The 66220-nt window shown below is 36.5% G+C and overlaps 3 protein-coding genes across 3 annotated transcripts; 2 read left to right on the forward strand and 1 right to left on the reverse strand.

Annotated features, from left to right (window-relative positions):
• Positions 1-13150: 13150 nt before the first annotated feature.
• On the reverse strand, positions 13151-14077 carry LOC123905977 (LOB domain-containing protein 24-like). The gene is made up of 2 exons (XM_045955798.1): positions 13925-14077; positions 13151-13444 (listed from the first exon to the last, which is right to left on the reverse strand). The coding sequence occupies exons 1-2, from the start codon at positions 14075-14077 to the stop codon at positions 13151-13153; spliced, it is 447 nt and encodes a 148-aa protein (XP_045811754.1).
• A 2358-nt stretch (positions 14078-16435) lies between these two features.
• LOC123896256 (PKS-NRPS hybrid synthetase cheA-like) lies at positions 16436-19031 on the forward strand. The gene is made up of 2 exons (XM_045946670.1): positions 16436-17893; positions 17997-19031. The coding sequence occupies exons 1-2, from the start codon at positions 16436-16438 to the stop codon at positions 19029-19031; spliced, it is 2493 nt and encodes an 830-aa protein (XP_045802626.1).
• Positions 19032-29176: 10145 nt separating this feature from the next.
• Positions 29177-31192, forward strand: LOC123896265. Its single transcript, XM_045946677.1, has one exon. The coding sequence runs from the start codon at positions 29177-29179 to the stop codon at positions 31190-31192; it is 2016 nt and encodes a 671-aa protein (XP_045802633.1).
• The last annotated feature ends 35028 nt before the right edge of the window (positions 31193-66220 follow it).

Below are 66220 nucleotides of genomic sequence, written 5' to 3' on the forward strand. Positions count from 1 at the left end.
TAACCTTATTCGGGATGGTGTGTCTGCTCACCACAGGTTCGCTAATGAAGTCTTCAGTATTCGTCAACTCCTCGCTAGAGATTGGGAGGTTGCGATTAACCATACGCTACGGGAAGGTAATGCGTGTGCGGATGCCTTAGCAAAGATGGGTGCGTTATCTGACTCATCCTTAGTGAAAATCTCTACGCCCCCAAGTGACCTCTCTATGCTCTTGCTCGCTGATGCGCAGGGGATAGGCTTCATCCGGGAGTAGCTTTCGCTTCTGTTTAGTCTTTTTGTTTTGTTTTCCTTATTGTAACCAAAAAAAAAATATGTATGCAATATGCATATATCGTGGACTAGTTTTTATTTTTTATTATATCTATTATGGACTATATAGTTTTTGAATTTTGGGCCAATTCAAAGTGACTCGATCGGCCCATTTTGTAATTTCTAACTAGAGATAAAACCCTAATTATATCCTATAAATACATCTCTACTTGTCTAAAAAAAATTCATCTTCTTTTAACTACCCAAAGTATCATTGGTGGCATTTGATCCATTGAATTTTTATAATCAAAGGAATCACAGTTGAGGGAATATGAAATGAGATTCCTCTCACTTCTTTGATCTGTCTCCACTGTGTTTCTTTGATTAGAGAAATTTGTTGGATCATAAAATATTATCTGTAACATTTGTTTGTTGTCCCAAATTTCAATTTGATGGTGTTTTTTTTTTTTCTTGTAAAATGTTGCTAGTTTCATTTGATTGTTATTATTATATTCACATGAGGAATTTTATTTTCATATCTCATCGTCTTTTTGTTTCACATTGCTTTGGTTTATTTAAGCACTCTTGAGAGGGATCTTGTTTCTACAGAAGGTGTGTCGGTGTGTCACTAATTCGTTGAAGCCGTATGTTGTTTCTTTTGCATAAGGTGGTTGCTTTTTAGTTGGAGTCGTGTCAAACCCCAAAGACTCATGTTTGACGGGATGCTAAGCTCGAATGGGCTTTATACTTGCTGTTTATTTGATACATATAGTTGTCGTTGGATGTATTTGTTACTGTGTTGACGGTTGGATTAACTCGTTGTTCCTCACAAGATGAGTTTAAATTTATTCAGGTTCATCACGTTTGTTGTGATGCTCGTCGTTGTAAACATCTTATTTTTTTTGCAATGTAGTTTCAGACCTCGTGTTGTGTTTGCTCGGTTATGCTTTTGGTGTGTATTTTTCTCTGTCGCATTTGTATTTATCTATCAGATTTTTGTAAAGTTGTGTCACTATTTTTTTGACTCATTATTGCCACTTCTGTGTAACTTGATTATTGTTGTACCAAGAGGCATAAAGTACAAGAACCATTGCCAAGAAAGCCTTTGAATCGAGTCCACAGCAACCTCCACTTCGGCAGTGCCATTATTAAAAGTCCGGTCGTTTCTACTAGTCCAAATAACCCTAACCTATTCTAATTCTTTTATTTCTCCCACAACCAACCACCAAACCATAAGACATCATAACATTGGGAGGAACACCATCTCCCCTAACCATCGAACAACAGAATACCAAACAGCAGCAGCAAAATCACAGTGCAAATTGGTAATCTTCCTTCTCAGATCACTCTTAAAAGTTTATGTCTTCTTCATAAACTGAATATTTTATTCATTGTTGAGCCCATGATTGAAAAGGCATATTGTGAGTTGACAAGTTAGCAAATCATGGGCATCAGATACTTGGTTTCCAATGGTAGAATTCCTTAATTACCTCAATTTATTTTTGGATATATATGGTTTTATATACTTTCATATTATTTAGCTATTCTATTTTTATTTTATTTTTACCATTTTAGCTTATTTTTGGTTTTTCTCTTTTCTTTTTTCCTCTCCTCTGCTCATTATACAACCCCACTGCAATATATTATTGGTCTATTAATTTTTGGTTTTTCACTTTTCTACACACACACACACATGTGCGCACGCACACACCTTATGATGTTTTTGGTAGTAATTTAGGTTAATTTTTATTAGTTTTTAGTTAGATTGAAGACCAAATGCAAGTAAATACGTACCTAAAATTATGATGTTACTTGACCAAGAAGCAAAAAATGAGGAAAATGCATAAAAAAGGGTAAAAAAAGAAGAAATACGCTGAAGATATCGTGCCACAATGAGAGCCATCGCAGTACGATAGGTTTGTTTTTATTTTGGAAGAAATTTGTTATTTTCAGAAAAACAAATCTATCTCATTGGGCTACAACGAGGCACATCGCACCACGATGACACAATAAGAAAACTATAAATAGAGCTCTTCCCTTCACGATTATTCATATTCAGAAACTTTGAGAAGTACAAGACTCTAAGGACCAAAAGAGGAGGAGCAAGGAGGGCTTAGGAGGTCTCAAGGGAAGGCAACTCTCCCCCATCAAAGGGAGACAAAACTTCATCCGCAAGGAATCAAGGTTATTTTTATTCATATTTTCTTTATTGTTTTAATATGCGTATGAGTATTACCTTTAGGTTAGGTCCAGTAGATGAACTCCTTACGAATGTTTGATACTATGTAATTTGGTTATTATTAAATTTATATTAATTACTATTAAACTATTATCTATTATTATCTCTGCTTATTTATACACTTTCATATATGAATACGCGCATATCATGATAGTAGATTGGATTCGGTGATCTCGTGACAAACACTTAAATCCAGAACTAAAAGAGATAATATAACTAGCCGGAATTGGGAATGGTAGTACAAGTACCCGAGGTTAGGGGTTATTAGGATTAAGAGTTACACCATTGTTAAATTCGGCATGTTTACAGTTATTCAATCAAGGTAAGTTAACGTTGAGAACTTGTTAAAAGGTAAAACTTGACAAACAAGGATTCTCTTACCAGCGGTTGGCAATAGCGTATTCAATTGCAATAGCATAAGAGATGCGAGAGCAGAACTTATTGCTTAGAAATTAATTAAGGGCAAAATTCAAAAAATTATAAAATATCGGGGTAAAATTCATAATTTTAAAATATGGGGTAAAATTCCTATTTATTCAAAATAAGGGAGGTAAAACTGCATTTAAGCCTAAAATTTTAGGCAACATTGACCTGTTAAATGCCGCAATTGTTAGACTTAGCCTTAGACTAAATTAAACCAATACTAAAATACATAGAACAATAATAAGGACCAGAGAATTATAATTTAGCAAATCCCCTAATTAAACCAATAATTTTTTTTACATAAATAAACTTAAGGCATTTCATTAAAAATAATAGTCGCAATATATACAAAGAGGAATAACATCAAAAGTAACGCGAGAAGCATGTAGATAAAGCTGCTCGTGCTAAAGCATGAGTGCTACCATTCGGTTGTCGCCTAGGAAAAACAACTTTAAAGATTGTATAACTAGTGAGTAAGGTTCTACAACTAAGCATAAGAGAACCATACTCGGAATGGTTGGATTTTGGATTGTGCACATCATCTTACAATCTAATTCAAAAATCACTCTACTATAGCCTAGTAAAGCTATCTATTCAAGCCCTTTATAGAGCCCCCAAGCTTCTGCTTCAGCAGCCGTGTAACTTCCATTTTCATCATGAAAACGCAGCAACAAAAACTCCTTTATCATCTCTGAGACAAGCTCCCATGCTCACCTTGTTGTCATGAATGAAAACTGCTGCATCTATATTGCATTTGAGGTATATATGAAGCGGTGGTGTTTGCCTCCAAGCTTGAATCGTGTTATTTGCACGATGAATAAACTGCATAATAGTTTCTATTTTATTTTTCCACAGCTTCATGTTTCTTTTCCTCCATAAACTCCAAACCATCATTGCAAATGTGATTAATTGATCCTCATTGAAGCTGCAATATGTTAGTAAAGAATTCTTTAAAACCATCAGCTAGTAACATTTGTTGTTCCATCTGAGACCATAAATTTTGTTGTCTCCAACAAGCAATACGTACTATCTTTACAACGTAAGAATATAAGGGCCCATTATATTTAGTATATGTTTGAAACATAACACAATGTACTTGATAAACATTGTTAGGTAGACAATCTCTTCCAAGTCTCCACATAAAATGTTTCATCTTGGGAGGAATTGCGAGAGCCCATAACTTGTTCCACTCACCGTTGATTCTCCATTCACTTCTATCTATCATAATATCCACACAAACATGATAGGCGCTTTTTACCGAGTACACCTTTCTTATTATACCACCATAAAACCGCATCTTGTATAGACCTCGAGGAAGGAGAGGTATACACCTTGCATGTTTTATGAGTGGTGTACGAATCATTTTGATTGTATAGCTAGATAGTTTTTGGTATGGTTTTTTCGTATTGGATGGAGTACTATTTGTACTTTTTCTTTAGAAGTGGATTGAGTACCACGTATACTTTTTTCTAATTCGTTTTTTATATATAAATATCATTTTGCCATTCAAATTTTTTTTTTAAGAATTTCTGTAGCATCTCTGTCATTAAAATTTGTTTGTAGAATTGGGGATTCATAGGGATAAGGAAATACACATAAGATTTTCCCCTAATTAACTATTATTAGAAAACCAGTTAGAAACAATATTAATTGATTTAATTGGAACCTTGGAGTGTGCTCCTCCTTGAAGTCTCAGGTTTGATTCCTTCTGGTGTCAATTTGAATGAGTTAATTTAGCTTCTTCAAAAATATTTTAATTAACTTAATTATTAGATAACGCGTGTCGATTCAATTGATCATATGAAATCATTTATGGCCTTGTGCCATATATCATGTATGAAATTATTAGTGGACTTAGGACCACGTTTATGAATAAAATGTTTAAGTCATGCATGTTTGTAGATGACAATAGACGAGTTGTTTCATACATCAATTTAACTTATGGTTGGAATTTCAAACAAGATGAGCCTATTTTTGTGTTCTAAGCCCTGAAAAATGGGAATTTAGCCCACTTGCTAGATTTCCTAAGACTACTCCCCCGCAAGTTATCTGTAAAATCAACTCAGATAAATGTGTATCACACATCCAGTGGCGGAGCTAGCCCGAAAAATTGGGGCGGGCCGCTACAAATATAAATCGAATATGCAAAAGAAATTACTAAAAGAATGACATATCATATTGAGAGTCTGTCTAGTATGAATATCTCAGAAATAGTCAAAAGGTGGACCATTAACATGTTTATTAAATAAATTTTAAAAATATATTATGAAATATATTTTATGTCAAATGTGTAAACTTCACACTTTTTAATTAGTTTTTTTATTTATGTTTATAATATTATATGCATCTCTCTAACAAAAATTTAAATTTTTTTAACAAAAGATTGATCAAACATGAATTTTTATGCACAAACTCTATTTTAAATAAAAATTTGAGTACTTTTTCTCCAAAAAAATATACTTGAATACTTCGAAAAAATAAATTACACATTTTAAGACATCTATAAATTATTAAAAAATAAACCATTAGAAGGGATGTTTAAAAAAATAAATTAAAAAGTATACTTGAATCATTTGAATTCTGGGACGTAAAACAAGCGGGGGTTTGAAACCCCCGGAAAATGAAAACCTGTTAAAGAATATTGGAGTTTATAGTTTGAAACCCCCACAAAAAAAATTTAACTACACAGACTATTTAGCAGGGGTTTATAACCGCCGCTAAATAGTATACCTATGAAAAAAAAATTAAAAATTCTGGGGCGGGCCATGGCCCTGTCCAGCCCATGAAGGGCTCCCTAGAGCTGTCAAAATGGGCTAGCCCGAATGGGCCGGCCCGCCAAGCCCGATTTTTTCCCGGGCTCGGGCCTTGAAATTCCAAGCCCGAATTATTTTCGGGCTTTTTAGCCCGGCCCGACAAAGCCTGATTAAAATATGGGCTAGCCCGAATGGGCCGCGGGCGGCCCGCAAGCCCGAAAAAATTAAAATTAAAAATAAAATAAAATATAAATATAAAGGGGGCTGCTAACTTAGACCCAGTTGGGTCTAAGTTAGCAAGGTGCACCTTTTCAGTTGGACAAAAATACCCATTTTTTTAATTTTTGAAAGAATAGAGCAACAGGGGCATTTCTGTAATTTACCCAACAGTACACGCGCCCCCACCTTCTTTTCCCACCCCCCAGGACACGTGGCAGCTCCTGATTGAACAAAAATCACGCGCGTGCATCACACGCGCCGACAGGCGCGCGTGGGTGAAGGCTGACGCGGAGAGAGAAACCTTTTTGAAAAGGCAAGGCCACGTGTCACGCTATTATTGGCTGCGTTAATTTTTTTCCATTTAATACTTTAAACTCGATTATTTCATCGTAAATTTATTTTTTATTTTTTATTTTTTATACCAAAATTCATAATTTTTTTTTCTCTACAAATAGAGACTTGGTTCGTTTGATTTGGACACAGAAAAAAAAACCCAATTTTTCACTACCTTAATCTCATTTTTCACTACCTTACATCAACTCACTGAAACCATTCTACCAGGAAAATGGTTTCAGAGTACAAATCTCTGAAACCATTCTACAAGCTAAATGGTTTCAGAAGCAAATAACTAATAATCAACTTACTGAAACCATTCTACCAGCAAAATGGTTTCAGATTACAACTCTCTGAAACCATTGTACCAGATAAATGGTTTCAGAAGCAAACACAATTAATAAATTACTCACTGAAACCATTCTACCAGTAAAATGGTTTCAGAATACAACTATGTGCAACCATTCTACAAGCTAAATGGTTTCAGAAGCAAATAACTAATAATCAACTTACTGAAACCATTCTACCAGCAAAATGGTTTCAGATTACAACTCTCTGAAACCATTGTACCAGATAAATGGTTTCAGAAGCAAACACAATTAATAAATTACTCATTGAAACCATTCTACCAGTAAAATGGTTTCAGAATACAACTATGTGCAACCATTCTACCAGTAAAATGGTTTCAGAAGCAAACATTAGTTTTTAATTACCGTTTTATCTCATTTAATTAACTAAAAATAGTTTCAGGTCTCCAAAAATTTCATAAAATATACCAAAAGTTCCAGAATATTATCTACTATTTTCCTGGTATAATGGTTTCAGTGAGTTGGTTGAGTGGTGCGTGTTAAATTACAACACACAAGTAACGTATTTAGTAGACAAAAAATGAGATTAAGGTAGTGAAAAATTGCGTTTTTTTTTCGGTGTCCAAATCAAACGAACCAAGTCTCTATTTGTAGACAAAAAAAAATTATGAATTTTGGTATAAAAATAAAAAATTAATTTACAACGAAATAATTGAGTTCAAAGTATTAAATGAACAAAAATCACGCCCAGCCAACCATTGTGTGACACGTGTCCTACTTTTAAAAAGCAAATTTTTCTCTCTCCAGGTTGTAATCCAGTGTGGCGCAGGCGCTGGAATCTGATGGATCAGGATGATCTGGGCTGTCTGATTGATCAGACAGTCTTGATGAGATCAAATCTTGGCTGTCTGATGGAAATCAACGGTCTGTAACCATGGTCCTTCGGTACGCGTGCGACACTGGATCCGCGTCTATTAATGGTTTCAGAAGGTGGGGCGCGTGTATATGGTTGGTAAAATTACAGAAATGCCCCTGTTGCTCTATTCTTTCAAAAATTAAAAGAATGGGTATTTTGGTCCAATTGAAAAGGTGCACCTTGCTAACTTAGACCTAACTAGGGTCTAAGTTAGAAAACCCCAAATATAAATATAAATAATTTGTTTCGGATGATTTGAAATTAGTTTGTAATATAAATTATAAAATACCGTCCGCTACTTAGCAGGAGTAAAAATAGGGCACACAAGAAACTCGTAGGTAGCGGATGAGTAAAAATAGGACGCGCGAGAAACTCGTACGTAGGGGATGAATAAAAATAGGGTGCGCGAGAAACTCGTACGTAGAGGATAAGTAAAAATAGGGCGCGCGAGAAAGTCGTAGGTAGCGGATGAGTAAAAATATGACGCGCGAGAAACTCGTAAGTAGCGGATGCGTAAAAATAGGGCGCGAGAAACTCGTAGGTAGTGGATGAGTAAAAATAGGGCGCGCGAGAAACTCGTACATAGTGGATGAATAAAAATAGGGCGCGCGAGAAACTCGTAGTAGCGGATGAGTAAAAATAGGGCGCGCGAGAAAGTCCTAGGTAGCGGATGAGTAAAAATATGACGCGCGAGAAACTCGTAAGTAGCGGATGCGTAAAAATAGGGCGCGAGAAACTCGTAGGTAGTGGATGAGTAAAAATAGGGCGCGCGAGAAACTCGTAGATAGGGGATGAGTAAAAATACGGCGCGCGCGAATTATATAATATTTATAGCGGATGAGTAAAAAATAGGACACACGAGAATTATTAATGCTATTTATATAGTTGAGTTTGAGCACTAAAAGTAAAAAAAAAATTAAAAAAAGATAAACCGGGCCGCCCGAAAGCCCGACTACCAGTACCGGGCCGGGCTCGGGCACTAATTTTGGTAGCCCGTTTTTTATCCGGACTTTTTAGCCTGGCCCGACGAAGCCCGAAGCCCGACCGGGCCGGCCCGAAATTGGCCGGGCCGCCCGTTTTGACAGCTCTCCGCCCCTGCACACATCATGTGATTATTATTGAATTATATATGCTTATGAAATAATATATTTAGATGATCAACTGAGAGCCAGGTTCCCCATGACTACTAACTCACTAGATAGATGGAATCGCTGAGATGAAGTTATTGTCTTACTCTTCACATTTTGATTTCGGATAAACAGGTTGAAAGAGACAGAGGTAAGAAGGAGATGACAATTGAAGCTGATGCTTGAATAATATTAGAGACTATGTTGTTTAGTTTCCTTCCTTGTTGGATTAATCTGTCTAGATTCCCTTGGTTGACCTTTCGTTGTGTACTTGTAACTCCAGTTCTTGTATTAAATGTTTAAATTTTTAAGTACTTGCATTATTCTGAAACTTTAAATTTTTAAGTACTTGCATTTTTTTTTCCTATAAAACAATATATTTTTAGTTCCTACAAAATTATCCTGAAAGAATTGGTCACTCCTAATACGAAATATGTGAAATTATTCTTCAACTTATATATGTGAAATTATTCCTTAGCAAGTATACATGCTATTTGGTTTTAAATGAGATTCCTCCTGCTTCTTTGCTCTCAACTGTGTTTCTTTGATTAGAGAAATTTGTTGGATCATAAAATATTATCTGTAGGATCCGTTTGTTGTCGCGGTTGCAGATTTCAATTTGATCGTGGTTTTTTTTTTTTATCTTGTAAAATGTTGCTAGTTTCATTTATTTATTTTATTATGTTAATTACTCGAGGAATTTTTTTTTTGTGTCATCTTGCTGTTATTTTCCTTGCACCTTGAAACCTTTGCCAAGATCGTGTTTTCAATATTTTTTTTGTTTATTTCTTAAGTGTTTAAAAGTTTTGGTTGAAATATTTTTGAATTTTTAGTAAAAAAGACATACATGAATTCAACATTTGATCGAAAACAAATATCATTGGTTTTCTTTTTACAAAAAAGGCACTCGTTAATTGTCCGTAATTTATTTTGTTTTATTAAAATTATCTAGATTAATAAAAAATAAAATAATCATTCAGTCAAAATGAAATGAAATATAATCATGGCTTTGTTGTAATTGTTTTTACGAAAAACGGATCAAACGTCCAATACAAAACAAACTAGGATGAAGCTGATCATGTTGTATCAAAAATTAGTCATAAGAGCAAAATGAAGAAGTTACAAATAATAACTTAAAATTATGCAGCTAGTTTAGTTCCATTTGTTCGATAATTCGGTCATGGTTTGGTTTTTCGTCGGTGGACTCACAAAATTAGATGGTTACCATTTTATTCAGTTACTTATTCATTAGATGGTCTTAGTGCGCGACGATCTTTCTTACAACTCATTTGTCTCTTATGTGGGTGGGTTGCGTGGAACAAAAGAAATCAGAGACTATTCAGAAATTCAAAGTGTTCGCTACCTTAACTGTTGGACAAGGTCAAATTATATTCATATCGGTGGTTAAAGACATTGAACTTTAATTTAGTTTCAAACTTTCATAGTTGGTAGCCGAGCCCGTTTACTTTTTTTTTACCAAAAGAAATGGATATTCATTCACTCCAGTAATCGATAGAGTACATCGGATGCAAATATAAATTCAACATCGCTAAAAATAAAAAGGATGCATCTGCGAACAAACTCACCACATCCAAGTTAATAACATACACACCGGCAAAATGCCTAAAATAATATGATAAAATTAAAGTTACCGGAATGTCCATGCTTCCGGATCTATAACGTTGATGCTCAAATCATTGATGAAATCTTCAATTGATTGAAGTTGATTTTTCAATATGAACTGAACGAACACCGCAACAAGACGGGAAATCAACAATCTTCTATTTTTATCATTTTTTGCAGATAATTTGGTCCCTCTATTTTAAAATATGACAGTTTTAATTTAGTCTTCCTATCATAATTTTTAACTATAAATTGGCGACGTGATTTGTTTTAAACGACGTGACATATGATCTGATGATGAAAAAATACCAATATCGATGAAATTGTAAGAAAAATCATTCATGAAGTTAATTTAAAACATGTTGTATCACCATATTTCAAACAAAATATGTGTTGAGGGGACCAAAAACATCAAATTTGAAAATAGGGGGACCAATTCCGAAAAATGGTGAAAACGTGGGACCAAAACTGCAATTAAGAAAGGAAAAAACTTTAAAAAATCATAAAAAAAACAAGAGGGCTAAGATCATGATTAGAGGTGTACACTCCTATAAAGTTTAAGGAATATTTAATGACATTTGCTTTTGATATTTAAGATAATTGAATTATATTTGAAATTATATTTCAATTCAAAGTTTATAATGACACAATTATTTTACGTAACCCTAGGATGAAAATGGGTAGGGTATAATATATAAATATTTTTTATTTAGGTCATTTTTTTTTAAATTTTATCCAATTTCACGGCATTCCACGGACTTTTGTTCTTTGACACGGCTTGGTTTTTTTTTCCTTTTCTTTAATGTTCATTTTCTATAGGGATCATCTAAAAAGTAACGTGTTTTAAATGGACTCTATGACTAACATAAATGTTATGAGTCAATTTTTTTCATCTATTCATCTATCACGTAAAGGAGCTGGATGAAATAAAAGTTTCACGTTAGAGACGTTCATAAATGAACGTGAACTATAACCGTTAGCCTTTCAAGCTAACGACGCGGGCTCGATTTTCTTCTACCCACTTATATCCTATTTTCTATTTGTTCTATTCGAATATATCTTTTTCTAATACAGAATAGATTTGATTACTAAATATAAAATGAATTTGATTAATAAATTTAGATTCAGCCCGAGACCATTCACCCAAGTATTTTTTCTATAAATAATGTTAGTTGTTAATATTACAATGTTATATTAATTTTTTTCTCCTTAACCCTGAACCATTCGCCGAAGTATAATGTGACGCCAACAGTGTTCAAATTAATGCATCAGCTGGGTTTGCATTTGTCCACAGCAGAAAATTCTCACAGGAAGTTTTTGGTGGTAAACGTTTGCCCCTCTTGTCATGTACCCCCAAAACTGTGTTAAAATCACGAACGGAAATCTAAGGACTGATGTATTATTTTAATTTGTTTATTTATTTTTGAAATTGTGAAATTTATCTAACAAATAAATCATATATTCTCAAAAATCTTGTATGCAATTTCTATTAATTTATATATTTTAGGTATGTAATTTAATATTAAATCTTTAGTTTTATATTTCAATAAATTATGATCAATTTTGTATATTATATTTCATTAAATTCTGGATTTTTAATTTTTTTTAAAATATTTTTTTGGTACATCTCGATTTATAAATTTTTTTGAATCATAAATAGAAATACACCATAACAAGAGTCATATATTTTTTTTTGTTGATGAGTCATGTTTCTTTTGGCACCTTTTATTTTGTCTTTTTTTTTGTGACATATTAAAATATAAAATTGAGATATATTCAATGGTGTTTTGTGGTTGTAGCACCCTAGCTACACCACCTTTTGTTTAAAAAAATAAAATAAAATTGAGATATATTTATTATTAAAAAATTGAAAAACTCTAGAATTAAAGTTTGAAATTTAATTATTTTTTTTAAAATAAATTGAAATTTATGTTGATCATATATACAAATTTTAATATTCAAATTAATATTGTAACAAAAAAAATTCCCACGAGAAATTTTATTCGTCTTGTTCTTGTAATTATTTTTATACTACTACTACTAACATTTTTTTTTGAAGCATACTACTACTAACATAAATAATAAGAATATAGAGTTATAACACAAGCAATATATAAAAAAATAATAACATTTTTTTAGGAAGACAATATATATTATGTCAAATACAAATATTTTTATTTTCTTTTTTATGTATATATAAATGGATTGGTTTTCTGACTTTTCTCTATTAAGGGAGCGCTTTCCTTTTAAATTTTTACCGGAATTAAAAAAATAGGGGATGTAAAGCCAATCATATTCATATCATATCATATCATATACTACTAAAAAAAGACAAATTCTAAACTAGGGAATTAAATTGTTATAGGGTATTTTTATTTATGGAAGTATTTTTCTCTTTCCACCATTAGATTTAAAATAATGGCTAAGATTAATTGTTGAGAGAGATTGAGACAAATAGAAATTGAGAGATCCAAATCCGACGTACTGTAAAATATTTTAATTTTCCTAAAAACTATTTTACAATTGAGTTTAATTGATATGCACCGACAGTGTAAAATAGTTTTGCACAATCGTCCAATAAACAACCATTATTGGGTGGAGTGGGGTGATGTGGCGAAAAACATGATTGGTATTGGTTGACAGTGTGAAATTATTTTACACCGTCGATGCATATCAATTAAATCCTTTAAAATTTTATAGCTTTTCCGTGTTTTAAGTCAGTAAAGTCAAAAAGAAAAGTATCATACATTGCAACATTAACACTTTGAATTTTGAATAAGACAAGTAATAAATGGTTACCAAAAAAAAAGTAGCAAATGAACAAATCAATCATCAATGTTTCATTACTACAAAATCAATCAGAACTAATTTAAAAATTGCTCAAAATTTGCTAAATCTAGTAACACAATATAAAATCTCCAAATCAATTGAGTTTTTGAATTTCAATCATAAACAAATAATCAATTGGAGTAATTAAGAGCTTGACTAGGCCATTGAAAGTGCTCCATCTCCATGTTGTTACCCTGTGGTAGTGGCAAAGAACTTAAGTTGGATTCAGCTTCAAATTGTTGATTTTGGAATTTATAATAAGCAATTTGAGTTTGGATTTTGGCCAACTCAACTTCTGTTTCATGGATTTGTTGATACAATTTAGAGATAATCCCAACACATCCATAAACCGGATCTTGAATCCTACATTGTGCTTCTAAATACAAAGTATTTGCAGCTTGCTCTCTTACACAATAAGGCAATTGCTGCAAAATTAAAATTTTACAAGGTGGTGATTATCTTAAAAAATGCAAATTATATAACATATAATAATAATAATAACATTTTTAACAACTTTAATGTGACCTTGGTTCAAAATAAAAATAGTTCATAACAAATTTTTTTTTTCAACTTTTATATTCTTTCAACGCTATAATATTATGTTATTACATTCTAATAATATTAATACAGTGATTATAATAATTTGGAAGCATAGAAAAAACATTTATTAATTTTTAAAAATACACATTATTTGTTATTCTTTCTACAAAACTTTTTAAAATAAGTTGATGTAAAATGATGTTTTGCACATATCAATCTATATATAAAAAAATGCGTCTAATAGTATGCTCAAATGATTGTGATTTGTGACCAATAAAGATTTTCCCAATAATACATAGTACTAGATACTAAATATATGAATATATTGTTATTAGTAAAAGAATTTAATAAATTATTATAAGTACCTGAAGCATTTTTCCAACATTACTACCACCATAGATTCGATGAACAGAAGCAAATTTTTGAGGATCATTGGGAGGGAAATAGGGAGAGAAAATGCAATCAGAAGGGCACCTTCTTCTTTGACTCTTGCAAGCTGCACACCTACCATAAATCATGATGTCAAAATCAAAATCTTAATTTGTATAAAGAATAAAAATCCAAAGAAAGATTTTTGCTCTTGTAAAGAGAAGGAAATCTTGCACAAAATTTGATGAATTATTTGCCTAAAGATGAATATTTGTATTGTAGATACTAGGTTTATTAAGGAAATCCCAACGGCTATATTACAATGTTGAAGATGGAAAGTTTTGTGCATAAAGAGTGTGAAAGAATTTTGGGCATGCATCAAGGCAATAAACAAGAATGGCAAGTAATAACTTATACTTATGCTCACACCATATTTGTTACTCATTCTAATAAATTTTAAATTCAATCGTTCCATATGAATTTAGTTTAGTTGGCAGAATTTAGTTTAGTTGGCAAGAACATTACATTATACAGGAGGTCGGAGTTCGAACCTTGATCATCCAATTTATCAATCTTAAGAGTAGAATTTCTAGCAGTTAGGCTACTTGACCAAAAAAAATTTAAATGCAATCGAACTGTTTAAAATATGATATGAATAACTGTTTCGAACAAATGAATTCAATGAACAATCTTCTTCCGAATCACACTAAAGATCTATGAAGTTTTCTCTCCCGACCCCCCCCAATTCTTTTATACCCCCCGAAAATCCCATTTTGCCCCTTGCGGTATAAAATTTTTTTGCCAAACGACTTCGGTTTTTAGAAACCGCAGGCCTAGGACTTCGGTTAATATATAACCCGATCGCTGAAAGACTTCGGTGAACGTTAACCGAAGTGTTTCTGTATATAAATACTCTGCTGTCACTTCTTATTCTACACAAAACGAAATTTCAAAAAGGTTACGGAAAGAAGAACGATTTTTGACGCATTTGAGGCTTGAAATCAAGATTGAAGCATCATCTAATGGATTCAACACGCACCAAAGCACAAAACTCAGGTAACCACCGATTTAAATTCGTTTTTTCTTGCTATCATAGGCTCTGTTTTTCGCAGGTGTTCTGACAGTAACCCTTCGGGGAATATAAACCGAAGTCAAGTTATGTGACCTTCGGTTTATACGAACCGAAATGTTGATCCTCTGCGTTAGGCTTAGGCTTGGCTTGACTTCATATTGACTTATAAACTGTACTTCATATTGACTTGGCTTTATTTTGGCTTCATATTGACTTCATAGTGTCCTATGTGTTTAATTAGTGTTGTAATAGGATTGTAAATATTATGTGTGGTTGATTGATTGTTTTTTCATTTGCGTATGCTGTAGTTACGGAAGGCGAAATTAACGAAGTTGTCGAAGTTAGGCGACCTGTTGTGCTTGGCCTTTTTGCAACGGCCATTGTTCCATCTGGTCAACCAAGAAGTCCTCCTAATGTGCCGCAACCGATAGAAATTGACACATCGTCTCATTTTGCGGCTGATAGGGAAGAGAACGACAGAGATGAGTTGATCAAATGGGCTCGAAGCGTGTCGCAAAGTTTAAGGTTCGCAATTATAGTTAGGCGATCCGATTCGGGCGAGAAGAGAAAGGCTCAATTGGTGTTAGAGTGTGAACGTAGTGGGAAGTATGTTCCAGCCAAGAAGAAGTTGAAATCCGATACCTCCGGAACAAGAAAATGTGAATGTCCTTTCCGACTCCGTGGGTAGGCATGGCAATGGGTACCCGCGGGTACGGTTTTTACCTTCCCCGTTCCCCATACCCGAATCATTGATAAATACCCGTTCCCCGCCCATTACCCGACGGGGATGAAAAATTGAACCCAAACCCCGTCCCAAATGGGTTCGGGTTTACCCAAATGGGTTCGGGTATCCCCGAACCTTGCCCTGTCCTGCTGAACCTTTCCCGAACCCAAAATTTTCCCGAACACTGACATACATACAATACAAAAAATTTCAAATAATAAAGTACAAACCAAAATTTTAATGCATTAAACATACAAATGAAATGATATTCCAAAATATCAAACCAAAATTATCAAAACCATAAATGAAACATAGCAATATAAGATGTGTAGAACTTGAAAAGTTTGGAATGGAATTGAGAGAGAAGGAATCATTACTGCTTGTTGGGAAGTGAAATTATTGGAAGTGAGAAAGAGAATTAGGTGGAGGTGGGAAGTGGCAAAGACGTGAAGTGAGAATTGGGAAGCGAGAAGATGAGTTATATGATTTGTGACATTTTAAATAAATAGGGGTAATATAGTAATTTTATATAAACGGGCGGGTTCGGGGACAGGTTCGGGGTGGGTACAAATATCTCCGTTACCCGCCCCATCCCCATGTTTTGTAATCGGGGAAAACCCAAACCCGAACCCAAACCCAGTCAAATCGGTTTTTCCCCGTCAAATTCGGGGTGGGTTCGGGCGGGTACCCGCGGGTACGGGTTCTGTTGCCATGCCTATCCGTGGGTATTACAACAAGGCAACAAAACTATGGCGTTTGACTGTTGTCAACGGTATGCATAACCACGAGTTGGACAAAGGGCTTGAAGGGCATCTCGTGGCGGGGCGTTTGAAACCGCAAGAGAAGGATTTTATGGACGAGATGACAAGGAATGCGGTGGCTCCAAAAAACATATTGTCCACATTAAAGGAGAGAGATCCGGAAAACAAGACCTCTGCAAAGCAAGTGTACAACGCTCGTCATAGGTACAGAGTTAAAATGAGGGCGTCCATGACTGAGATGCAACACTTATGCAAGAAGCTTGATGATAACAAGTACTACTACAAGTATCGGACGGTTGTTGAAAATGGAGTAGAACATCTTCAAGATATATTCTTTGCACATCCGAGGTCCATAACTTTATTGAACTCTTTTCATACTGTGCTGATGATGGACTCCACATACAAAACCAGCAAGTACAAAATGCCGCTGTTTGAGATAGTCGGATTCACTTCGACCGAGAAGACATTCAACGTTGCTTTTGTCTGGCTCAGTAACGAAAAGGAAGACAACTTTATATGGGCTCTGCAACAACTACGTTGTTTGTTAAGGAGTGAGACAAATTTGCCGAAGGTTATCTTGACGGATCGAGATTTAGCTTTGATGAATGCTATTCCGGCTGTGTTTCCAGAAGCGGCGGCGTTGGTTTGTCGGTTCCATGTTAAGAAGAATGTGAGGACCAAGGCAACCGAGCTGGTCAAGGTGAGGGATGGGGAAAAGGTCAAGGCGGCGGACATGAGGGAAAGAGTCTGTTTGGCGTTCGAGGATGTGTTAGATTCGTCTACTGAGGCCGAGTATACTGAAAATGTTATGGCTTTTAGGAAGTTATGTGAGAGGTGGCCAAAATTTGTTCGGTACGTTGAAGAGACAATTTTGGACACCGACAAAGAGAAGCTCGTGAGTGCATGGGTGGACAAGTATATGCACATGGGCAACCATACGACAAATAGAGTCGAAAGCGCACACGGTGTTTTGAAAAGTTACTTGACCGACGGTCTCGGTGATTTGGTGAAGGGTTGGGAATCGATTCACAGAATGTTAGGCAATCAATTCACCCAAGTGCAAACTGAATTTGGCCAGAACATGTCTGTGTATGGACACACATACCGGAAGAAAACACTTTACTCGACTTTGATGTTTAAAGTCTCTAGACGTGCAATGAGATACATCCACACTGAATCAAAAAGAGTCGAGTTTACTGGTATGGATAACATGAAGTGTGGTTGTCTGATGAGGACTAACTACGGGCTGCCATGTGCGTGTTTGATTGCCAAGAAACTGCACCACAATAGGCCTATTAGACTCGATGAGGTTTACAAACATTGGAAGATAATTTATTTCCAAGATGAAGAAGTTGGTGGCGACGTCGAGGACGATTATGCGTGTACGACCGAGTGGCAAGCAATTCAGGTGCGTGTTTATTAAAGGCATAATACACATATTTTACGATTTTACGATCATTATGCGTTGGTTTTTAATTTTTAATGGCATATTTTTTTTTTGTTTGTTTTAGGAACGATTGAGGACAGCTGATGTAAGCATGAAAAATGAGATCCGAGATCAACTCCGCAAGATTGCGTATCCTACAACCACCGATGTGGAGCCTCCGACCACAAATGTAAAATCAAAAGGGGCTAAAAAGAAAAAGGTGGTCCGTGGAACAAGATCCACCAGCAGAGATAAGTCTCGATGGGAGCATGTTGAAGAATATTTCACGGAGACACAAGCGTCGCAATCGTCAAAGCCGTCTCCGTCAATTCCGTCCCACTCAAGGCCATCATCATCACAACCTACCGCATCAAACCCTATGCCTACGGTGTCTGAAGCTCCGCTCACTGTGTCCAACCCATTGCCACTAACCTCATCATCTCAAATTTTTGGAATTAACCACATGCCAAAATTCATGCATCCCTTCATTGAAGATATCATCAACGTGGACGGCGACGGCTATTGTGGTTACCGTGCCGTTGCATTGGCTCAGAGAGGCAACGAAGATGATTTTGAACTGATACGGTGCAACATGAGCAGGGAGTTGCGATTGAATAAGGATATGTATGTTGCTATATTTGGTTGCGAGGAGCGTTACCAATATATCTGTGATGCACTACTCCCACCCCCGAGGACGAGACAACTTACTAGTATTAGGAATAGTGTTGCACCGATGGATAAATGGTTCACGTTGCCGGATATGGGACATATCGTGGCCACCATATTGGATAGAGTAGTTGTTCAGCTCTCCATACTTCAAAACGGCCCTTGTGAAACTTTTTTCCCATTGCGTTCCATTCCGTCACCAAACCCGTCTTCAAGGGTTATTTGCCTTGGCGCGTTACCGGATCACTATGTTTTGGTAAAGCTTAAAGTTGGGTGTCCGATACCCAAATCAAACAAATCGTGGAAGCAATATTGTGCTAAACAAAGTTTGGGCTGGGAAGCTTCATTCACATCTGCGCAGCATAAGTTCGAGGAGATGATGAGCACCGAGAACGTTGTCACCGTCAAAACAGTTGGTGCAGGCAGTAGAGAAACTCCGTTGGTGATTGACTGATCATTTGGCCTATTTTGATGTATTTTATGTTGTTATACATTTTGATGTAACGAACATCCATTTTGTAATGAAATGATTCGAGATGTAATGACATCCATTTTGTTATGAAACATATTGGAGTGATTTGGTGTTGTTTAATTGTTTGTGTCGATATAATGATATTGGTGTTTGAAATAATTTTAATGTTGTATACTTGTATGAAATTCTTTTCCAATATGAATGTGTCTGGATGAACAGCATTAACAATGGATTTCGCGTGGATGTCATTCCATGGAAGGTCGTGAGTTACAATATCATTGGTTGTCATGAAAATATATTTCGGTAAATAGGTACCGGAATTTACCCAGATTTCGGTAAATATCTGCCGAACCAGCCTATTTCCAGTGAACAACCGAAATTTTCGGTAGATTGGTACCGAAGTATGCTGTTATTCCGGCAAATAGTTACCGAACTAAATATTTCGGTAAACATCTGCCGAATCCTACAAATTCCAGTGAACCACTGAAATTTTCGGTAGATTGGTACCGAAATAAGGGGATATGACAGTCAACTTCGGTGAATATTAACCGAACGCATAAACTTCGGGGAATGCGAACCGAAATGTGTTTAAATTTTCAACTGTTTACTGGGGGTATAAAAGAAAACTGGGGGGTAGAAAAGATGTAAGCATATGCCTAAAAACTTGTTAAAAATCATATAAATAACTTAATCGATACGAACCCGTCAAATAATTTATAGTTGTGATTACACCGACACTTTTTGTGGTCGAGATTGGACCGACAATTTTTATTTTTTATTTTTTATTTTTTTTGTGGTCAAGATTACACCGACATTTAGTTGTGGTTAAAATTACACCGACGAAATTATGTGGCCGTAATTAGATTGAATGTAGTATATGTAACGACCCAAAATTTAGTATTCGTTATTTAATTATTTTATTACGCGAGGGCGTGATTTATAATTAAATTATTAAGCGGCGAATAATCATTTAGCGCAAACGTAAGTTAATGAGCGAGAAGTTATGTTGTTTGGGCCTTTGGGCGTGGGATAGGCATTGGGCCTAAGCCAAGTGGGCTTGGATCCATGAGAACAATGGGAGCTCTATAAGTAGCATAAGTTTGGGTGAATAGTCTCATAAGTTACAAATCCATGAGAAGTTCAAGAGCTTAGCTAGGGCAAGGAGCTCGTGGGAGAGAAAGAGAAGAGCAAGCTTGTGGATTCGTCGAGCTAAGGTACGAGAGTTAGATTACATATTCGTGAGTGATTCGAAAGAGGGGAGGATGTCGATTCCTCCATTCCCAAACTCTTTCCACTCTATTTTCTTGTGGGTTTTGTGGGTGATTTTCTTAATGGAAAATGGATTCTTTTGATCCTAACATGTGTAGTGAACTCATGGTAGATGAGGTAAACAACTTTGGGGAGTTGAAAGTGGGTATATGTAGATGTTTGATCAATGATTTGCATGTTTTGTTAAACTTGCTTAAAATGCAAGAAATTGGTATGAATTTGTAAGTGTGACGTATGTGGGTGTTTGTGAGTGTTAATTAATGTTCATAGATACCATATATGTTTGAATTAGCTGTTTATAAGAATTTATAACATGTCTAGATGGATTTTTGAGTTGATTCAATGTTAAACCGCCTTATTGAAACTCAAGAACAGATATTTTTCTGGTGTAGTTCGCTAAGCGACCAGGAGTTCGCTGTAGCGAACATGTTCGCTGAAGCTCGCCAATGCTCGCCATGAGCAGGTGACTTCCTGGTGAGGTTCGCCATGTCTCGCTGAGGCTTCGCTTAGCGAAGGCCTCTGTGACAGCAATTTTTGTTGATGTTTGTAAGTGTAATTAGGCACTTGTAACATGGTTTAAGGGTATCCTTACATGATTGTTGATACATGTTGATACTGTTAATGCTTATTGTTAATCGTTATGTTATTGATAAACGTGTATGCAATAAGTTGTAGTTCAAAGTGAGTATGTATATGTTTTAGCATTAATTTGCAATGATAAGAGAATGATGTATGTTTTATGACATAAGTGTTAATGAAACCTTGTGTGTATAAAAATGAGTATGCAGATAATTATCATGTGAATAATTATGATTTGAGTGATAGGATATTGTGTTATCCTAATGTGTTAGATGTTGGAATTGTGTTTCCGCATCAGTGAATGAATAGCTTCGAGCTAGATAGCGTCATGTATTTGATGTGTTTAAAAGTAATCATGCATTCATGAATAATTGTGTTATGGGAATCATGTGAATTCCAATAATTGATGAAAATGGTTTATGTTTATGAAAAGTGGTCGAAGATGGGATTATGTTATCCGAGATCTGGAACCCATATCCAAACATGATATAAAACTGTGTGACTCCTCTTTATGGGAGAGATGGTTGATGATAACCATATCCTACATGATATAAAACTGTTATTGAGCTTATCCAAGGGAGATAAGGTGGTTCGGTAAGTTCCGACGCATCCAACAAGATGTAAAACTGGGTTCATCTTAAATGGGGTGAATAGCAGCATCCAACATGATGTAAAACTGGTTTGGTCCACCATTGGTGAGACGCTTATCCTGCATGATGTAAAACTGCTGATGTAGAGTCCGTACATGACTATAATCTGAACAGTCCGTACATGACTGAAAACTGAACAGTCCGTCATGACTGAAATCTGAACAATGTAAAATTGGTACCACATGCATTAGTCGTGTCTAGGGATGACATGACATTGGATAATTGGCATTAGATGCATTAGGGTAAATGCACATGTACTTGATAATTGTTATGTGACATTATCTGATTGGATTGTAATGTGTTTTTCGTATGTGTTAAGCTTTGTTATTTACTAATTGTTTAATACTGTGATTGTTGCCATGTCTTGGTATGTGAGCAGAGTCCGTCATGACTATAAAATGAACAAGTGTAGAGTCCGTCATGACTATAAAATGAACAAGTGTAGAGTCCGTCATGACTATAAAATGAACACTTTGGTAGTGTCCGAGAAGACGTGAAACTATATGATTGGTGTGTTTGTAAATGAATGATTAATTGGTAGTCGTATTTGACGATGTATGTGCGTGAGTTAGAAATGTATGATAGCGTGTGAAGTGTGTAGTATACTACTCACACTTATATTTATGTTTATGTTTTCTAACTCTCTGCTATGTGTAATTGCTGGACCTTTGGGGGTCCAGGTTGACAGGTTATATGTTAGCCTCGTCCGAGTGCAATGGTGAAGCTCTGCTCTGATTGAGACACGGGAAAAAGGGGTTTTTATATGTATATGCATGTAGTCCTCTTAGTATACTCTGTTGGTCTTAAGCTTTCATTTGAAAAGTATCCGTTTTGTATAACTAAGAACGCATCGTTCGATGCGAGGTTTTGTTTTTAGTTCATTCGAATATTTTACTAGATAAATGTATTAGTATTATCTTTGAATGAAGTTTGTGATATTCAAACCAGCGCTTTATAAATCAGATTTTCAATTTTCCGCTGCGTATTTTCGAAAAAGATTTTATAAAGGCAGAGTTAATTAAATAACGGGTTTGGGTGTTACAAAGTGGTATCAGAGCAAGTCGTCTTCGGACTGTGAGGTTATGTGTCAATCAGAGCCGTTCTGTGCAGTCAGATCGAGTGAGCGTGTGTGCCAGTTGTGTCTGTCTTTTCTTGTTGTGTGTACTTGATGCGATTGATACTTATCATTGTTATAAGTTATCAAGTCAAGTAGTGGTTGTGTATTTTTATGCTTAAAGTTTTAAAAATTTGTGAGGTTTGAACTTTTGGTTTGTAGATGCTTATTGCTAATTGTTGATGATCCGGCATGATGTAAAACTGCATGTGATGAAGATTTTGTTGAAAATATAAGATTATTTTCTTTTGAGTAAGTGAAAATGAATTTTTCACTAGAGTGAGAAAGGAGTAGGATGTAAGTAGATCCTAATGTGTGTTGTTATATGGTTGTTTATAACATGTGGTAGATTGATTACTAGTACTTGTTGGTGTTTTGATTGGCTACATTTTGCAAAAGCCAACCAGCCAGATGTTGGACTGAGATGCTGTAGCATTATAGTACAGCATCCTGAAGCTCTGTTTTTCGTACAGAATTTTTATTTCAAATCTGAGCCAAGATTTGCTTCAATTATATATTCAGGCACGTGCGTTTAGGCAAGACGAAACTTACTCAGCAAGTTTTATTGAAGACGGTCAAAGGAAAGTTATTTAAAACAAAAATATAATTATATTATATTTTTGCGTTTTTTTTTTGTTTGGAACAACAGGAATTATATTTCTGAAAATAATATAGGGTTGGCCGCAATTCTCACAGCTGTACAAGTCTGAAGACCTAACTTGCCCATCAAGACAATTGAAGACTATAAATATGTGAAGCCTCAAGGCTATTGAACTTGCGATTTCTAAACCTTGTATTTCATAAAGCGTGCGTTTTAAAAGGTTTAGTGTGTGTGTCTTTTGTGAGCCTTTCTTGTATCGTTTGATGCAAGTTTAGGACTGAGTTTGTGTTGTTTATTGTCAACTGCTCCTAAGCTTTTAAGCACGGAGTTAGTTTGTGTGATTCACTCATAAGCTTTTAAGCAAGAGTGTTGTCTAGTTTCTAGGAGAGTGTCTCCATCCTTATCGTTATTATTGACAGCAACATAGTACGTGTTGTTAGAGGGAATTTGGGACGGGGTCTCATTATCTAAGAGGTTCTTAGGTAGGATTGCATTGGTAGTGTCTAGGTGATAAGTCAAGTACCGGGTGTTGGTCGAGGGCTTTGAACTAGAGCTATTATAGTGGATTCATTCCTGGATTGGTATCCCCCAGAGTAGGTGACGTTGCACTGAACTGGGTTAACAATTTCCTGTCTTATTTATTGTTCTGCAATTTATTTATTTATTTACTGTGTTCTGCGACTGTCTTGCTGCAACGTGTGCTATAGCATCTTGTGCAGCATTGTGTTCACTGCGTGCCAGATTTCAATTGGCATCAGAGCAGGCACCCTTTCTGGTTATAGGGTGAGCTCCAGGGAAAATGTCTGGCAACATTGAAAAGGAAGGAGGGCTCGTAAGCAGACCACCGCTTCTAGTTGGTGTCTCCAACTATGATTATTGGAAATCACGCATGATTGCTTTCCTAAAATCTATGGATAGCAAAACTTGGAAGGCTGTTCTGAAAGGATGGGACCCCCCCGTGGTCATTGACAAAGATGGAAAGCCAACACTTAAACTAAAAGCTGAGGAGGACTGGTCTAAAGAAGAAGATGAGCTTGCTTTGGGAAACTCAAAAGCATTATATGCATTATACAATGGGGTAGATAAGCACATCTTCAAACTAATCAAAAAATGTGTCTCAGCAAAGGAAGCTTGGAAGATTCTTGAAACTGTTCATGAAGGTACTCCTCAGGTAAAAATGTCTAAATTACAGATTCTTACTACTCAGTTTGAAAACTTACGTATGAAAGAGGAAGAAACAATTCAAGATTTTCATATGACTATTCTAGACTATGATAATCAATTTGATGCTTTGGGGGAGAAAATTCCCGAAGAAAAGTTAGTAAGAAAAATGCTTAGATCACTTCCAAAGAAATTTGATATGAAAGTCACAGCTATGGAAGAAGCCAAAAACATCTCTGAGATGAAGCTGGATGAACTGGTTGGATCTCTCCAAACTTATGAAAGTGTTGCAAATGGAAGAAGTGAAAAGAAAAATAAGAGCATTGCCTTCTCATCTAAAAATAATGAAGAAGAACTGGAGGATGAAGAAGAATCTAATGAGAGTATCTCTGAGGCCATGGTGTTATTGGGAAAACAATTCAACAAAGTTCTGAAACGAATGGATAAGAGACCTAGATCAAATTTCAAAAACAATGCTCCAAGCACTACGCGCAGCAATGAAAGTCTAGGTAAACCAAAAGGTGATGAAAAATCAAACTTAAACAGAAACATTCGATGTCACGAATGTGAAGGATATGGTCACATCAGACCTGAGTGCCCAACATATCAGAAGAGAGCAAAGAAAGGGCTAACTGTCAGTTGGTCTGAGGATGATGACTCAGAAGATGATACAGCATCTGTAACTGCTAAACATATCTCAGTCTTAACAGGTATTGTTACATCTGATACAGAGTCTGATGATGGAGAGGTAACCTATGAAGAGCTTGCTGCATCCTACAAGGAACTTTGTCTTAAAAGTGAAGAAATCTGCAGGGTTATTGAGAAACAAAAGGTAACCATCAATGAGTTAAAAGCAGAAAAATTTGAGAATATCTCAAAGATGGAGGAACTTCAAAAGAAGGTAAATTATCTATCCTCTGATCTTGAAGAAGCTAAAGGAGTCATTGAAAAATTAAATACTGACATTTGGCGGCTGAGAAAATTCTCTGACATGTTGTATAAAGATGATGAGCATCTTGACAAACTTCATAAGGCTGATGGACAACTGGAGGAAATCTTAGAGAAAAATGTTCGAAAGCCTAGAAATATTGGGCTTAGCTATGAGAATGTCAATAAATTCAAAAATTACAGTCCTGACCTCATGTATATGGAGCCTAAAGAAACTCAAAAGCAAAGGATGCCTTATCAGAAGCCGCAGCATCATCAGCAGCATCACATGTCAAGAAATAGAAGAAAGCACCATGCTTGGAGATGTCATTACTGTGGTAGAAAAGGGCACATAAGGCCTTACTGCTACAAGCTATATGGGTACCCTAACAGACGTCCTCAGCACAAACCTGTTTCCACAACTGCTCCTACTCAACAAGAATGGAAACCTAAAGAAGAAAATGAGAAGAAAAGTGATACAACTCAACCTGAAGAAGAGATTACTGCTCTGATTGCTCACACATCACTTAGAGCTTCATCAAGGGAAGACTGGTACTTCGATAGTGGCTGTTCAAGACACATGACCGGAATAAGTAAATTTCTTGTCGGAATAAAGTCTTACTCAACTAGCTTTGTTACTTTTGGTGATGGTGCAAAAGGAGAAATTGTTGGGATAGGAGAGCTCAGAAGTAATAGCTTGCCTAAACTAAACAATGTATTGTTAGTAAGAGGATTGACTGCAAATTTGATAAGTATTAGTCAACTATGCGACCAAGGAATGAAAGTAAACTTCACCAAATCTGAATGTCAAGTTACAAATAACGAAGGTGAGATTTTGATGAAAGGTGTCAGATCAAAAGACAACTGCTATCTATGGGTTCCCCAAGAAGGAGAAAATATGTCAACATGCTTAACCACTAAAGAAGATGAAGTAAAACTATGGCACCAAAAGCTTGGTCATCTTAATCTAAGAAGCATGAAGAAAGCAATATCCAAAGAAGCCATCAGAGGACTGCCAAATCTCAAAATTGAAGAAGGTAGCATATGTGGAGATTGTCAGATTGGAAAGCAAACCAAGATGCCACATCCAAAGCTGCAGCATCTTACCACTACCAGAGTTCTTGAACTTCTACACATGGACTTGATGGGTCCTATGCAAACTGAAAGCTTGGGAGGAAAAAGGTACGCATATGTTGTTGTTGATGACTTTTCTAGATACACCTGGATAAATTTTATTAGAAAGAAATCAGAAACCTTTGATGTGTTCAAAGATCTATGCATTCAACTTCAAAGGGAGAAAAACAATGTGGTATTAAGGATCAGAAGTGATCATGGTAAGGAGTTTGAGAACTCCAGTTTCTCTGACTTCTGTGCCTCTGAAGGCATCATACATGAATTCTCATCTCCCATTACACCACAACAAAATGGTGTAGTAGAAAGGAAAAATAGAACTATACAAGAGTCTGCAAGGGTAATGTTACATGCAAAGAAGCTTTCACATGGCTTTTGGGCAGAAGCTATGAATACTGCCTGCTATATTCATAATCGTGTCACCCTGAGATCTGGAACAACAACTACTCTATACGAATTATGGAAGGAAAGGAAACCTACTGTTAAGCACTTCCATGTGTTTGGTAGTAAATGCTACATCTTGTCTGATAGAGAACCAAGAACCAAAATGGATCCTAAAAGTGATGAGGGGATATTCTTGGGATACTCAACAAATAGTAGAGCCTACAGAGTATATAATAATAGAACCAAAACCATGATGGAGTCTATAAATGTGGTAATAGATGACACCTCAAGTGAAACTGCCGAAGATGATGCAGAAGATGCTACAGCATCTATAACAGGTGATGTAGATTGTGAAACTACTAATGAATCAAAGAATGATACAGAGGTTACTGCATCTGACCAGATCTCTGCTACTCCAAAGAAAGGACCTTCTACTCGTACTCAAAAGAATCATCCTACAGACCTGATTATTGGTAATCCCAATCAAGGAATTGCTACTAGAAGGACACTTGACATAGTTTCTAATGCTTGTTTTGTGTCTAAATTTGAGCCAAAAAATGTGAAGGAAGCTCTGACTGATGAGTTCTGGATAAATGCTATGCAAGAAGAGCTAAATCAGTTCAAGAGGAATGAAGTTTGGGACTTGGTTCCTAGACCTGAAAATGCAAATGTAATTGGTACCAAATGGGTCTACAAGAACAAGTCTGATGAAAGTGGAACTGTGACCAGAAACAAGGCAAGGCTGGTTGCACAAGGATATTCACAGATTGAAGGGATAGATTTTGATGAGACTTTTGCTCCGGTTGCTCGTCTTGAATCCATTAGATTACTCCTAGGAGTGGCATGCATTCTAAAATTCAAGTTATTTCAAATGGATGTGAAAAGTGCCTTCCTCAATGGGTACTTAAATGAAGAAGTATATGTGGAACAACCAAAGGGGTTTGTTGATCCAAGCTTTCCAAATCATGTTTACAAATTAAAGAAAGCTCTTTATGGATTAAAACAAGCACCTCGAGCATGGTATGAAAGATTGACTGAGTTCCTTATTAGTCAAGGCTACAGGAAAGGAGGAAATGACAAGACTCTATTTGTGAAAGAAGATCAAGGCAAATTTCTAATAGCACAAATCTATGTTGATGACATTGTATTTGGAGGAATGTCTAGTGAGATGGTACAGCATTTCGTGCAGCAAATGCAGTCTGAGTTTGAGATGAGTCTTGTAGGTGAACTAACCTACTTTCTTGGGCTCCAAGTAAAGCAGATGGAAGATACTATTTTTATCTCCCAAAGCAAGTATGCAAGAAATATAGTGAAAAAGTTTGGTATGGAAAGTGCTGCTCATAAAAGAACACCTGCAGCAACCCATTTAAAGCTTACCAAAGATGAAAAGGGAGTTGATGTAGATCAAAGTCTTTATAGAAGCATGATAGGAAGCTTATTATACCTTACAGCCAGCAGGCCTGATATTACTTTTGCTGTAGGAGTATGTGCTAGGTACCAAGCTGAGCCAAAGATGAGTCATCTTGCTCAAGTGAAAAGAATTTTGAAGTATGTGAATGGTACATGTGATTATGGGATCTTGTATACTCATGGTGAGAACTCTATGCTAGTAGGATATTGTGATGCTGATTGGGCAGGTTGTGCAGATGATAGAAAAAGCACCTCAGGAGCTTGTTTCTTTTTGGGCAACAACCTTATATCTTGGTTCAGCAAGAAACAGAATTGTGTATCTCTATCTACAGCTGAAGCAGAGTACATAGCTGCTGGTAGCAGCTGCTCCCAGCTATTATGGATGAAACAAATGTTGCTGGAGTACAATGTGGTACAAGATGCTATGGCATTGTACTGTGACAACCTTAGTGCCATCAATATTTCAAAAAATCCTATCCAACATAGCAGGACGAAGCATATTGATATTAGGCACCATTTTATTAGAGATCTAGTTGAAGAAGGTATTGTGACTCTTGAGCATATCTCAACTGAAGAACAATTGGCTGATATTTTTACTAAGGCTCTAGATGCAGTTCAATTTGAAAAATTGCGAGGCAAACTTGGTATTTGCCTGTTTGAAGATTTGTAGCAGTTACAGCACAAAAGGCGTGCAGTTGAAGTGTTTCTCCTCACTTCATTCATTGGTGCACGCAAATTAAGGGAAGTAATCAAAAACTTCCATAACTTCCTTTATCACGCGCTACAACCTCATCATTCTCTCTCTCACACTATCTCTCTCCACTCTCCCTTCTCAAAAACCTCTCAACTTCATCCATTAATCACCATTACCAAAAACCTCCATCAAAATCCAACAAACATCATGTCAAGTTCTCAAACTTCTTCTCCCGCAAAGAACGACGACACCACATCTTCGTATAATTCTCTTCCGCAACAAATCACCATCGCCTATCCACTTTCAACGGTGTTTCCTGATGATATAGTGAAGACGAAGAAGACCACACCAAAGAAAAGCTCTAAACGAAGCCAATCGACTTCTCGTGTGCCGTCTGAATCGAAGAAAAGGGGTAAGTGTTCTAAATCTAAATCTACGCTTAAAACGGTTCATACAATGCGTGAATTGTATCTTGATAATCCTGCTACTGCAAATGTTGATGTTAATGTTGAAGCATCTGATTCTAGTAAGAAGAATTTAAGTTTGGAATTGGATTTAACTGAAACCCTAGGGTTAGAAAAACCTAGGTCTGCTGAGAAATTGGGGGAAACCTCCTTGGAAAACCCTGATGTTGTTGTTGATGATATTGGCGCTAACTCTAAGGCCAATCTTGTGTCTGAGATGACAATTGATGAGAATGCAGGTTCTGGGCTAGATGCTGCAAATGATGCTACAGCATCTGAAGCACATGTTGATATTAGTACCTCTGTAGTCCCTGATTCACCAAACTCTCCTGTGGTTCCTGTTAATGAAAAGGATACTGAAACCTCCATCCCTGCTGATGTCACTACACAAGATAAGAGTAAAAGTGTGAGAATGCCTGATACAAGTGAGGCAAATGTAATTGATGTTGAAAGCCTTCAATTCAAGAGTACTCCTAAGGCTGGTATATCTAGGAGGCTGAGAAGTAATACAGGAAAGGATATAGCTACTCCTTCTGAAGCCACCAAAACTAAAATTGGGCCTAAGAAACGGTGGAGCAAAGTCACTGTACCATCTGAAAGTAAGAAGAAGATTGTGAAGAGAAAAACTGTCTCTTCTAGTGACTCTGATTATGAGGAAGATCAAGATGCTGGAGCATCTCCTGAAGCATCTCCTCTGAGATCTGCCAAGAGAAAGAGAATGGCACCTAATGTTCCATCTGTACCAATTGACAATGTCTCTTTCCACTGTGTTGAATATGTTGACAGGTGGAAGTTTGTAGTCAAAAGAAGAATGGCCATTGAAAGGAACCTAACTGAAGAATTTTTGAAATGTCAAGACATTGTGCATTTGCTAGAGGAAGCAGGACTGCTGAATACTGTCTCTAAGTTGGGAAACTGCTTTGACAAGTTGACCAGAGAGTTCCTGGTAAACATCCCAGCTGACTGTGATAACCCTCTGAGTCCTGAGTACTTAAAAGTATATGTGAGAGGCAAATGTGTGGATTTCTCACCAGTTGTCATCAATGAATATCTGGGAAGAAGTACTGCTCCTGCAGCTGAATTAGAGACATCTATGAATGAGATATGCAGGACCATCACTGGTGACAAAGTGAAAGCATGGCCAAGGGCTGGAAAACTATCTGCTGCTAAATTAACCACAAAATATGCTCTGCTAAACAAAATTGGTGCAGCAAACTGGGTACCCACTACACATTCCAACAGTGTAGCTACAGGTTTGGCAAAATTCATATATGCTGTAGGTACAGGTACTGTTTTTGATTATGGCACTCATATTTTTAATGCAACAATTCTCCATGGCTCTTCCACTGCTGTAAAAATGCCAATAGCCTTTCCCACTCTGATCTGTGGCATTATCTTGTCTCAACATCCTGACATTTGCACTAACTCTGATGTGCCTGTCTCTAGACCCTCAGCTTTAACCATGGATTTTAGATTATTGGAAGGAAAACATGCTGCAGACATTGCTGTAGCATCTTTGAAGACACCAGCTGTAGGTATGACCAAGAGACAGATGATTGCTAATCTCAGGGAGGTTAGTAACATGCTAGGTGAGAAGAAGGAGCTGGTAGATGGTGTAATCCAAGCCTTGGAGCTTGAGCAGTCACAGGTAAATGAAGATGGAGTTGGTCCTTCCCATGGTGCTTCTCATGATGATGATCTTGCAGGTGGTGACACTGTAGAAGAGGAGATGGCCTCTGATGAAAGCCCCTCCATATGAGCTGCCTATTTTCTTTTGGTTGTTTTGTTTTTGTCTTTATCTGGATTTTATTTTTGAAGGCTTAGGCCTCTTGGGTTGTAATATGTACTATGTGATCCCCTATCTTCTGACTTCTGTGACTTGGTACTCTATGGATCTTTGCTTTGCTCCTATTCTATGGTACTGACTTTATTTGTCAGAATTTATGGCTAAAAAGGGGGAGTAAAAGTGTGTGTGTGCATGATGTGATGAAAAATGCTATAGCATCTAGTATAGCGTGTTTTATGTGATATGCATGAGGGGGAGTGAATGTTTATGCATAAATTGAGGGGGAGTAGGTAGAATTTATTTTTCTACTACTTTTAATATGCATGCTTATATAGGAATTTATTTTTCCTATTCTCTGTGGCGCTGCTAAAATTTTAAGGAGTTTATTTCTCCGATCTTGAATCCACTATGTGAGAGTTTATTTCTCTCTATCTGTCTGTACTTTGAGGCTAAGATGTGTTAAGTTCCGCTGTTGCATGCCTCTGATGCTTACGTGCTAGCTATCTATTCATCTGATGAATTTCTTTACTCTCTTTCCTAGTTGTGTGCGTATGTTGACTCGAAGGAAAGTTTAAATAGCTTAGCATCGTTCTACTTTCTTTCCTAGTTGTGTGCTTATGTTGACTCGAAGGAAAGTTTAGACTGTATCTCTCTATGCACTGGCCTAAGGTTGTTTTAGCCAAAATTTGCCAAAGGGGGAGATTGTTGGTGTTTTGATTGGCTACATTTTGCAAAAGCCAACCAGCCAGATGTTGGACTGAGATGCTGTAGCATTATAGTACAGCATCCTGAAGCTCTGTTTTTCGTACAGAATTTTTATTTCAAATCTGAGCCAAGATTTGCTTCAATTATATATTCAGGCACGTGCGTTTAGGCAAGACGAAACTTACTCAGCAAGTTTTATTGAAGACGGTCAAAGGAAAGTTATTTAAAACAAAAATATAATTATATTATATTTTTGCGTTTTTTTTTGTTTGGAACAACAGGAATTATATTTCTGAAAATAATATAGGGTTGGCCGCAATTCTCACAGCTGTACAAGTCTGAAGACCTAACTTGCCCATCAAGACAATTGAAGACTATAAATATGTGAAGCCTCAAGGCTATTGAACTTGCGATTTCTAAACCTTGTATTTCATAAAGCGTGCGTTTTAAAAGGTTTAGTGTGTGTGTCTTTTGTGAGCCTTTCTTGTATCGTTTGATGCAAGTTTAGGACTGAGTTTGTGTTGTTTATTGTCAACTGCTCCTAAGCTTTTAAGCACGGAGTTAGTTTGTGTGATTCACTCATAAGCTTTTAAGCAAGAGTGTTGTCTAGTTTCTAGGAGAGTGTCTCCATCCTTATCGTTATTATTGACAGCAACATAGTACGTGTTGTTAGAGGGAATTTGGGACGGGGTCTCATTATCTAAGAGGTTCTTAGGTAGGATTGCATTGGTAGTGTCTAGGTGATAAGTCAAGTACCGGGTGTTGGTCGAGGGCTTTGAACTAGAGCTATTATAGTGGATTCATTCCTGGATTGGTATCCCCCAGAGTAGGTGACGTTGCACTGAACTGGGTTAACAATTTCCTGTCTTATTTATTGTTCTGCAATTTATTTATTTATTTACTGTGTTCTGCGACTGTCTTGCTGCAACGTGTGCTATAGCATCTTGTGCAGCATTGTGTTCACTGCGTGCCAGATTTCAGTACTTAGTGTGGTTCTTTAATTGAACTATGTGAATGTATTCTCATGATGAGAACTTGTTTGAGAACATGCTATGTTTTATACATGTTTGAGTAGATGTTGTAAGTATGCGAACAAACGAAATGTAATGCATGTACTTGACTCGATGTCTTGTGTACATGGATGTTTCATTGTCTTACATATAGTTTAGTTATAAATATATGTATAGACATGTGGTAGTAATTATGTATGCTAGTTGTTACGTAGGTTGTTACATTAGCATAGATGGGAATAGTGTGTTTATGTATTTTGTAGTGGTGTGTACTCCCTCCGTCCCGATTTATAAGGGAAAAAAGGCACTTTTTTTTGTCCCAAATTATAAGGGAAAAAACTCAAATTTGACCAATTTAATTTTAAACTTCCAGAAATACCCCTAATTATATTTTCCAAAACAATTAGTAATTAATAGGATTGTAGTGCTACGTACAGTACCAATGTTGGAGTATAATTAGGGTGGGTTACTTTTTTGCAATTGTCAATAATGGTAATGGTATTGAACAAAGTAACTTCCCTTCTTGGTACTGCTGAAGTTCTTGGTATTGAAATCTTAAAGAAGAATAGTGATATGACAATCCTATATAAAGATTGTTTTTTGTCCATCACTTTCACCCTCAATACTCTTGTTCATTTTTCCTCTGTTACAAATAATAATGGCAGCAACTCAATCTTATTTTGATGGACCCTCATTTGATTTGGGAATTGAAGAAGCAGCAAAGGAATTGTCACTTCTCATTGTTAAAAAAAAATTACAAGGTGAAATTGAAGGTGAAACAAATGCAAACAAAGAGAAACATGGTGGTTGTTTGCAAATTGTTGAACCCTATAATAGAGGGTTTTTGGATCTCAACCGAAAGGTTGTCGATTTGAACAAGTTTCCAGATGATGGGTTGAACTTTGGATTTGAGAATGAAGAATTGAACAAAGAGGTTCATAATATGCTGAAGATTTTTGTAGACTCTTCCTACTAAATGAATTTTGTGGGTTTTATTTTCTCTGTTCTTAAAAATTAAAGAGGGTTTTGTTGGTTTTATTTTCTTTCTATCTTAGTTTCGTGAGTTTTGTGTGTTTTATGGAGTACTAATCCCTTGTATCAAGTTATTTCTAATATGATCTATGAAATCATTATTATTAACTTTAATCTTTTCTTTTTATTCATTTCTTTTTATTCATTAGATTGGTGTGAAAAAGTCATTGAAATATTGAATCAAAACATAAAACAAAATGAAGATGTTAAATCCCACACAAAATGTCGATGACATACATTGAGTTTTCAAAGACACTAACAAGAATAACAATTTCTTAAACATTAAAAAAAAAAAAAACTCAGAGACCGGGACAAAAATTCTCCAAAAACACAGAGGCAACACATTATCATCGATCGATGTTTCGGTACCTGCATAAGAAAAAAAGTTTGTAACCAATGAGTTCATAATCTTTGCAATGAGACAAAAAAAAGAGCATATTTTTGTTTTAAAGGTTCATATACCTTTGCAGCAACGCGAAGTTGCAAAAACTCCATAAAAGGGCATTCACTGTGTTCATACAGATGGGTTGATACCTTTGCAACAACACAAATAAGAAGACAAGATTAGAATACTCCATAAATTTGCAGCAAGACAAATGCAAACAGGGAATACTAATGATTTAATACCTTGACCAACATTGTCTAAATAAGCACAAGTTTGTTGAACTAATTCCAAATCACATTTTAGGTGACAGGGCAGTTTGCCTTGATTTATCAGCACATCTTTCTTCATATGGGGAGTTTTGTACTGATTAGATCCTTTGATCTTCATTATCACAATCATAGACGCTTGGAGTGTGAGAAAAACTTTGTTAGAATCTATACTTGAATAATTATCAAAGGCTTGTTGCACAACCTGAATAAGCTCATTCACTGATCTAGCCACTTCCGTCTGTTGCAATGATTGAATAGCACTAAACAACCCCAAGTCTAAAACATTTAAATCAGGAGAGTTAGGCGGTTGACATATTAAACGAATGTCAAAGCCACCTTCAGCAGCTGCTCTACAAAATAGTGGGTCATTTATAGGTACATGACACGGTGCATTATCTTGTTGTATGTAAATTGTTTCCCGTATACTATCACGCGGCCATTTTTCTTTAATCGCCAGTAAAATCTTGTTTATGAGAAAGTTCCGACTAACTTCTTTAGTTATAGAAGTTATTGGTTTTGTAACAAGTGTCCCAGCTGGTCTATTCACACTTGACCTTATTGCAGGCTCTTCAACAACTAGAGGCCACATGCCAATTTTTCCTGAAAACGTCTCATTATTATCATCATCAAACCTAGGTCTTGCCATAGCAACTAAAAACATAACCTTAGTAATGTAGTTTTTGTTTTTGCACGTACGGTATGGATCATCCTCATTTGCTAAAAGATAATATTTCTTGTTTCTTTGGGTCATATTAAACCATTTTTCATCTATATGAATAACATTATACATTGACTTAAATTGTGGATCATGAAGAATGGTATTTTCATCAAGCATGGACAAACAAAACCTAAGACGGCTTATCTTATTATCGTCCTTCAAATATGGTTTTAAGGGACTTGAATGCCGACGCAAAATCCCTTCTTTTTTCAACTGCAACAACCTATTTTTGTTAACATTTAAGGCACGTCCTAGAGATCTATAAGTACCGCGCTTATTTAACTTAACATCACGCACCTTTTCAATATCTATCTCAATTCTTTTGCGACCAACATTTTTTGTTTTTTTATGAAGAGCATCGCCGCTTTGACGCATTTGCATCCAAATCCGATAAATCACATTTTGAGAGACCGAATAATATAAAGCCAACCTTGCGACAGTCCCGCGTATCAGCTTACCATTATGACTCTCATTTATCAGTACCTGAGAAATGGCATCTCGGTTGATATTGCTCAAGAATACACGTTTTTTTTTATATTGTCGTGTCTCATATGAACCAATATAGAACACATTAGAACACACAAATAAAGCATGAAACCAAATAAAACCACTTCAATGAGACACGTATAGGCAGAGCTCTAAGTAAAATGACACATGTTGGAGTATGAATAAAAGGGACAACATCCTCATACAAATGACACAATACATAATAAGAATAAAAACAAAACATAATAACAATAGTACCTTCTGTGGTTATTGTCTCAGTATATTCCTCTTCAACCCCTTCATCATTTGGATCATGTTCAGCTTCTGAAATTGTAGTATCTTCATCACTCATCTCTGTCTCCAAGTTTCCCATGTCTCCTCCTTCACTATTTGGATCATATTGGGCTTCTACGATTGTTGTACCATCTGCTATGTTTTGATTAATTTCAGAAGCATTTGGTACTGTATTGTGAATAACTTCAGAAGCAATTGTTATTGTATTGTCAACAACTTCAAAATCATTGAAAGGGATATTTAAATCAATATCTAAAGGCATGTTTAAATCAATTTCTAAAGGCATGTTTGTTGAGTTTCATATAATGCAGTCCTATTTGCAATTTATAGGCTTGTTTGTTTTAAATCAATGAAATTTTTTAAACATGGCGCCACAAAATTGTTTTCCGACCTATGAGGAGAAGTTGAAGAGTTACTAAAACAAAATTGGTGTTTTTTATAGTACGATACAGTATGCACTTAGGAAATAGTAGTAGGTTATTAAATTGTTTTGCTTTTTGATGGAGTAAGTTAATAAGGGTACTTTTGGAAACAAAATTATGTTTTTGATAGATTTTAGAATATTAAATGAATTTCTTAATAAGTGTGTTTTTTTTTTTCCCTTATAAATCGGGACGGAGGGAGTATGTCAAGAGGACTGCACCGGGGTTTTGAGTAGATGCTTAGATATCTTACCTTATGTTTACCCTTTGCATACGACATGCATGTGAATGCTGTCGGTATTAGATTTCTCTTGGGAGGAATAGATTTGGAATCGATAGGACGGTTAGGTGCTTACACCGAATGTTCTAGTGGAAGTATAAAGGTGGGTTTGAGATAAGTGGGGGAGAAGATTTTGTCTCTCCAAGATGTTTCGAATGCGAGAAGTAAGGGCGAATAGAGATGTTCTTGAAGTAGATTGTTCAAGACTGAGTAGCATTGTTCGAAGTGGAAGGAACTTGAGCAACAAGTTGCGGGAACTGTTAGATGAAGAGTTATTGGACCAAGTGTTCGTTGAGATAGCAGACATAGATGTTAAGCGGAAAACCGTTATTGGAAAACGGGGAAGACGTGTGCGTCGAGGGTAAGAAAACCTAGTGATGATCATACGACGAGTATGCGAATGGTGGATACCTTGAGAGTTAAGTTAAGTGGGAGATTGATGTCAAGGATGGAAGGTGTGGTTAGGGAACTGAAAACCCGATTACAATAAGTGGGACTGGTGGTGTTGAAGGTGTGAAAACACAAGAAGGGGGGGTTGAATTGTGTTTTAGTCAAGTTTAAAACTTTTTCAAGTTCTTAACTTAACTACAACAGCAGCGGATAAATAACACAATAAAACAAGTTAAGAGAGAGAGAGAGAGATCACACAAGCAATTTATACTGGTTCCTCTCACAAAACGAGAGTAGTCCAGTCCCCTTGCACTTCCAAGGGATTTCACTATAATCACACAAGATTACACCTGCTCAAGCACACAAGCAAGAGACTTCTCAACAATGCTCAAGCACACAAGCTTAAGACTTCACATTTAAGCACACAAGCTTAAGTTTCCTCAAGTAATAGTAAAGTATATGAAAATATACAAATGCTCTTAGATAAACCTAAAGAGAGCAAATACAAAGAGTACAGAGTATTTGACTAAAGTGCAAAAACACTTGATAAGAGGTTCAGAGCTTGTATACACGGAATTCAGAGTTTGTTCAGCGCACGTTCAATCCTTAATAATTGTCGTTATTTAAATGCAGCTGATCCTTCTAGTATATATACTACCAGAAAAGAGTCGTTGCAAAAAGAACCATTGGAGTTGATAATCTTTTGTCTTCAAGCAGTCTGTCTTGATGCAGTTTGTTTGTATCTAAACTGAGTAAGAGTTTCAGATACTTTGACTACTGCAGAGTGGACTTTCCTTATTCAGCTAACAAGTCTGAAGACCCACGTTCTCAAGTGAGGACAGACAAAAACGAGAGTAGCTGAACTGATCAGGCTTGAAAGGTCCTTTTCTTCATTGGTAGAAGAGTTGACTTGCAAAGGGAATCTTCACAGATATCAAAGAGATCTTCAGAGGTTGATGAGGCTTTAGTCACTCAAGAAGTTCTGAAGACTTCATCATCTGAAGGTTGTAACTTCTGAAGTCCAACATCTTCTGAGCGCTTGTGAACTTCTGAATTCACATCCTCTGAGCTTCACTCAGAGCTTATCTGATACTTATATCTGCACACTTAAAATAAATTTTTAGTCCTTCCAATTGTTTATTAATACTTTGTTATCATCAAAACCTTTAGAGATTTAGGGGCTAACATTTTTAAATCGATTTTGTTCCAACAATCTCCCCCTTTTTGATGATGACAAACATAAGTATTAATTGACAATTGTTGTTAAATTAACTTATCATGTTTCTCTTAGGTTTATGAGGTTTGCAAGCTCCCCCTAAGATTGATACTCCTTAAAGCCAAAGCTTTAAGTTTTATCCATGATATTTTAATTTAGTATAAGATTAAGATAATTTGAAATAAAACAAATTTCATATCTTTCTTCAGAGTGAGAGGTTTGCAAGCTCTCCCCCTAAGTCTCATAAAGCTAAGTTAAAATTGCACTTTTAACTTATCCTTACTTATGAAATTTATTTCAGTTTCAACTAACTTAGTCTCCGCATTGAAATACGTAAAACAACTTAAAAGTAACAACTTTTAACTTAACAGATAATGGCGAGATAAAAGCGTGGTTTCAGTTTTGAAACTTATCACTTATCAATTAATGCGTAACTACTCCCCCTTTTGTCATTATCAAAAAGTAAAAAAAAAAATTTATATAACCAAGACAGTCAAAGAAGAAGAGTGGTTGTTACAAAGGTGAATTAATTTCAAAAACAAAAAGCAACGCGCTCAAAGGTTTATAAAAGGTGAACGAGTTAACATGCCTTCTTCACGTAAAAACAAGAATAAACGAGTAAATCAAGAGAGATTAGGAAGAATGAGAAGGTTTAGTTCACGCATTGCAGAGTTTCGTAGAAAGAAAGAAGACGAACAACGCGAAAAAGATGAGAAAGATAAAGAAGACAACAAGAAACCACAAGAAGCTGAGATTATAATCATCTCATCAGATTCTGAAGCTGAAGAGAATGAAGATGATGCTGACTATGTTGAGTTCTTGGCTAGTTATGTTCCAGAAGAAGAACAAGAAGAAGAAGAAGAAGAGCAAAACCCAGATCCCATAGAAATTTCATCAGAGGATGCTGAGGAGAAATCTGAGATTTCTTCTGAGTATTATCCATCTGATTAGGATTAGGTTGTCTTTTTCTTTTTCTTTTGACCAATGTACTCAACATGGTTAGATCATTAATAAAAATTTTAGTTTAAAAGCCTCTTGTGTTCTTAAGTACTTATTTATCTAAGAAAGTTTAGCACAAAAGGAAAATATAAAAACAAAACAACTTGAAATATATAAACCAGACAAATAAAATTGTTCAGAAGATAACAAGAAAACAAAAACAGCTTAAAAACAAGTGCATAGAATCCTAGGGTTTCTTAAGGAAAGCTAAGAGTTGGTCAAATTTGTCATTTAACGATCCCACATTGGAAACTAGACCATCCACTTTGGATTCCAGGTTGAGGTGAGCTGTCCTTTGCCTTTCCAACCCTTCTTGTTGCTCCCTCAGAGCTTCTTGAAAGATCTGCAACTGATCAACAACAACAGGAGCTTGATCTTGAACCAAAGGTGCTTGTTCTTCAACCAAAGGTGCCTTGCCTTTATCAGAGGGTTCACCTTCCTCTGGATAATCGATCATCAGAATATCAGTATCAGGAGCATCCTCTTGGTTCATCTCAGGGAATTCTTCAACAAGTCTTGCAGCAGCTTCAGCTAGACGTTCATTCTCAATCCGTTGATCCTCAAGACTCTTGAACAACTTAGAATCCACCCAGCATTCCTTAAACACAGACATATGCCTTGCAGTAGCAGCAATAGCAGCAAGCTTAGCACGCTCATGTTCTTCATGATTAAATCCAGTCAGTCGTTTCAAATTAGCTCTTGCTAAGCTGTCCTTCAGAAGATACACCAAATCCAAGTCCCGTTGACCAATCACAGTCTTGATCTCATCACCCATTGCATCCAGAGCTTTGCAGATTCTAGCCTTGATTAGTGACACCTCCATATCCACATCAGAGGGACACGCCAAAAACTTGTCCTGAATATGGGATAACCTAAGTAAATCATCATAAAGCTGATTGGAGAGGTTACCAAAAGGGTCAGAGGATGAGAGTGAGATATTTGGAATGGTAGAGATTTTTGTTGGATCATTAGCAGGGTTGTCAATGATAACAACTTCTGCTTCTGAAGGGTTAGGGGCACAAGTATGAAGACTTGGTTTAGGAGTGGGTTCAGGAGTTTATTCAGATGATGAGATGTCAGAGGTTGATTCAGGAGAAATGTGTTCAGGTGATTTGTGTTCAGGGGTTGGTTCAGGAGCAATTTGTTCAGGGGTTGGTTCAGGAGCAATTTGTTCAGGGGTTGGTTCAGGAGCAATTTGTTCAGAGGTTGGTTCAGGAGATTTATGTGGAGAGGGTTGTTTGATGGGAGAGGTTTGTTCAGCAGTTGGAATATCTGGTTGAGGTTCAGAAGATGGAATGTCAGGTGATAGTTGTTGTGGTTGAGGTTGAGGTAGAGGTGATTTTGGTTTAGGAGGTGAGGTAGATTTGTGGGTTTCATGAGTAAGAGGTTGATTATTGAGGGGGTCAGGGCTCAGATGTTTTTCTAATTCAGAAAGAGGGTTATCAGAGGTTGGAATAATTGTGGGTTCAGGAAGTATAGTCCTAAGTGGTTTTGTATAACCTATTCCAATTTCAGCTTCATTAAAGACGTACTTAGGAGTATTACCTTTAGGATCAGGAACATGTTTCTGACGCAGCCTAGTACTCAGAGTTTCTTCATCAGACTCAGTTTCTGATTCAGAGGAGTCACTTTCTTCACTTTCTTCTTCATCATTAACAATAATGGGCTCCTTTGATGATGTTGCAGCACCTTTTCCAGTCAAAGCTTCATGTTTCCTCTTTGTTCTTTGCTCAGCAGCAGCTTCTTCTACCTTAACCTTCTTCTGAGCCAGAAGATCTGGTTTATCTTGTTCAGCTTTCCTCTTTGGTTTCCTCTTAGGATTATACATGTTTACAGGAGCTGGAGGGACCATACTCCTATCAACAGTATATCCTTCTTTTCTCAGAACTTCCAGATAGTCTTGGATGATGTGCTCAGCATCCATTTCAGAGATTACTGGATATCCATCCACATACAGACGATCTTCAAGGCTGGCTGTAAACTCTTGTGGAGGTGGAACCACTTTTGATGAGATGAGACGCATCTTGGTGAGAAAGCTAGCATTCAAAATCTCAGGAGTGAATTTCTTTTCAACAAGTTCTGGATGGAACTTCTTCAGATTCTCAACAACATGACCTTGATATAGAAGGTCTGAGAGTAATCTTGGATAGGCTATAGCTGTCTTCCTCTGAGATTTGCTTAAGAAGATTGCCTCACAGATCCTCTCAAAGAAGTATTCTCCCAGATTCACTTTCATTTCTTTCAGAAGAAAGTAGATCAGATGACGATGAGTCCAGGAAATTGTATCAGTACCACCAACTCTTGGACTGATAGCAGCTAGAATGATCTTGAATAGCACTCTGCAGACGTCAGTCAAACCCTTGACTTTACCCTTCAGTTTCAAATCTGTACACATCAGAGCCAGAAGATCATCTCTGTACCTTGTGTCCTTCTCAAAAACATCCAACTCTATCCCAGAGTTATCCAAACCAAGCAACGCATTGAAGTGAATAAGTGAGAAAGCTAGGTTCATACCACAGATATTTGACCTAATCTGTTTTCCAGTGAATTCCAATAAACCCATTTCTTTCCTAGATTTACCTTTTAAACTAGGATTCCTTTCAATAGCCTCACGTTCTTCCTGTTTAGCTTCAGCCTTATCAAAAACCTTAGCTTTCATCCAGAATTTCTTCAAGAGATCTGGGTAAATAGGACCATTTAGCATGCTGAAGTACTTATCCCATCCTTGAGCGGAGAAATAATGTTTCACATCGAACCCATTTGCCTTCAAACTGTCAAAGTCGATCATCTTTTCAGAAAGAAAGATGAGCTCAGATTCTGGAAACTCCATTTCGTTCCCAACGATTTGAAGATTTCTAAACATGAACGGTGGAATCTTTGTTGTAGACGATGAAGAACCGGCCATTGTTGGAGATTAGGGTAGGGTTTGGAACTAATGAGAGAGAAAGAAAGTTTGTTGAAGGTTTAGAGAGAAAGTGAAAGTGTAGGTTGTGAGAGTGAGAAGTGTGCAAGTGTATTGTGTAAGTTTTATTTAAATGCACACAGTTAACACGAAAATAGCAAATTTGGGAAGTTACGCTAATTGACAGAAAGTTGAATACCAAAAATCATCATTAACCACCCACTACCTGACACACGTAGACCACGTGCAGAAATTTACTCGGTAACTGCTATTTTAATGGACAACTGTTCAGCAGTGAATACTAAACGTTTCCCACTTAAATAGTTCAGAGCCTCTGAGTTATTTAAAATTCTCTATCAGAGTTAAGTACTTCAGAGCTTGTGTTTCAGATGTTCTGAATCATAAGTTCTGATATACATAACCTCTTACACTTTAAAAGCCCAAAAAATTTTTCATTCAGAGATTGAAAACATGTTCAGATGTTTCTTTATAAAATCAAATCTTTCAACAGGTAAGGCTTTAGTAAATATGTCAGCCCATTGATTTTCAGTATCAACAAACTTAATATCTATAATGCCTCTCTGAACATAATCTCTGATAAAATGGTGTTTTATTTCAATATGTTTGGCTCTAGAGTGTAGGATAGGATTTTTAGATAAATGAATGGCTGCAGTATTATCACAATATAAAGGAATATTGTTACTGCTTACCTGATAATCTTCTAACTGATATTTTAACCAGAGTAGTTGTGTACAACACTTAGCTGCTGAAATGTATTCTGCTTCTGCTGTAGACAAAGGTATAGTAGTTTGTCTCTTACTAGCCCAGGAGATAAGGTTTTCACCAACAAATTGACAATTGCCACTTGTGGATTTTCTTTCAATTTTATCTCCAGCATAGTCAGCATCACAGAATCCATTTAGCACATAATCATTGGATTTCTTATAGAGAAGTCCAAGATTAGTTGTTCCTTTCAGATACCTAAAGATTCTCTTTACAGCAGTAAGATGAGATTCTCTAGGATCTGACTGGAATCTTGCACATAAGCATACACTGAATAAAATATCCGGTCTAGAGGCTGTCAGATAGAGTAAGGAACCAATCATACCTCTGTAGACCTTTTGATCTACTTTTCCTTCATCATCTGACTTGCTCATGTTGGTAGTTGAATGCATAGGAGTGTTCATAATCTTGCAGTCATCTAGATTGAATTTCTTCAGAAGTTCCTTGGTATATTTTGTTTGATGAACATAAGTTCCTTCCTTCTTTTGATTGATTTGAATTCCAAGAAAGAATTTCAATTCTCCCATCATGCTCATTTCAAATTCATCCTGCATTATCTTAGAAAAATTCTTGCACAAGGAAGCATTAGTTGAACCAAAGATAATATCATCAACATAAATTTGAATGATTAAAATGTCTTCTTTAGTTGTTTTTCTAAAGAGTGTGCAGTCAACCTTCCTTTTCTCAAAACCCTTTTCAAGAAGGAAATTGCTGAGTCTATCATACCAAGCTCTTGGAGCTTGTTTCAGACCATACAGTGATTTCTTCAATTTAAAAACATGTTCTGGATTTGAGACATCTTCAAAACCAGGAGGTTGCTTAACATACACTTCTTCAGAAATAAAACCATTTAAGAAGGCACTTTTAACATCCATCTGATACAAGGTTATTCCATGATTAACAGCATAGGATAGAAGTAACCTGATTGCTTCAAGTCTAGCAACTGGTGCAAAGGTTTCAGTATAGTCAATCCCCTCTTGTTGACTATAACCTTGTGCAACCAATCTAGCCTTGTTTCTTACCACTTCACCTTGTTCATTCAGCTTGTTTCTGAATACCCATTTTGTAACAATAATGTTCTTGTGTGAAGGTTTGGGCACTAGAGTCCATACATCATTCCTTTGAAATTGATTCAGCTCTTCTTGCATTGCTACAATCCAAGCATCATCCTTCAGAGCTTCATCAATCTTTGAAGGTTCCATCATTGAGATAAGACCAACTAAAGATTCCTCATTTCTCAGTTGAGATCTTGTCTTCCTTGGACTATCCTTGTTGCCTAAGATCAGTTCCTCTGGATGTGATGATTTGTATTTGAAGGTATTTCTTGGGGGCTCATCATCTTCAGACTCATCAACATCAGGTTCAGCAGATGCTTCAGTTCTTTGTTGTTCAGAGTCTGTAGGAACTGTTATGTTCAGAGGTTCTTCAGAGAATGGATGTTCTGAGTAGTTTGGAATATCTGAATATTGATCCTCTGATACCTGAAATCTAGACAAACCTTCCACAAGCTCTGACACTTGGTCAGGCTCTTTGTCATCAAATTTGACATGCATAGTTTCTTCCACAGTATGAGTTTCAGAAATATACATTCTGTATGCTTTTGAGCGTTCAGAGTATCCTATAAAGATACCCTTATAACCTCTAGCATCAAATTTCTTTAGATGGACTTTGTTGTTTAAGATATAACATGTACATCCAAACTGATGAAAATAAGAAATGTCAGGCTTTCTTCCTTTGAACAATTCATAAGCCGTTTTGTTCAATTTAGATCTGATATAGATTCTATTTTGAACATAACATGCTGTGTTTACAGCTTCTGCCCATAAAAATTTTGCTACATTAGTTTCATGCATCATGGTTCTGGCCATTTCTTGCAGAGTTCTATTCTTCCTTTCTACAACCCCATTTTGTTGAGGAGTTATAGGAGAAGAGAATTCATGCAGGATGCCATATTTTTCACAAAAGTTTTCAAAAGGTTCATTTTCAAATTCTCCACCATGATCACTTCTAACTTTTAAAATAGTGTAGCCTTTTTCATTTTGAATTTGTTTGCAGAAGATGCTAAACTCATCATAAGCTTCATCTTTTGTTCTTAAGAATTTTACCCAAGTCCATCTACTGTAATCATCAACAATTACTAATCCATACTTCTTTCCATTGATAGAGGCAGTGTGAACTGGCCCAAAAAGATCAATGTGAAGAAGTTCCAATGGTCTTGAGGTAGAAACAATGTTTTTAGGTTTAAAAGATGATTTTGTAATTTTTCCTTTTTGACAAGAACCACAAAGTGTGTTTGAGTGATATTTGATTTTTGGTAAACCTCTGACAAGGTCAAGCTTACTAAACTTAGAGATTAACCTCCAGTTAGCATGGCCTAACCTCTTATGCCAGATCCATTTTTCTTCACTCAAGGTCAAAAGACACATCACTTTTTGTTCATTCAAATCAGACAGATTAATTTTATAAACATTGTTCTTTCTCAGACCTTTGAATATAATGGAGTTATCAGATTGTTTAGATACAGTACATGATTCCTTATTAAAGACAACTACATAATCATTGTCGCAAAATTGACTTATGCTCAATAAGTTATGTTTGAGTCCATCTACTAACCAAACATCATTAATAGATAGGGAAGAATTACCTACTGTACCTGTACCTATTATCTTTCCTTTTTGATTACCTCCAAAGCCAACAGAACCTCCTTCTTTCATAGTCAGCTTGGAAAAAAGTTGTTTGTCACCAGTCATATGCCTTGAACATCCTGTTGGAACAAAATTGATTTAAAAATGTTTGCCCCTAAATCTATAAAGGTTTTGATGATAACAAAGTATTAATTAACAAATTGGAAGGACTAAAAATTTATTTTAAGTGCGCAGATATAAGCATCATATAAGCTCTGAGTGGAGTTCAGAGGATGTGAATTCAGAAGTTCACAAGTGCTCAGAAGATGTTGGTCTTCAGAAGTTACAACCTTCAGAGGATGAAGTCTTCAGAACCTCTTGTCTGTCTACAAACTTCATCAACCTCTGAAGATCTCGTTGTAAGTTGTGAAGATTCTCTTTTCCAGTCAACTCTTCTACCAATGGAGAAAAGGACCTTTCAAGCCTGATCAGTTCAGCTACCTCTGTTTTATCTGTCCTAACTTGAGAACGTGGGTCTTCAGTTTTGTTAGCTGAATAAGGAAAGTCCACTCTGCAGTAGTCAAAGTACCTGAAACTCTTTCTTAGTTTTGGATACAACCAACTGCATCAAGACAGACTGCTTGAAGACAAAAGATTATCAACTCCAACGGTTCTTTTTGCAACGACTCTTTTCTAGTGGTATATATACTAGAAGATTCAGCTACAACAAAAAATAACTATTATCAAGAATTGAACGTGCGCTGAACAAACTCTGAACTCTGTGATATACAAGCTCTGAACCTCTGTCAAGTGTTTTTGCACTTTAGCCAAATACTCTGTACTATTTGTATTTGCTCTCTTTAGGTTCAGCTAAGAGCAGTTGTATATTTTTATATACTTTACTATTTACTTGAGGAAACTTAAGCTTGTGTGCTTAAGTGTGAAACTTAAGCTTGTGTGCTTAAGTGTGAAGTCTTAAGCTTGTGTGCTTGAGCATTGATTGAGAAGTCTCTTGCTTGTGTGCTTGAGCAGGTGTAATCTTGTGTGATTATAGTGAACTCCCTTGGAAGTGCAAGGGGACTGGACTACTCTCGTTTTGTGAGAGGAACCAGTATAAACTGCTTGTGTGATCTTTCTCTCTCTCTCTCTGGTTATTATTTGTGTTATTTATCCGCTGCTAACGTAGTTAAGTTAAGAACTTGAAAAAGTTTTAACTTAGCTAAAACACAATTCAACCCCCCCCTTCTTGTGTTTTCACACCTTCAATTGGCATCAGAGCACCTGGTCTGTTACTTTCACTTAACAGTGAGACAGTAAAGATCTTGTGAGAACACTATGTCTGGAGGAGACGATAGTAGTACTAGAACCGGTGAGGCCAGTGGAGCTGGTGGTGGTCCTAGAAATGCTTTTGGTTATGACTACTTAAGTAATGAATCACATGAACATAGTGGCAACAGAAAAGCCCCTATATTCAATGGTGATGCTTCATTATTTGAGTGGTGGAAAGAGAGACTGTATAGCAATATTACTGCTATTGATCATGAGTTGTGGGATTTGGTTGAGTTGGGAGTAACTTTTGAAAACTTAAATGAACATGGAAGGTTGTCCATTGAGCATAGAAAGTTACTCACACCAGCTAACTTAAAAACCTACACTAAGCATCATAGAGTAAAGGACATTGTTGTTGGTGCTATTAGACATGAGGATTATGTCAGAATAGAGGACAAGTCTACTGCTAAATCTATCTTTGATTCTATGTGTGCTACCTATGATGGTAATGAAAAGGTTCAAGAGGCTAAAGCTAGTCTTTTGATAAGGCAATATGAACTTTTCACTATGCAACAAGATGAAAACATTGAGACTATGTTTACAAGGTTTCAATTCCTTGTATCTGGTCTTAAAGCTCTTAAGAGAAGTTATTCCACCTATGACCATGTTCAGAAGATTCTGAGAAGTCTTCCTATTGCTTGGAGACCCAAGGTCACTGCAATAGAGGAAGCTCAAAATCTCAAGACTCTGAGTCTTGAAGCTCTGATAAGCAATCTCAGAAGCCATGAGATGGTTCTGGATGCTGACTCAGAAACTAAGAAGAAGTCTAAGTCAGTGGCTTTACAGTCAACTAAGACTACTTCTAAGGCTCTTAAGACTCAGCTTCTTGATATTGAAGAAGAATCTTCTGCTGATGGTCAAGAGGATGAGATGAATGAGGATGAGTTTGCCTTATTCACCAAGTTTCAGCAATGGAACAGATTTAACAAAAGAAATTTCAGAGGAGGTAACAGCTCCAGAAATTTTGTCAGCAAAAAGGATGATCAGAAGAACTGCTTCAACTGTAAGAAGCCAGGACACTTTATTGCTGATTGTCCAGAAATGTCTGCTAAAGACAAAAGCAAAAGATACAGCTCAAAGAAGCAACAATTCAAGAGTAAACTGAGAAAGAGTCTGATGGCTACCTTTGAAGAGCTATCATCTGAGGAAGAAGTTGAGGAAGAAGAAGAAGCAAATCTAGCCCTGATGGCTTCAACTGACTCAGATGCAGACTCAGACGATGAATCAGAATCAGATTCAGAAGTAACTGATGAGGTATTTTCTGACTGCTCTAAATCTCAACTCATAACTGCACTTAACAAGGTCATTGAGAAACATCTCAGAGTGTTAAGTAAACAAAAAGTTTTACAAGAAAACCTTAACACTCTGACTGAACAAGCAGAACATTTTCAAGGTCTATATCAAGAAACTCTGAATAGAGTAAATGATCTTGAAAAGGGTTGTGCTGTGTGTCACAAACCTACTGATGAGCAAGAAATGGCTCTTCAACAGTTTGTGCATCTCAACCTTGGTAAGAGCAAAGCTGCTAATCTTGTTTATAATGTCATGAGACATAGAGGAGAGGGACTTGGCTATGAATATGGTAGAACATATTCAAAGCTAAAGACCTATCCCAAAAAGGTTGGAAAATCTTGGGTTTACTATGTTGTACCTCAGAGTGAAGAAGGAAAGAAATTTGGTACTCTGGAAGATGAGGACAATAATCTGAGAGATTTGGGAAATGACAACTCAGAAGAACCAAGTTCCTCAGGATCTGGGAAGAAAAGCTCAGAAGATAAAAACTATTCAGAACTTGACAGTATTAGTTCAGATGTTCTGAAAGTTTCAAAATCTGAGGCTTCAACTTCTGGAACCAAAGGAATTGTAGTTCATGAGAAAAGTCAACCTAAAGGCTCAGAAGTTTTTAAAAGAAAGTCAAACCTCAAACCTCAGAGGCAACATAGGACTAAGGTTATTTATGATTCTAGAGTCAGTAAATATAACCAGTCAAATCAATGGACTGGTGATAAATACAAACTCTGGAAGCATAAACAATCCAAGTCCTGGAATAATAACAGAACTCAAACTGAGAACCATTTTCAAAAGAGTTATTATTCCAAACCAAAATCTTTCTCTCACACTCAACAACACAGTAAACATTTGTGGACTAACAAGCGTGGACCCAGAAGATGGGTACCAAAAGCTGAAATTATGTATCATTCAGATTTACCAACTAGGAAAGGATATGTCCTACCTAGAGTATGGAAACAAGTCCTATGCAAAGGAAGAAGGGCTTATGTCCTTGACCAATGGCTGACAAGCTCTCAAGTTAACAATCAGAACTTGATAAATGAAGAGGAAGAATATTGGGATGACTTTATCATTAACTGTGATAAAGAGTTTCACCGTAGTGATTAAAGTTGTTTCTCATACAGCCTATCACTCAAAGAAGTATCATGAATCATTCATGGTATCTGGATAGTGGGTGTTCAAGGCACATGACTGGTGACAAGCAACTGTTTTCCAAGCTAACCATGAAAGAAGGAGGTTCTGTTGGCTTTGGAGGAAATCAGAAAGGAAAGATAATTGGTACAGGTACAGTAGGTAATTCCTCCCTATCTATTAATGATGTTTGGTTAGTTGATGGACTTAAACATAATCTATTGAGCATAAGTCAATTTTGCGACAATGGTTATGTAGTTGTCTTTAATAAGGAATCATGTACTGTGTCTAAACAATCTGATAACTCCATGATATTCAAAGGTCTGAGAAAGAACAATGTTTATAAAATTAATCTTTCTGATTTGAATGAACAAAAAGTGATGTGTCTTTTGACCTTGAGTGAAGAAAAATGGATCTGGCATAAGAGGTTAGGCCATGCTAACTGGAGGTTAATCTCTAAGCTTAGTAAGCTTGACCTTGTCAGAGGTTTACCAAAAATTAAATATCACTCAAACACACTTTGTGGTTCATGTCAAAAAGGAAAGATTACAAAATCATCTTTTAAACCTAAGAACATTGTCTCTACCTCAAGACCATTGGAACTTCTTCACATTGATCTTTTTGGACCAGTTAACACTGCTTCAATCAATGGAAAGAAGTATGGATTAGTAATTGTTGATGATTATAGTAGATGGACTTGGGTAAAATTCCTAAGAACAAAAGATGAAGCTTATGATGAGTTTAGCATCTTCTGCAAACAAATTCAAAATGAAAAAGGCTACACTATTTTAAAAGTTAGAAGTGATCATGGTGGAGAATTTGAAAATGAACCTTTTGAAAACTTTTGTGAAAAATATGGCATTCTGCATGAATTCTCTTCTCCTAGAACTCCTCAACAAAATGGAGTTGTAGAAAGGAAGAATAGAACTCTGCAAGAAATGGCCAGAACCATGATGCATGAAACAAATGTAGCAAAGTTTTTATGGGCAGAAGCTGTAAACACAGCATGTTATGTTCAAAATAGAATCTATATCAGATCTAAGTTGAACAAAACTGCTTATGAATTGTTCAAAGGAAGAAAACCTGATATTTCTTATTTTCATCAGTTTGGATGTACATGTTATATCTTAAACAATAAAGTCCATCTAAAGAAATTTGATGCTAGAGGTTATAAGGGTATCTTTATAGGATATTCTGAACGCTCAAAAGCATACAGACTGTATATTTCTGAAACACACACTGTGGAAGAAAGTATGCATGTCAAATTTGATGACAAAGAGCCTGACCAAGTGTCAGAGCTTGTGGAAGGTTTGTCTAGATTTCAGGTATCAGAGGATCAATATTCAGATATTCCTAACTACTCAGAACATCCATTCTCTGAAGTACCTCCGAACACAATAGTTCCTACAGACTCTGAACAACCAAGTACTGAAGCATCTGCTGAACCTGATGTTGATGAGTCTGAAGATGATGAGCCCCCAAGAAATACTTTCAAATACAAATCATCACATCCAGAGGAACTGATTTTAGGCAACAAGGATAGTCCAAGGAAGACAAGATCTCAACTGAGAAATGAGGAATCATTAGTTGGTCTTATCTCAATGATGGAACCTTCAAAGATTGATGAAGCTCTGAAGGATGATGCTTGGATTGTAGCAATGCAAGAAGAGCTGAATCAATTCCAAAGGAATGATGTATGGACTCTAGTGCCCAAACCTTCACACAAGAACATTATTGGAACAAAATGGGTATTCAGAAACAAGCTGAATGAACAAGGTGAAGTGGTAAGGAACAAGGCTAGATTGGTTGCACAAGGTTATAGTCAACAAGAGGGGATTGACTATACTGAAACCTTTGCACCAGTTGCTAGACTTGAAGCAATCAGGTTACTTCTATCTTATGCTGTTAATCATGGAATAACCCTGTATCAGATGGATGTTAAAAGTGCCTTCTTAAATGGTTTTATTTCTGAAGAAGTGTATGTTAAGCAACCTCCTGGTTTTGAAGATGTCTCAAACCCAGAACATGTTTTTAAACTAAAGAAATCACTGTATGGTCTGAAACAAGCTCCAAGAGCTTGGTATGATAGACTCAGTAATTTTCTTCTTGAAAAGGGCTTTGAGAAAGGAAAGGTTGATTGCACACTCTTTAGAAAAACAACCAAAGAAGACATTTTAATTATTCAAATTTATGTTGATGATATTATTTTTGGTTCAACTAATGCTGCTTTGTGCAAGAATTTCTCTAAGATAATGCAGGATGAATTTGAAATGAGCATGATGGGAGAGTTGAAGTTCTTTCTTGGAATTCAAATCAATCAGAAGAAGGAAGGAACTTATGTTCATCAATCAAAATACACTAAAGAACTTCTGAAGAAATTCAATCTAGATGACTGCAAGATTATGAATACTCCTATGCATCCAACTACCAACATGGGCAAGTCAGATGATGAAGGAAAGGTAGATCAAAAGGTCTACAGAGGTATGATTGGTTCCTTACTCTATCTGACAGCCTCTAGACCAGATATTTTATTCAGTGTTTGCTTATGTGCAAGATTCCAGTCAGATCCCAGAGAATCTCATCTTACTGCTGTAAAGAGAATCTTTAGGTATCTGAAAGGAACAACTAATCTTGGACTTCTTTATAAGAAATCCAATGATTATGTGCTAAATGGATTCTGTGATGCTGACTATGCTGGAGATAAAATTGAAAGAAAATCCACAAGTGGCAATTGTCAATTTGTTGGTGAAAACCTTATCTCCTGGGCTAGTAAGAGACAAACTACTATAGCTTTGTCTACAGCAGAAGCAGAATACATTTCAGCAGCTAAGTGTTGCACACAACTACTCTGGCTAAAATATCAGTTAGAAGATTATCAGGTAAGCAGTAACAATATTCCTTTATATTGTGATAATACTGCAGCCATTCATTTATCTAAAAATCCTATTCTACACTCTAGAGCCAAACATATTGAAATTAAACACCATTTTATCAGAGATTATGTTCAGAGAGGCATTATAGATATTAAGTTTGTTGATACTGAAAATCAATGGGCTGATATATTTACTAAAGCTTTATCTGTTGAAAGATTTGATTTTATAAAGAAACATCTGAACATGTTTTCAATCTCTGAATGAAAAATTGTTTTTGGCAATTAAAGTGTAAGAGGTTATGTATATCAGAACTTATGATTCAGATCATCTGAAACACAAGCTCTGAAGTACTTAACTCTGATAGAGAATTTTTAAATAACTCAGAGGCTCTGAACTATTTAAGTGGGAAACGTTTAGTATTCACTGCTGAACAGTTGTCCATTAAAATAGCAGTTACCAAGTAAATTTCTGCACGTGGTCTACGTGTGTCAGGTAGTGGGTGGTTAATGATGATTTTTGGTATTCAACTTTCTGTCAATTAGCGTAACTTCCCAAACTTGCTATTTTCGTGCTAACTGTGTGTATTTAAATAAAACTTACACAATACACTTGCACACTATTCACTTTCACAACCTACACTTTCATATTCTCTCTAAACCTCCAACAAACTTTCTTTCTCTCTCGTTAGTTTTCCAAACCTTACCCTAATCTCCAACAATGGCTGGTACTTCATCTTCCTCGTCAAAAAGGATTCCACCGTTTATCTTCAAGAACCTTCAGATTGTTGGGAACGAGATGGAATTCCCAGAATCTGAACTCACGTTTCTGTCAGAAAAGATAGTTGATTTCGACGGTTTGAAAGCTAATGGTTTCGACGTTAAGCCGTACTTTATCACTCAAGGTTGGGATAAGTACTTCGACATGCTTAACGGTCCTATCTACCCAGATTTGTTGAAGAAATTCTGGATGAAAGCAAAGGTGTTTGACAAGCTTGAAGCTAAGAAGGAAGAGCTTGCTGCAATAGAAAGAGACCCTAGTCTGAAAGGTAAAACTAGGAAGGAAATGGGTTTGCTGGATTATACAGGTGTACAGATTAGGTCAAATATCTGTGGAATGAACATGGCACTCTCGCCTATTCATTTCAATGCTCTTCTTGGTCTGCCTAACTCTGGGATAGAGTTAGATGTGTTTGAAAAGGATACAAGATACAGAGATGATCTTCTGCATCTCATATGCACAGACTTCTCCTTAAAAGGGAAAGTAAAGGGTTTGACTGATGAATGTCGAGTTCTTTTCAAGATCATCATAGCAGCTATCAGTCCAAGGGTTGGTGGGACTGATACAATCTCCTGGACGCATCGTCATCTGCTGTATTTCCTTCTGACAGGAAAGAAGGTAAATCTTGGAGATTACTTCTTTGAAAGGATTTGTGAAGCCATTTTTGCAAGTAAATCTCAGAGGAAAACTACTATAGTTTATCCTAGGTTGTTGTCAGACCTTCTGCATCAAGGTCATGTTATTCAGAACCTAAAGAAATTTCACCCAGAGCTTGTGGAGAAGAAGTTCACTCCTGAAATTCTTCATGCTAGTTTTCTTACTAAGATGCGCCTTATTGCATCTAAGCCTGTTGCACCTCCACAAGAGCTATCTGCTAAACTTGAAGATCGTCTGTATGTTGAAGGCTACCCTGTTATTTCTGAAGCTGATGCTGAGCATGTAATTCAGGACTACTTGGAAGTGCTCAGACAAGAAGGTTTTGTTGTTGACAGGAGTATGGTTCCTCCTGCTCCTGCAAATTTGTATAATCCTACAAGGAGACCTAAGAGAAAGGCTGTTGCTCAACCTGATCAACCCAAGCCAGATCTCTTGGCTCAGAAGAAAGTTAAAGTTGAACAATCTATGGCTGAGCAAAGGACTAAGAGGAAGCATGAAGAAACTGCAAACAAGGCTGCTGAGGGAGCTTCTAAAAAGCCTATTGTTGTTGAGGAAGACAGTTCATCTGAGGAATCTGACTCTGAAGATGAGACTGAGTCTGATGAAGAGACTATTGCTGAAAGACTTCGTAGAAGACCTGCTCCTATTTCCAAAGATAAAGGTAAGTCTACTAAGTATGTCTTTAATGAAAATGAGATTGGAATAGGTTACACCAAACCTCTCAGAACTATTTTACCTACCTCTGATATTCCAACCTCTGATAACCCCCTATCTGAACTTGAAAAACATCTGAGCCCTGACCCTCTAAATAATCATCCTCCTTCTCATGAAACTCAACACAAATATAGCTCACCTCCTAAACCTACATCACCTCAACCTCAACCTCAACCTGACATTCCACCATCTGAACCTCAACCAGATATTCCTGTCACTAAACCAACCTCTCCCACAAAACAATCCTCTCCACATCCTGAACCAACCCCTGAACATAAATCTCCTGAACCACATCCTGAACCAACCCCTGAACATAAATCTCCTGAACCACATCCTGAACCAACCCCTGAACATAAATCTCCTGAACCACATCCTGAACCAACCCCTGAACATAAATCTCCTGAACCACATCCTGAACCATCTCCTGAACATATTTACCCTGAATCAACTTCTGACATTTCATCATCTGAACCAACCCCTGAACCCCATCCTAACCCAAGTGCTGAACATGCTTCTCCTGAGCGTATTCACACTTGTGCTCCCAAGCCCTCAGATGCAGAAGTTGTGGTTATTGACAACCCTGCTACTGAAACACCTACTCTCTCTACCATTCCCAATCCTTCACCCTCATCATCCAACCCTTTTAGTAATCTATCCACTCAATTTCATGAAGATTTGCTTAGATTATCTAGAATAAAGGACAGGTTCTTAGTTTGTCCTTCTGATGTGGACCTAGAAGTTTCAAGCATTAAGGCAAGGATTTGCAATGCTTTGGATGTTGCTGCTGCAAAGATTAAGGCTGTTGTTAGTAGAAGGGATCTGGATGGTATAAGCTTCATGAGGAACAGTTTGGCTAGGGCTGAGTTGAAAAGGTTAACGCCGTTCAATCATGAAGAGCATGAGCGTGCTAAGCTTGCTGCTATAGCTGGTGCTGTGAGGCGTTTGTCTGCATTCAAGGATTGCTGGGTTGATTCTACTCTTTTGCAAAGTCTTGAGGATCAACGGATTGAGAATGAACGACTTGCTGAAGCTGCTGCCAGGCTTGCTGAAGAAACTTCTGAGTTAAACCAAGAGGATGCTACAGATGATGTGCTTGCTTCTCAGGATCAAGAGGATGTGCTGATGATAGACTATCCAGAGGAAGGTGCACCCTCTGATAAAGGAAAGGCACCTTTGGTTGAAGAGCAAGCGCCTGTGATTGAAGATCAAGCTCCTGTGATGGCTAATCAGTTGCAGATTTTTCAAGAAGCCCTGAGGGAACAGCAAGAAGGTTTAGAGCGTCAAAGAGCTGCCCAAGAGACATTGGAAACCAAGGTGGATGGTTTAGTTTCCAATGTGGGATCCTTGAATGATAAATTCGACCAACTTTTAGCCTTTCTTAAGAAACCCTAGGATTCTATGCACCTGTTTTAAGTTTTCTTTCTTTAATCTCTGTTTATCCTCTGAACAATTTTCTTTTAAGCTATGTTTGATTTTCTTGATTATGTGGTTTGTTATATATTTTGTTTGTTTTGCTTGTGCTATTTTTTTTTCCTTGTTAAATAAGACCATAAGAAAACAAGATGCTTTTTAAAACGAAAATTTTTATTAATGCTCTAACCATGTTGAGTACATTGGTACAAAGAAAAAGAAAAAGACAACCTAATCCTAATCAGATGGATAAAACTCAGAAGAAATCTCTGATTTCTCCTCAGCATCCTCTGATGAAATTTCAATGGGATCTGGGTTTTGCTCTTGTTCTTCTTCTTCTTGTTCCTCTTCTGGAACATAGCTAGCCAAGAACTCAACATAGTCCGCATCATCTTCATTCTCTTCAGCTTCAGAATCTGATGAGATGATTATTATCTCAGCTTCTTGTGGTTTCTTGTTGTCTTCTTTCTTCTTCTCATCGTCTTCGCGTTTTTCGCCTTCTTTCTTTCTCTTAAACTCTGCGATGCGTAAACTAAATCTTTTCATTATTCCTGATTTCTCTTGCTTCACTTGTTTACTCTTGTTTTTACGTGAAGAAGGCATGTTAACTCGTTCACTTTTTATAAACCTTTGAGCGCGTTGGTTTTCGTTTTTGAAATTAATTCACCTTTGTAACAACCACTCTTTTTTCTTTGACTGTCTTGGTTATATAACTTTGTTTTACTTTTTGATAATGACAAAAGGGGGAGTAGTTACGCATTAATTGATATGTTCCAAAACTGAAACCACGCCTTTTATCTCGCTTTTATCTGTTATGTTAAAAGTTGTTACGTTTAAGTTGTTTTACGTATTTCAAGGTGGAGACTAAGTTAGTTGAAACTAAAATAAATTTCATAAGTAAGGATAAGTTAAGATTGCAATTTTAACTTAGCCCTATGAGACTTAGGGGGAGAGCTTGCAAACCTCTCACTCTGAAGAAAGATATGAAACTTATTTTATCTCAAAATTATCTTAATCTTATACTAAATTAAAATATCATGGATAAAACATAAAGTTCAGACTTTATGAAGTATCAATCTTAGGGGGAGCTTGCAAACCTCATAAACCTAAGAGAAACATGATAAGTTAATTTAACAACAATTGTCAATTAATACTTATGTTTGTCATCATCAAAAAGGGGGAGATTGTTGGAATAAAATTGATTTAAAAATGTTTGCCCCTAAATCTATAAAGGTTTTGATGATAACAAAGTATTAATTAACAAATTGGAAGGACTAAAAATTTATTTTAAGTGCGCAGATATAAGCATCATATAAGCTCTGAGTGGAGTTCAGAGGATGTGAATTCAGAAGTTCACAAGTGCTCAGAAGATGTTGGTCTTCAGAAGTTACAACCTTCAGAGGATGAAGTCTTCAGAACCTCTTGTCTGTCTACAAACTTCATCAACCTCTGAAGATCTCGTTGTAAGTTGTGAAGATTCTCTTTTCCAGTCAACTCTTCTACCAATGGAGAAAAGGACCTTTCAAGCCTGATCAGTTCAGCTACCTCTGTTTTGTCTGTCCTAACTTGAGAACGTGGGTCTTCAGTTTTGTTAGCTGAATAAGGAAAGTCCACTCTGCAGTAGTCAAAGTACCTGAAACTCTTTCTTAGTTTTGGATACAACCAACTGCATCAAGACAGACTGCTTGAAGACAAAAGATTATCAACTCCAACGGTTCTTTTTGCAACGACTCTTTTCTAGTGGTATATATACTAGAAGATTCAGCTACAACAAAAAATAACTATTATCAAGAATTGAACGTGCGCTGAACAAACTCTGAACTCTGTGATATACAAGCTCTGAACCTCTGTCAAGTGTTTTTGCACTTTAGCCAAATACTCTGTACTATTTGTATTTGCTCTCTTTAGGTTCAGCTAAGAGCAGTTGTATATTTTTATATACTTTACTATTTACTTGAGGAAACTTAAGCTTGTGTGCTTAAGTGTGAAACTTAAGCTTGTGTGCTTAAGTGTGAAGTCTTAAGCTTGTGTGCTTGAGCATTGATTGAGAAGTCTCTTGCTTGTGTGCTTGAGCAGGTGTAATCTTGTGTGATTATAGTGAACTCCCTTGGAAGTGCAAGGGGACTGGACTACTCTCGTTTTGTGAGAGGAACCAGTATAAACTGCTTGTGTGATCTTTCTCTCTCTCTCTCTGGTTATTATTTGTGTTATTTATCCGCTGCTAACGTAGTTAAGTTAAGAACTTGAAAAAGTTTTAACTTAGCTAAAACACAATTCAACCCCCCCCTTCTTGTGTTTTCACACCTTCACATCCACTATCCAGATACCATGAATGATTCATGATACTTCTTTGAGTGGCAGGCTGTATGATAAACAACTTTAATCATTGCGATAGAACTCTTCATCATAGTTAATGATAAAGTCATCCCAGTATTCTTCCTCTTCATTTTTCAAGTTCTGATTGTTAACTTGAGAACTTGTCAGCCATTTGTCTAGGACATAAGCCCTTCTTCCTTTGCATAGGACTTGTTTCCATACTCTAGGTAGGACATATCCTTTCCTAGTTGGTAAATCTGAATGATACATTATTTCAGCTTTTGGTACCCATCTTCTGGGTCCACGCTTGTTAGTCCACAAATGCTTATTATGTTGTCTAGTGTTAGAGAAAGATCTTGGTTTGGAGTAATAACCTTTTTGAAACCTTTTCTTTTGAAATCTGTTATTATTCCAGGATTTGGATTGTTTATGATTCCAGGGTTTGTATTTATCACCAATCCCATGTTCTGATTGATTATATTTACTGACTCTAGAATCATAAATAATCTGAGTCCTGTACTTCATCTGAGATTTGGAGTTTGAATTTTTTCTTTTAAAAAATTCTGATCTTTTAGATTGACTAGCTTCAGGTACTAAAGTTCCTTTGGATCCAGAATTTGAAGTTTCAGATGTTGAAGCTTTCAGAACATCTGAACTAATGTTCTCAGGTTCTGAACAACTCCTATCTTCTGAACTTTTCTTTCCAGATCCTGAGGCACTTGGTTCCTCTGAGCTGTCAGCTTCTAAATCACTCAGATCATCATTGTCATTTTCAACAATACCAGAATTCTTTCCCTCTTCACTTGGTGGAACAACATAATAAACCCAAGATTTTCCAACCTTTTTGGCAAAGGTCTTCAGCTTTGAATATGTTCTACCATATTCATAGCCAAGTCCTTCTCCTCTATGTCTCAAAACATTATAAATTCTATTAGCAGCTTTGCTCTTCCCAAGGTTGAGATGCACAAACTGTTGAAGAGCTATTTCCTGCTCATCAATAGGTTTGTGACAAACAGCACAACCCTTTTCAAAGTCATTTACTCTATTCAGAGTTTCTTGATATAGACCTTGAAAATGTTCTGCTTGTTCAGTCAGAGTGTTAAGCTTTTCTTGTAAAACTTTTTGTTTACTTAACACTCTGAGATGTTTCTCAATGACCTTGTTAAGTGCAGTTATAAGTTGAGATTTAGAGCAGTCAGAAAATACCTCATCAGTTACTTCTGAATCTGATTCTGATTCATCGTCTGAGTCTGCATCTGAGTCAGTTGAAGCCATCAGGGCTAGATTTGCCTCTTCTTCTTCCTCAACTTCTTCCTCAGATGATAGCTCTTCAAAAGTAGCCATCAGACTCTTTTTCAATTTACTCTTGAATTGTTGCTTCTTTGAGCTGTATCTTTTGCTTTTGTCTTTAGCAGACATTTCTGGACAATCAGCAATAAAGTGTCCTGACTTCTTACAGTTGAAGCAGTTCTTCTGATCATCCTTTTTGCTGACAAAATTTCTGGAGCTGTTACCTCTGAAATTTCTTTTGTTAAATCTGTTCCATTGCTGAAACTTGGTGAATAAAGCAAACTCATCTTCACCCATTTCCTCCTCTTGACCATCTGCAGAAGATTCCTCTTCAATGTCAAGAAGCTGAGTCTTAAGAGCTTTAGAAGGAGTCCTAGTTGACTGTAAAGCCACAGACTTGGACTTCTTCTTAGCTTCTGAATCAGCATTCAGAACCATCTCATGGCTTCTGAGATTGCTTATCAGAGCCTCAAGACTCAGAATCTTGAGATTTTGAGCTTCCTCTATTGCAGTGACCTTAGGTCTCCAAGCAATAGGAAAACTTCTCAGAATCTTCTGAACATGGTCATAGGTGGAATAACTTCTCTTAATAGCTTTAAGACCAGATACAAGGATTTGAAACCTTGTAAACATAGTCTCAATGTTTTCATCTTGTTGCATAGTGAATAGTTCATATTGCCTTATCAAGAGACTAGCCTTAGCCTCTTGAACCTTTTCATTACCATCATAGGTAGCACACATAGAGTCAAAGATAGATTTAGTAGTAGACTTGTTCTCTATTCTGACATAATCCTCATGTCTAATAGCACCAACAACAATGTCCTTTACTCTATGATGCTTAGTGTAGGTTTTTAAGTTAGCTGGTGTGAGTAACTTTCTATGCTCAATGGACAATCTTCCATGTTTATTTAAGTTTTCAAAAGTTACTCCCAACTCAACCAAATCCCACAACTCATGATCAATAGCAGTAATATTGCTATACAGTCTTTCCTTCCACCACTCAAATAATGATGCATCACCATTGAATATAGGGGCTTTCCTATTGCCACTATGTTCATGTGATTCATTACTTAAGTAGTCAAAACCAAAAGCATTTCTAGGACCACCACCAGCACCACTGGCCTCACCGGCTTCACCGGTTGTTCTAGTACTACTATCGTCTCCTCCAGACATAGTGTTCTCACAAGATCTTTACTGTCTCACTGTTAAGTGAAAGTAACAGACCAGAGCTCTAGATACCAATTGAAGGTGTGAAAACACAAGAAGGGGGGGTTGAATTGTGTTTTAGTCAAGTTTAAAACTTTTTCAAGTTCTTAACTTAACTACAACAGCAGCGGATAAATAACACAATAAAACAAGTTAAGAGAGAGAGAGAGAGAGATCACACAAGCAATTTATACTGGTTCCTCTCACAAAACGAGAGTAGTCCAGTCCCCTTGCACTTCCAAGGGATTTCACTATAATCACACAAGATTACACCTGCTCAAGCACACAAGCAAGAGACTTCTCAACAATGCTCAAGCACACAAGCTTAAGACTTCACACTTAAGCACACAAGCTTAAGTTTCCTCAAGTAATAGTAAAGTATATGAAAATATACAAATGCTCTTAGATAAACCTAAAGAGAGCAAATACAAAGAGTACAGAGTATTTGACTAAAGTGCAAAAACACTTGATAAGAGGTTCAGAGCTTGTATACACAGAATTCAGAGTTTGTTCAGCGCACGTTCAATCCTTAATAATTGTCGTTATTTAAATGCAGCTGATCCTTCTAGTATATATACTACCAGAAAAGAGTCGTTGCAAAAAGAACCGTTGGAGTTGATAATCTTTTGTCTTCAAGCAGTCTGTCTTGATGCAGTTTGTTTGTATCTAAACTGAGTAAGAGTTTCAGATACTTTGACTACTGCAGAGTGGACTTTCCTTATTCAGCTAACAAGTCTGAAGACCCACGTTCTCAAGTGAGGACAGACAAAAACGAGAGTAGCTGAACTGATCAGGCTTGAAAGGTCCTTTTCTTCATTGGTAGAAGAGTTGACTTGCAAAGGGAATCTTCACAGATATCAAAGAGATCTTCAGAGGTTGATGAGGCTTTAGTCACTCAAGAAGTTCTGAAGACTTCATCATCTGAAGGTTGTAACTTCTGAAGTCCAACATCTTCTGAGCGCTTGTGAACTTCTGAATTCACATCCTCTGAGCTTCACTCAGAGCTTATCTGATACTTATATCTGCACACTTAAAATAAATTTTTAGTCCTTCCAATTGTTTATTAATACTTTGTTATCATCAAAACCTTTAGAGATTTAGGGGCTAACATTTTTAAATCGATTTTGTTCCAACAGGTGTTTCTAGCGGAACTCGTAGCAAGAATGTTCCATTGGTTGGTTGTCTTTCACTTGATGGTTCATCCTCAAAGAGGAGGAAGAGTGATAAAGATGGAAGCTTTGTTGATGAAAAGTTTTCAGAGGAATCTGATGAGAGTTGTGTTGGAATCAACAAGACGGAGATCATGGTTGTTTGGAAACCAACTTTTGATAGTAGCTGAGATTTAAATACATAATTACTAGGTGATCAAGAAGAGCCTAGGAAGGATTTATAAAGGTTGAGTATGTTTGAACCGAGTAGTCATTTCTTGGAAGGATTTGAGAAGCTTAGAAATAGAGGTGGAGCCTTGTAAACCGTTAGTGTTAGTTAACCACGGAATGAGAATGAGGTTATGAAGATATCATAATAAGATTAGCAAACTTTTGAAGTTATCAAGTGGCATATGATTGTACAAGTAGTAGAGTTATTCCAAGATGGAAGTGGGATAACAAATCGAAGAATTTCATAAGAAAGTTAGCCTTTGGAAACGTGTCGAGCACGAGTATTAGAGAGACGTAAGAAAGTGACTTATGTCAAGTAAGAATTTGCGGAAAGGACTATCTCACACATAAGTGATTGTTGTGTTTGGAAAATGTGTGTTGAGAATTTGGAAGTGATGCTTGAAGTAAGTATCAGAGATGTTTTGTAGCAATTGGAAAATTATTTATGGAATGGAAAAAGTCGGTGGAGACTAAGTGATGTTGGGAACATCGTATATGTTGGAGTAGTATAGTAATACTATGTGGTAAGGAAATAAAATATTTTGGATATTTTCATCATGGACGATGAAATGATAGTTAGTCGACGAGTGACTTAAGGTAATATTTTGGATAAAAGTACCTCGACGGAAAAGTGACATTGGAAATGTCGTGTTAAGGAACCTAGAAATTTGGATAAGAGATTGTTTGGAAAATAAAACAGTTATGATGGGGTTCGACGCAACGATTTGGGAATTGCGAAGGAGAAGAATTTGACGGTTGGAGATAATATATTTTTGGAATGTGTTAAGAACCTTGAGAAGTTGGACAACAAATGAGTGTAGAAGTTGTGCTACCGAATGAATGGTTGGAGTGAGATTCGACGCAGTTAAGAACTTATGGAATTTGAAAAGTTGTGAAGTATGCAACGGAAGGGTCTTTCGGAGTATTTTGGGTTAAGTGGTTTTGTTTTGGAGTGGTGCTGCGAGTACCGTAAGATGTTAAGTTGAAATTTTAAGTAGTTTGATAAGAATGATTTATACCGTTGTCACGATTGTTGACTATCTATCGACAAATCGAGGGATTAGCTATCCTTGATCTATTGTTGGTAGTAAACTTCATTGTGTAGATTGGAATAAACTGATTTTGTCAGACTTGGTTTGTTTGGTATTTGAATGATTATTGGTGTGAATCCGGAAGAAGTGTTATTTTGACCGGAGATGGTATAAAGGAATACCGAGGGAAGTAAAATGATTCGGAAAAGTGACGTATAGGATTGCTTTGCCGCCATCATGGGCGAATTTGCATGAAGTGTTTTGTATGTTTTGGTTAAGGTAGTATGAGGAAACCCATTGGTTAGAATGTAAGTTGGAATTAGAAAGTCGGATGAGAGAGTTCATCCGAGGTTGTTCTTAGTCGAGTCATTTTCGAGGGCGAAAATATTTTAAGTGGGGGAGAATTGTAACGACCCAAAATTTAGTATTCGTTATTTAATTATTTTATTACGCGAGGGCGTGATTTATAATTAAATTATTAAGCGGCGAATAATCATTTAGCGCAAACGTAAGTTAATGAGCGAGAAGTTATGTTGTTTGGGCCTTTGGGCGTGGGATAGGCATTGGGCCTAAGCCAAGTGGGCTTGGATCCATGAGAACAATGGGAGCTCTATAAGTAGCATAAGTTTGGGTGAATAGTCTCATAAGTTACAAATCCATGAGAAGTTCAAGAGCTTAGCTAGGGCAAGGAGCTCGTGGGAGAGAAAGAGAAGAGCAAGCTTGTGGATTCGTCGAGCTAAGGTACGAGAGTTAGATTACATATTCGTGAGTGATTCGAAAGAGGGGAGGATGTCGATTCCTCCATTCCCAAACTCTTTCCACTCTATTTTCTTGTGGGTTTTGTGGGTGATTTTCTTAATGGAAAATGGATTCTTTTGATCCTAACATGTGTAGTGAACTCATGGTAGATGAGGTAAACAACTTTGGGGAGTTGAAAGTGGGTATATGTAGATGTTTGATCAATGATTTGCATGTTTTGTTAAACTTGCTTAAAATGCAAGAAATTGGTATGAATTTGTAAGTGTGACGTATGTGGGTGTTTGTGAGTGTTAATTAATGTTCATAGATACCATATATGTTTGAATTAGCTGTTTATAAGAATTTATAACATGTCTAGATGGATTTTTGAGTTGATTCAATGTTAAACCGCCTTATTGAAACTCAAGAACAGATATTTTTCTGGTGTAGTTCGCTAAGCGACCAGGAGTTCGCTGTAGCGAACATGTTCGCTGAAGCTCGCCAATGCTCGCCATGAGCAGGTGACTTCCTGGTGAGGTTCGCCATGTCTCGCTGAGGCTTCGCTTAGCGAAGGCCTCTGTGACAGCAATTTTTGTTGATGTTTGTAAGTGTAATTAGGCACTTGTAACATGGTTTAAGGGTATCCTTACATGATTGTTGATACATGTTGATACTGTTAATGCTTATTGTTAATCGTTATGTGATTGATAAACGTGTATGCAATAAGTTGTAGTTCAAAGTGAGTATGTATATGTTTTAGCATTAATTTGCAATGATAAGAGAATGATGTATGTTTTATGACATAAGTGTTAATGAAACCTTGTGTGTATAAAAATGAGTATGCAGATAATTATCATGTGAATAATTATGATTTGAGTGATAGGATATTGTGTTATCCTAATGTGTTAGATGTTGGAATTGTGTTTCCGCATCAGTGAATGAATAGCTTCGAGCTAGATAGCGTCATGTATTTGATGTGTTTAAAAGTAATCATGCATTCATGAATAATTGTGTTATGGGAATCATGTGAATTCCAATAATTGATGAAAATGGTTTATGTTTATGAAAAGTGGTCGAAGATGGGATTATGTTATCCGAGATCTGGAACCCATATCCAAACATGATATAAAACTGTGTGACTCCTCTTTATGGGAGAGATGGTTGATGATAACCATATCCTACATGATATAAAACTGTTATTGAGCTTATCCAAGGGAGATAAGGTGGTTCGGTAAGTTCCGACGCATCCAACAAGATTTAAAACTGGGTTCATCTTAAATGGGGTGAATAGCAGCATCCAACATGATGTAAAACTGGTTTGGTCCACCATTGGTGAGACGCTTATCCTGCATGATGTAAAACTGCTGATGTAGAGTCCGTACATGACTATAATCTGAACAGTCCGTACATGACTGAAAACTGAACAGTCCGTCATGACTGAAATCTGAACAATGTAAAATTGGTACCACATGCATTAGTCGTGTCTACGGATGACATGACATTGGATAATTGGCATTAGATGCATTAGGGTAAATGCACATGTACTTGATAATTGTTATGTGACATTATCTGATTGGATTGTAATGTGTTTTTCGTATGTGTTAATCTTTGGTATTTACTAATTGTTTAATACTGTGATTGTTGCCATGTCTTGGTATGTGAGCAGAGTCCGTCATGACTATAAAATGAACAAGTGTAGAGTCCGTCATGACTATAAAATGAACAAGTGTAGAGTCCGTCATGACTATAAAATGAACACTTTGGTAGTGTCCGAGAAGACGTGAAACTATATGATTGGTGTGTTTGTAAATGAATGATTAATTGGTAGTCGTATTTGACGATGTATGTGCGTGAGTTAGAAATGTATGATAGCGTGTGAAGTGTGTAGTATACTACTCACACTTATATTTATGTTTATGTTTTCTAACTCTCTGCTATGTGTAATTGCTGGACCTTTGGGGGTCCAGGTTGACAGGTTATATGTTAGCCTCGTCCGAGTGCAATGGTGAAGCTCTGCTCTGATTGAGACACGGGAAAAAGGGGTTTTTATATGTATATGCATGTAGTCCTCTTAGTATACTCTGTTGGTCTTAAGCTTTCATTTGAAAAGTATCCGTTTTGTATAACTAAGAACGCATCGTTCGATGCGAGGTTTTGTTTTTAGTTCATTCGAATATTTTACTAGATAAATGTATTAGTATTATCTTTGAATGAAGTTTGTGATATTCAAACCAGCGCTTTATAAATCAGATTTTCAATTTTCCGCTGCGTATTTTCGAAAAAGATTTTATAAAGGCAGAGTTAATTAAATAACGGGTTTGGGTGTTACAGTATAAAACCGCCGT

Source organism: Trifolium pratense, linkage group LG1, assembly GCF_020283565.1.
Source record: "Trifolium pratense cultivar HEN17-A07 linkage group LG1, ARS_RC_1.1, whole genome shotgun sequence".
In the NCBI taxonomy this organism is placed as follows: domain Eukaryota; kingdom Viridiplantae; phylum Streptophyta; class Magnoliopsida; order Fabales; family Fabaceae; genus Trifolium; species Trifolium pratense.

Excerpts from the sequence above, each read along its gene's own strand:
- LOC123896256 (XM_045946670.1), top strand. The coding sequence starts at position 16,436 with ATGCCTATCCGTGGGTATTACAACAAGGCAACAAAACTATGGCGTTTG. Across the intron at positions 17,894-17,996 it reads CCGAGTGGCAAGCAATTCAG|GAACGATTGAGGACAGCTGA; the intron begins GTGCGTGTTTAT and ends TGTTTGTTTTAG.
- LOC123905977 (XM_045955798.1), bottom strand. The coding sequence starts at position 14,077 with ATGATTTATGGTAGGTGTGCAGCTTGCAAGAGTCAAAGAAGAAGGTGC. Across the intron at positions 13,445-13,924 it reads ATGTTGGAAAAATGCTTCAG|CAATTGCCTTATTGTGTAAG; the intron begins GTACTTATAATA and ends TTAATTTTGCAG.
- LOC123896265 (XM_045946677.1), top strand. The coding sequence starts at position 29,177 with ATGTCAAGTTCTCAAACTTCTTCTCCCGCAAAGAACGACGACACCACA.